This window comes from Rattus norvegicus, chromosome 11 (assembly GCF_021556685.1).
Source record: "Rattus norvegicus strain SHRSP/BbbUtx chromosome 11, alternate assembly SHRSP_T2T, whole genome shotgun sequence".
Lineage (NCBI taxonomy): Eukaryota > Metazoa > Chordata > Mammalia > Rodentia > Muridae > Rattus > Rattus norvegicus.
This window is the reverse complement of record NC_141544.1, coordinates 30,531,962-30,604,050: the sequence shown is the minus strand read 5'-3', so window position 1 is coordinate 30,604,050 and position 72,089 is coordinate 30,531,962. Positions and strand designations below refer to the sequence as shown.

Here is a 72,089-nt window from a genome sequence, read left to right as displayed (position 1 = left end):
TTTTGTCTCATGACTATGATAATTTTAAACCTTACATGCCAGTTACAACATGTTTTATTAAAAAGTAAATAGAAAATAGAAATTGATGTTGATCCAAAGTATGAATAAAGGACTTTCTTGGGGGAGATGCGTCTTAGGGAGATCGGAGGGAGCAGAGGAAGCTGAGAGCCACCCTAACTTCAGTTCTGGGCTGACCCCAGGGAGAGGAATAGGACAGGCTTTAGACTGCAGTGCAGGGACTGGTGAATTCACTCAGAGGCGAGCAGAGGTCCCCGGGCAAAGTCCTCAGCATCCAGGGTAAGGACCAAAATTACACAAGACTCCCACTGCCCCATGCCCAAAACACATTAACTAGGCTGCAGTATAGAGAGGAGGACCCCAGGGTTCCTGGCATCAAGGATTCAACTTTGGATCATAGAGTCACTTGAGTGGAAACATCATGGCCTTAGGAGTGTGTGATGGAAGGAAGTTGTTCTTTACTACTTGATGGAAAGAAGATACAGTCGTAGGACATGTTCTCTGTGACCTACTTCCTCCCACAAGGCCACACTTCCTACCTTTCGCCACTTCCCAATGATCTCTTCGTACTAAGAATCCTCAGAGGATGAGTCCCATCCCCCAGTCAGAGCCCTCATCACAATCACACTCAGAGGTGTGCTTGCCTGATCCTCTAGATACTTTTAATCCAATCAAGTTGACCATGAGAATTAGCCTTCATGAGACTATACTGATTATAGAAATCTCAGCATCCCAGGAGGGGAAGGTGGTCATCGTCAGGGGCAATGTCACAGAACATTTGTGATTGGCCAGGTTGTGATAGTGTATAATCCTCCTCTAGGAGACCATGAGAAGAGTCATAAATAATACTATACTATACACTATTCATGGATAATGGCTGAAATTATTTTCTGTTTATTGTTTTGAAAAATACTGCTGAGTCCAATTTCTGAGTGTAACAACTTTAATTCCATAGTTCATTATCTACACAAGAGGAGAATGGGGGAAAATACTAGTTGATGTCTATGAATTTGGTGATGTCAGCGTAATGTTCAGTCTACAAACTTCTAGACACCAGGAGCTGTAGAGAGGGAGCACCATACGGAAATCACGGTGCTCCATGGATATTCCTTTACCAATGGTGAGAGAGGATAGCACCATGCTGCCAGCACAGACACAAAAGAAGAGCCATTGTTAATGTGGATACTTTTGCCTCTGAAACATTTTTTCTTACCTATTTATTTTAGATAATGTGGAGAAACCAACTGCCCTGCTCTCATTTACCTGGTTTTTAGTAGACTCTGCCCATTTGAGCAGGTACCATTAGCTGGATTGGTTGGATAAAGTGACTAATTGGTGTACTTAGTTTAGTGCCCCCCTCCCCTCATGTGGCTTTATATCCCCACTGTATGGTAGCCACTGTGTTAGTTTGAATATGCTTAGCCCATGGGAGTGGCACTATTAGTAGGTATGACCTCGTTGGAGGAGGGGTAGCTTTAGAGGAAGTGTGTCACTGTGAAGACAGGGCTTTGAGATCTCATATGTATGCTCCGATCTGGCCAGTGTGATATACAATCTGCTCCTGGCTTTCTTTGGATAAAGATGTAGAACTCTCAGATGCTCCAGTACCATGCCTACCTCGATGCCACCAAGCTTTCTGCCTTGAGGATAATGGACTGAACCTCAGAACTTGTAAGTCAGTCTAAATTAAATGCTGTCCTTTATAAGAAGAATTGCCTTGGTCGTGGTATCTCTTCACAGCAATGCAAACTCTAAGACAGCCTGTCTTCTCCATTGTATTATTAGTAAATCAGAGAATCTGTGACATAGAGAAGAGGCAAGATTTATTATCAATATGTTGCCTTTGTGACAAAATATCTTGAAAGGCAATTTAAAAGGTTAAAGTTCTACGTTGGCTCACGGTTTCAGACGGTTTTGCCCATGGTTGGCCAGTTTCACTGCTGTGGACCCGTGGGGATGAAGAGCAAGATATCAAAGACAGAGGGGCCCAGGACAAGATAGAGAACTCAGAAATATATACCCTGTGGCTCAGTTTTGCCAGGGAGACCCCACTCTGAAAGTTTACCAGTATCACAGCCCCCTAAACACCATGAAGCTTTGAATCCATTAATGTAGTAATTCATGGATTAAGTCAGACCCCATGATTCAGTCACTTCTCAGTGATTACACTCACCAGCCATAATCAAAGGAATGCATTCGACCAGGGATGCAACTCAGATGGGAAAATGCTTCCTGGCATACACATTCCCTGGGTTCAATTCCCAGCACTTTATAAAATGTCTTGGTGACTCATAGGTTATAATGCCAGCACTCGGGAAATGGTGGCTGGAGGGTCAGAAGAGAGTCAACTTCTGAGAGTGGCCACCTGGAAACAGGACTCTGCTTCAAATTTTATTTCATTAACTCTTTTTCACATTTCTTTATTTCGTGCATGAGTGTGTGGGGGTGCATGTATTACAATGCACATGTGTAAGTCAGAGGACAACTTGTGGGAGTCAATTCTCTTCCATCTGACTTCTGAGGTTCAAGTTGAGGCGAGTAGGCTTGATGGCAAGGTCCATTTTTTACCCACTGAGCCTTCTGAACGAACCCTACTTCACAGTTTAAAGGGCTTGGTGCCAACAGTGCTAATAATAGCAATGTCTGTACAGCTGCTCCGGATATGGACACTTGAAATTGGAGCTATACTCAGTGGGTTCTCAGAGTTCCGTTTGCAGAGCTGCACACAAGCAGCCATCACTGTGCATCACACAGATCAAAAGCATTCACAAAAAGAGCAGTGAAAGGCAGAGTACCTCTGTCTTTGTAATGTGTGTGCTGGCACAGAATAACCAGTGACTTTAAATGTGCTCATCCTCCCCTTGGAGCTAACTAATGTTCAGACCATGGGGAATAGCTCTCAAGATCAGTGTCCTGGAAAAAAAAAGGGCACTGTGACCAAATGTGAAGATCTGAGCACAGACAGCTGTCAGGAGCAGAAAAATGCCCTGCCCTGAGTATGGGGCAAGAGGTAGGCCAAGTGGTCAAACCCTTCCCCTCCGGTTTTTAAGCAGGGAATTATTGACTGAGAAAATGTAATTTTAATGTAATTTTAAAAACAATGAATTAGTTTTTGAAATGTGCTCAGTATGTAGTCCATTGCTGCGAGGAGACACCACGACTATAGCAACTTATTGAAGAAAGCATTTAGATGGGTGCTTGCCTATAGTTCCATAGGGTGGGCCTCTGGCTGTCATGACTGTGGAAGTAGTCAGGCATGGTATTGGAGCAGTAGCTAAGAGCTTACATCTGACCTGAAAGGTAGAAATGGGCGGTTGGGGGGAAGTATGGTTGGAGGAGAGAGGAGTGTTAGGTTTGGCATGGGCTTTCTAAACTCAGAGTCCATTCCCAGTGACACACCTTTGCCAACACCACCCAATCCTTCCCAAAGAGTTCCACTAACTGCGAACCAGGCATTCAAATATATGAGCCTCTGGGAACCCTTCAAACAGTCATCCAAGCCACCATAACAGTATTGTAGTTTTACCACAGTGAGAATGACTTGGTACAAATAATGTCATTTGCAGTGAATTAAATCTGTTATTAATGATATAAAGACAAGTGAGAGTGGAAGTGTGTCTGAGTGGTTCAAGGTGCTAAACACCGCTGAGGATAGCCAGCTATTTATCCTCTTTTGCTTCCTCCCCGACCCATGGAACAGGGAGAACGTCACAAGATGATGATGTGATTATCTGTGAGAATTTAAACCATTCTAGCTTTGCAATCATTTAATCGGCGTCTTTCGTGTCAGCATTTTTTAAGAGTCTGATTTACCAAAAATATCTGGTCAATTCTCCTCTTCCCAAAGTGAATGTCATAGCAAAGGTTGGAAAGGAAGTTGATTGGGCCACATCCAAGTGGCAACGTCAGGGGGCACATGGGAAGGCATGAACAACAGGAAGCAGTTCCTGCTAATGCATAGGTCATTCTGTGCTGTGCCATCGTCCCTAGCTCTCTCCACACCCGTCATAACCCACAGCTCCATAAATCTGTCCACAATACTCCTAACAAGAGTGTAACTCGAAGGGAATTATGGGAACTATGTAAGCTATATGCTGAGCTTTACAAATAACACAGGTGGCTGTTGGGTGACAGGCTTACACTGACCTCTACTTCTGTTTTGGCCCTGCAGACGTAATGAATGTTTTTCTTTTAACTCTTTTGCAGAACTTAACTGTTGCCTTCACTTTAGAGAAAATGGGAGTGAGTGCTTTCAGCATTCTCTCTAACTGCTTAAAATCATCCTTGTTATGCAAGTAATAAGCGCATATGTAAAAGTGTTACTAGATCAAGTTGATGGTGGGGAATATTTCTTAGTGTTCCCAGAATGTCTTTGAAAGACAAAGAAGCTGGATTCCCCAAGGAGCAAATGCTCTGATGTGGGGAAGCACCAAGGTGTGGTTTCTTCGCTTCAGAGGCTTACCATAACCCTGCGATCCTTAGGGGAAACATGCATGCAAAACATGAAGGTGTAAAATGGAAAGTGAGAACATTACTTTTATTAAAATTATTAAAAAATAGCTCTGCAGCTATCTCCCCGGCTCCAGTGTTGGCCTTTCTTAATCTGTCTTATTTCACTTAATATGATTTCTAGTTACATTCATTTCCTGCAAATCTCCCTATTTCATTTTTATATACGGCTGCGTAAAATTTCCGTTCTCTGTAGGTACTACGAGTCTTTATCCATTCATCATTATCCATTTCCTATCTACCATGGATCTCAGGTTTACCCATGGTATACTGCCTTACAGTCCCTAGGCTGTATGAACAGAGTAGGTACCAGGGTTATATCTTTTTACCCTACTTTCTGGTTTTAGTATTTTTTCTTGATGTTTCCATATTGGTTTCCATACTGGTTGTACCAGTTCACATTTCCATAAGCAGTGGATAATAAAACTTCTCTTTAATGTCTAACGAGATCTTAGGTGAACGAAATGAAGAATACTCTAGGAAACAATTTAGAGATTCAGTGCTCCTAAGAATTTCTTAACTCTGTTATTTACATTATTGTTGCTTATGCACTGTCTTGCCTTTAATGCTTGTTTTCTTTTCGGTATTAAAGTTTACATAGCCAAAAATAAGTAAATACAGTTTACATAGCAGCTTAGCAGCAGCTTTCCAACTGAAAACATTCAATGTTATCACCAAGTCTTCTTTCTTGAGTGCTTTTTAAAGTTGACCTTTATCTTAGTTGGCTGGTTTCCTTAGCAAGTGCAATGGGTCTTGTTAATGGATCTCGCTGGGCCTAACGTTTTCACCTAAGAAAATATCTGCTTTTATTTCTGAATAACATCTCATCTGACTGTATTATTCCTGGGCCCCGATATATGTTATCTTTGGATCATATTCTATTTCCCTTTTGGAGGTTTGTTTTATGTATCTATCACAGCAAAACAAATTACTGGAACTATCAGCCACTTAATGTAACAAGCCTTTATTGCTGTGCATAGTTCTAAGGATCAGGAATCTGGGAGTGGCTCAGTTTCACAGTCTTGGTAAGGTTTTTTTCTTCTGTTGAATTCCAGCTGCAGGCAAGGGCTGTAGTCACTCAGTAGTGTACAGGGCCGTAGGATCCCCTCCAAGACACTCCCTCATGTGTGGGAATATGACAAGAAGGCATTGTCGCTAGCTTACTTCCATGGGATGATCCAAGAACAGTAGAAGATGACAAACTGCACAGGACATGTAATCCCCCTGCCTCAACCTCTGGGGTATCAGAACATAATTGTCACCAGGACTGGCTTCTAATTACACTAATTTTCATCTTTTTCTCTGTTTTGATTTTGATTATTTCCATCTTAGTTACCATAGGATTGCTGTGAAGAGACACCGTGATCAAGGCAATTTAGCGAAGAAAGCATTCCTGCTGGCTAGATTTATGTCACCTTGACACAAACTATAGTCATCAGAGAGGAGGAAATGCCTCCATTAGATCAGGCTGTGGGCCAGCCTTTAGAGTATTTTCTTAATTACTCTAATTACATTAATTGATTGATGGGAGGGGCCAGCTTATTGTGGGTGGTGCCACCCTTAGGCTGCTCCTGGGTTCTGTAAGACAGCAGGCTGAGCAGTCCATGAGGAGCAAGCCAGTAAGTGGCACCCCCACTCCCCTCCACAGCCTCTGCATCAATTCCTGACTCCAAGTTCCTACCCTGTGTGAGTTCCTACCCTCACTGATTTCGATGATGATCTGTTTTATGGAACTGTGAGTGAAATAAACCCTTTCCTCCCCAAGTTGCTTTGGTAATGGTATTTCATTACAGCAATAGTAAATCTGACCAAGACAGCATTTCACTAGGGGTTTACTTAACAGTTTCAGAGGGCGGATCCATGACCATCATGGCTAGGAGAGTGGCGGCAGGCAGGCGGGCGGGCGGGCGGGCGGGCGGGCAGGCAGACGTGGTGCTGGAGCAATAGATAAGTGCTTATATCCTAATCTACAAGTTGGAGGCTGAGAAAGCCAGAGACTGGGCCTGGCATTGGCCCAGTTTGAGCCCCAGTGAAACACCAACAGGATTACACCTTTAATACTTCCTGAAACGGTTCCACTAATTAGTGACTAAGGACCAAACGTCCAAATATATGAGCCTATGGGGGGCCATTTAAAGCACCACAACCTCTTTCAGCTTTTTAAAGCTGTTTTTAGTGTGTTTGTGTGTTTGTGTGTGTGTGTGTGTGTGTGTGTGTGTGTGTGTGTGTGTGTGTACACCATATGTAGTCAGAGGGCAACTTACGGGAGTTTGTTCTCTCCTTCGCCATGTGAGTTTCAGAGATCAAACTCAGGTCATCAAGCTTGGTGACAAGCACCTTTACCCACTGAATCATCTTATACCAGCTTATACAACATTAAAAAATAAAACAAACAAACAAATGTTTATTATGTCATTGCCATCCTGCCTTGGTCTCCTCTCATTTCCCACACGCTGGGATCACAGGTATGTGCCACTATGTTCTATTTTATTTTGTACAAGTCATGGCCCTTATACAGTCTAGTAAGATTAGGTCAGAAAATGCGAATTGAGGAAGTGCACAATATCATTAAATAATTCCTTCCATGTTTCACTTCTCCATGGTTTAAGACAACACAAATAAGCATTCCCTTTGCCTGCAAAGGTGTCACACACCTGTGATCTCCACAATAAGGAGTCAGAAGTAGAAGTTTTGGGAGTTCAAGGCTATCCTGAGGTCCAGATTGAATTGAGGGCCGTCAAAGGTTACATGAGACCTTGTTTAAGAATGAATAAATAAATAGAAGTTGTTTTATTTCCTCTGCCCTTATGAACAATGGTTAGGAACACACAAACACACACACCTTTCACTATAATAAGTATCTTTGTACACACACACACACACACACACACAGTATAACACACATATATTGGTAGACTAAGTTCCTAGGAAGAATTCACGAACTTCTAAAGATAGGTTGGCAATGACATTTCAAGTATTATATTTTCAAGGACCTGCTTTACTTTGCCTACGCCTTTGAGACTAAGAATCTCTCATTTTAGTGGTTTGACATGTTTGATGACCTCTTTATCAATGTACAAAACTTCCTGAAAGCTATGGTGTTTGTTTCTTTCTTTCCTGAGATGGTTTCACTATGTAGCCCAGGCTATCTTTAGATATACAACTCCCTTCCTTCTGCCAACTAAGTGTTTAGACTGTAACCAACAGTCTGACACCATGTGCAGCTTTTGGATTAATTTTAATTGATCCTTGAAAGCAATGATTACCAATTTTGACAGAATTATTTAATGAATAAAGTGGGTAAAATGTACTGGTTGTTCACATGCAGGCCTCTGTTGAACACTTCTTCAAGCATAGCTGTGTTTACTATTCATCTTTTTCTGGGTCGCAGGTTATAAAGCTAGAGGCCAACAACTATGGATTAAAACATGGAATAATAACTTACTGTATGGACTACCCAGAATGGCATCTACTGTGTGCTTTTTTCCCCCAATAATATCAAGACCTCTAATTTGCTTAGTTCATAAGTACTCGCCGGATAATCTTAACCATGAAAGTAGCATGTATTATTCATCCAATAATAACCACTGCCTTCTGAAAAATTCTTATTTGACTTATATGTGAGACCGTCAGGAGTAATATATCAAGAGAAAGGCAACGTTGGAATTTGAACCTCTGCCGTCTGACTTCACCGATCAGATAAGGAACTTTGCCCTTTGCATCAGAGGCTAGCAACAGAACAGCACGGGTACATGTCGGGAGGAGCGTTTTCAGTCAGAGGAACCTCGGGGTTATTACTTTGCCAATTGAAAGTGAGCAGTCATGTTTGCTAACAATTACAGTCAGGTGGGTAGAAAAGAAAATAACCTGGCTTCACGAATGAGCCCATGAAGTTCATGGACAAATTGTGTTAGTCTTTCCCAGAATGATTTTGAAAAGAAACAAAAACAAGACAAAGCTAAAACAAATTATAAAAGCATACGAGAAGAATAGCATTCCTGGAGAATAGAAGGACCAGATCTGGGAAAAATGCAGATTTCTAGTTTGGGCATAGTTGTATCTTAGATCTGTGTGGTGGCTAGTGTTAATTGCACCTAGAATCACCTAGGAAACGGGCCTCTCAGGCAGGTTGTGTAAGGATATCTAGGTTAGTTAATTGCTGTGGGAAGACTCATCTTGATTGTGGGCAGGACCATCCCCTAGGCTAGAGAGCCAGGTTATATAAAACAGAGAAGGCACACTGGGATTCAGTATGTATGCATTGCTTCCTGGTTTGAGTGGGCTGTCATAGGGAGGGGCATTTTCAAGTTCCCGCTGCTCTGACTTCCTTGCCACGGTTGATTATATTCTTGAACTGTGAGCCTTTTTTTTTTTTTCTGACATTGCTTTGGTCAAGAGCATTTTATCACAGCAGCAGGAAGTGAAACTAAGACAACATGGCTTCCCTACTGTCAATATGTACACACTAGCAGTTTCACACACACATGAAACTCATGGCTCTGATGTTCTATGTGACCATGAAGTCATAAACTCTCAGCCGTGGCTCACAGAAGTCCTTGGCAAGCCTGTACCTACCAGAAAGATAAATAGCTCCCTATTTGCTCTTTCGTTCATGCTTGGCTCAGACCCCTTTGAAACTCACCAGTCTTCATCCCAGTCTCTGCCAAAATGTCTCACAGCATGCTGGGAAGCCCCTGGTATGCGGCTGTTAGCTAAAAATAACAGGAGACCCTTCTTTTGGCCAAAACCACACTTTAGTCTTATAAAGCCAACTTCCTGAGGCTGGGGAGACAGCTTGGTTGGTAAAGCGCTTGCCTTGCCGGTATGAGGACCCAAGTTTAATCCTCCGAAACCACACAAAGAGCTGAGGGTTGTGGCTAAGCCCAACCACTACAGAAGCATGAAGTACATCTTATAGATAGCTCAATCTCCAAACTTGGCCAGTTTTGTGTTTGTTTACCTGCCCCTTAATCCATAGGCAGAACAATGTATGCTTTTCTTTCCTAATCTCTCACGATTAAAATGCTTCGGTGGTAATAGTTGAGGAAAACACTCCAGATAGCCTATTGCTATAGCATAGCCTTTGAAGGTGAGGAAAACTAAGAAAGACACTCTTAGTCATGATCTACTGGACAGGTGTTAACCTGCCCAACTGTAATAGAAATTCTATTTTCTTGACCAGGAGTTTTCCCATAAGGGGTAGTCTTTATTGCTACAGTAACATGACCATTCTTATCATCTATGTCCGGAAATCATTTCATTTTCCCAAACTGGAAATCTATGTCTGAGAGATGAGGAGTTATACTGTCTAAATAGACAGACAGACAGATATATATAGAGAGAGGCATATCTAAGAGGTAACAAAGGGGGCAAATTTCCAAGATGGCCGACTTCTTTGCTCTCCTAACTTGAGACAAAAGAATAACAGCTTAAAAAAGGTCTTGTTGACTTTTGTCTCCCAGCAGGGACATGCTGATGGACTGATTCAATAAGTTCAAGGTAGAATTAGGATGTGTTACACTTCAATTCTGGGCCCAGCAACCATTCTATTGTAATTCAAACTGACCACCCCTTAATATAGGGGGGAAACTCTCAGAAGCTTCAACCCCTTCCCCCCAAACTCTGGAGAAGAGACAGGATCTTCCCACTTTCTAAGTGCCCCCTCCAACTTCTAATTTTCAGAGGGTCTTTTTCTCTGTATGCCTGGGCCTGTGTGTACTTCCTTGCCCCCAATAAAGACTTTTCTTTACCTGCTGATTCTGTCTGGGGTGTTTGATATTTCTCTGCTGTTGCCTGTTGCTTCAGACTTTCCCTGCCTTTTGATTCTATAACTGGCAGAGAACATCCACCCGATCAAGACCCCTAGATTTTGTTATGTGCCCACTTGGTGGTAAGTCCTATGTTTTCCTCTCTCCCAGCTCTCAGTACTTACCAGTCTCTTCTCTAAATTCAGATGTCTTTCTGTCATCTTTGTTATAGAAGGTGCTATTAATTAGAGTGGAAACAGATGCTGTTTCTATCACTGGTGTTGGGTGGTATCTTTCTGTTTCACGCTCCTTAGAATACAAGGCCTAGGCCTAGGCGCCTGACTGCAACCCCATGGAATTTTGTTGCTTTAAGTGATCTGTCCAAGATTTGGTCACTGACCTTGCTCAACTTCTGGCTCCTTTTAAGACTCTGGTTTCCGTCCTACGCTTCTAGCTGTTCTAACACCTCCTGCCTGTCAATGCTGACTCAGGCAGGCCATGCGTGTGGGCTTCCTGCTTATGAACACTTGGAAGACAGTGCATTAGGTAATAGCAAAGTTATTCATGCTCTCCGTTGCTAGTCTGTGCTTAAGTGAAACAAATACTACTTGTGATAGTGTAGGCAAGAGAAACAAGGTAGACCGTATTAAAAAGAAAACAGAACCAACTTCTCACAGTGATTGGTATTTCTCACACCACGATACAAACGTGTATGCTGAAAACACTTGGAGTCTGAAAGTTCAGCCAGTGGTCAGCAAAGAGTTAACCACAAGGCACAGCAGATCGGGAGTTTGGAAACATAAGAATGTAGCAGAGATTATCTGTAAGTCAGTGCAAGGATTTCATATCCTGCCCCTAATCCTGGAAATATTGAGCTCTCAGAGGAGCCTTAGGACAGGTTACTTTGTCTTCACATGCAGTGGTTTTAGCTTTCACTCCATTGCAGCTTCTGCACTTCGAAGGCTGGTGCGTGTTATTTGATAGGTCTATTTGCATTTCAAAGCTAATCAGTATTGAATAATGGGCCGGTAAAAGAAGAGTAAGAGGGTTATTGTGTGGGTTTTATTATTGTGTAAACTTGGGAATACAAGCTCTGGGAGCTCACTCAAATTCCAGCAGATAAGAAAGTGGCTTATGTAAAAGGCCTTTTAATGAGCGAGCTACTCATTACTTCCCCCCGCAGTGAGAGCCTGGCACAGATCACATGACTGCTGGGCTTCACAAGGAAGTAAAAGCAAAAAGTGAAGAGAAAACTATTACTCATATTCCGGTCTGGAGGTTAAAAAAATAAACCAAAAACATTCCTTAAATCTTTAGCGTTCATTTGTCTGTAGTTTTATTAGTTTGAGTTAACGGATGATGACATTTCATTTTCCAGCTCAGATCTAACAATTACAACTCCAGTTCAATTTCGCCTGCCAAAGGAGAATCAGTCAGGAGAGGGAAATATTGATCCTGCCTTCCATCCCACAGAGTTCATTTGATTAGTTTGGGGGGGGTGCCCTGGTAAATAATATTTTCTATTAGTTCCCACTTGACTTGTTTAGGTGGCTTGGAACCAGCTAGATGGCTCAGTAGGTTAAAGGCTCTTGCCTACAAGCCTAAGGAATGCAGCTCCCAGGGTTCATATGTGAAAGGCGAGAGAACTGTCTCCAGCTAGTTGTCCTCCAACTTCACACACACCCCTTGCTGTGACCAAGACACACACGCAACATTCTTCTTCACAAGATGACCTCTGAAAAGACTGGATTGATACCCCTATTGTCTGCACTATACTCTCACGTGTTGTTTTGTTTTTGAGACAAGGTCTCACCACATAGATCCGGCTTGCTTAGAGCTTGCTGTATAATTCAAGCTGACTCCAAACTCACGATGATCCTGTGTCCCCCTCCTAAGTACTGGTATTACAGGCATACGTTACCATTCCAGCACAACCTAAAATTTAACTAAACATCTATTCTTTTTTTTTAAAGAAATAGAGCACATATAAAAATCTGTGTTTAAATACTTAAATAATGTAAATATCAATATAATATATGTAGAAAATATGCCAATGCTAAAATATGAATGGTAAAAAATACTTTTTACATCCCTGAGCATGCTTTAAATCTCAGAAACCACTGTTGCACAGAAAGAATCAGTTCCCTGGCATGGAAGGCCAGTTTCTATTCTGGTACAGTTCCTCTTACTATTATTATATTTCCCTACCTGTCTCAGGTTGTCTTTGTTGCTTTGTGTGTGTTTGTGTGCATGCCCAACAGTGCAAGTGTGTGTGTGTGTGCAGGCCAGAGGACGACCTGCCTGTTTTTCACTGCCTACCTTATTTTTGGAATTAAGATCCCTTTTTTGATTGGAACTTGCTCAAGTAGCCTAGGAGGAGATCTATCTTTTTCCACCTTTCCAACACTGGGATTCAAATTCATGCTGCCATATAAATTTTTTTTTTTTATGGGCTCTGGACATCTGAAGAACTGAAGTCTTTATTCTTGCAAGGAGCACTTTACTGACTGAGCTCTCTTCAGCCCTATTGTGCAATCGACTTCTATATAGTCTATAGTAGTCAGTTTGCGGTCACTAGAGTGAACTACCTGACATGTAGTAGCTACGAAGTAAGCGGTTTATTTAGCTCACAGTGTTGGAAGTTCAAGTTCAAGATGGGTGAGGACACTGAGGGGCAATAGTGGTTGAGCACCGTGATAGAATGAACAGTGACTCCTCAAGCCATCGACAGGAAGAGAATGCTTGTATCCCTCTGTCTCTGTTGAGGGCACTCCTCAATGACCCAACGACCTCTCATGAATTTATTAGACAACATCTCTTTGAGGGGAAACGCCCCACATCTAAGCTATAGCAAAACACCACTTGTCTGAGCTGCCATTATCTTTCTTTTTGTTTAGTGGGTGCTTTTTAGTGGAACTAGTCTAAGTCCCTATTCTGGAGTACTCTGAGATGGGGGCTTGCTTATAAAATGGCTTCTCAAAGGATGAAGGATGAAGGATGGGACAGAAGCAACAAAATTGAAACAAAGTTCTCAGCCAGCTTCACAGGTGCTGGATCTGGGCTTCTGTGATGATTTGCATATGCTTAGCCCAGGGCGTGGCACTATTAAAAGGTATGACCTTGTTGGGGCAGGTGTGGCACTGTGTGTGGGGGCTTTAAGACCCTCATCCTAGCTCCCTGGAAGCCAGGATTCTGCTAGCAGCTTTCAGATGAAGATGTAGAACTCTCATCTCAGCTCCTCCTGCATGGTGTCTGCCTGGATGCTGCCATGTTCCTGCCTTGATGATAATGGACTGAACCTGTAAGCCAGCGCCAATTAAATGTTGTCCTTACTTATTAGAGTTGCCTTGGTCATGGTGTCTGTTCACAGCAGTCAAACCCTAACTAAGATAGCTACCCTTTCGGAACTACCCAATTTTGGGGCAAATGGATTATACTGTATTTTCCTATTCATTCATTAAACAGTCTTCGAATAGGGGCTCTTCCCAAGGAAGCTCCTTCTGTTTAAGGCAAATCCTGGAGAGCCATAGCCTTCCATGGCCAACCATTGTGGGAATAAATGATCAAATCTCAGATGGGGACCTGGCTGCTCATCACTATTTGTCATGATCGACTAGCTCACTCAAAGGTATCGTTGTTGATACTACAATTAGTTCCTTCGAGTTTTTGCTTCATTTCCCCCCCAAGATTCTACACTTCGCTTATTTAATTACAAAAAATAGAAATAGGTAGGACAGTGTGGTGACTTTTCTGTTTTACCCAATTTAAAATTTTAGTCTTTATTTTGAAGTAATTTTGCTCCTAATTATATTAAAATTAATTTTTCTCCAGCTTTAGGAAAATGTAATAACAAAGCAATGGACTTTTCCTCAGCAACTTTATAGTAGTGCAATTTTTTTTCTTTTCTCTTTTTTTCGGAGCTGGGGACCAAACGCAGGGCTTTGTGCTTGCTAGGCAAGCGCTCTACCACTGAGCTAAATCCCCAACCCCTGCAATTTTTACAATAATGGATTTTAAATAAAATTTCAGCTTCTTAACACTCTGGCCCATTACATTGAAGAGTTACTATAAACTCTTTGGGGGCACAAGTGATCCTTGCTTTGAAGGAGCTGAAAAGCATTTAACAGATAGAACACTAAATAATGAAAATTTTTAATAACTGCTTTTTTGGTTTTTTTGTTTGTTTTTGTTTTTGGTGGTGGTGTGTGAGTGTGTGTGTGAGTGTGTGTGTGAGTGTGTGTGTGAGTGTGTGTGTGAGTGTGTGTGTGAGTGTGTGTGTGAGTGTGTGTGAGTGTGTGTGTGAGTGTGTGTGAGTGTGTGTGAGTGTGTGTGAGTGTGTGTGTGAGTGTGTGTGTGAGTGTGTGTGAGTGTGTGTGTGAGTGAGTGAGAGTGAGTGAGAGTGAGTGAGAGTGAGTGAGAGTGAGTGAGAGTGAGTGAGAGTGAGTGAGAGTGAGTGAGAGTGAGTGAGAGTGAGTGTGAGTGTGAGTGAGTGTGAGTGAGAGTGAGTGTGAGAGTGAGTGAGTGTGAGTGAGAGTGTGAGAGTGAGTGAGTGAGAGTGAGTGAGTGAGAGTGAGTGAGTGAGAGTGAGTGAGTGAGAGTGAGTGAGTGAGAGTGAGTGAGTGAGAGTGAGTGAGTGAGAGAGAGTGAGTGAGTGAGAGTGAGTGAGTGAGAGTGAGTGAGTGAGTGAGAGTGTGAGTGTGAGAGTGAGTGAGTGAGTGAGAGTGTGAGTGTGAGAGTGTGAGAGTGTGAGTGTGAGAGTGTGAGTGTGAGAGTGTGAGAGTGTGAGAGTGTGAGTGTGAGAGTGTGAGTGTGAGAGTGTGAGAGTGTGAGTGAGTGTGTGTGAGTGTGTGAGAGTGTGTGTGTACAGGAGGAGATATGTGCTATGTGTGGAACAGAGATCAACCTTTTGTCGTTTGTCAGGTAACATCCCTCTCTTTGTGAAACAGGGTTTCTCACTGACTTGAACCTTACTTGCTAGGTTAGTTAGGCTGGCTGGCCCTTATGCCCAGAGATTCCCCTTTGTTTCACCAGTGTTACGATTACAAGCACATGCTACCAACACCTGACTGAAAAAATATGTATAAATATGTGTACAACATACATACATGCATGCATACATACATCATACATACATACATACATACATACATACATACATACATACATGCTGAGTGTATAAATTTCATTGCTAGAGAAGAAAAAGGAAGGACCCGGCTGGTGGCCAAGTTTGAGAGAAGTAATAGGAAGTGGAATAGAAGACAAGCTTAGAAGGTCAGAGAGGATGACCTAGAGAAGTGAAACTCCTCTGACAGGAACAGAGGCCAAGAAGGAAAGCAAGGAAAGGAGCAGCAAGTTTCATTCCTGGGACTTTTTCAGCCCTCATATAATAGGTGTTAGACTGTGTCTTGCAGAAAACAGAGCATGCAGGAACCTGTTTAAAAACAAAAAACAAAAAGCTGTAATTAAACATGACTCCACTTAAAATGGTGATTTCTAAGGGTACAATATTGAGAATCATGGATGTCATTTCCTCCCACAAACTTACAATGCACATTACAAGTGGCTACAACATAAAAACCTGCTTACTAGCTGCTACAAGGCACACGGAAGTACATTCCTCTACTCGAAGAACATCTTACTCAAACTGTAGCATGTTTCTGATCCAACAGAAGTAAATCGGTCACCTGCTAGAAATGTTTGACAGGGTGAAAGTTTACAGCAGGTCACTTACTAGGAAAAAGCATTTTATTACAAGGAGAGAACAACTTTTTAGGAATGGTAATATATAGACAGACACTCATGAGGAGATTTTTCTAGCTCTCCTGCTTTCATTGTATTAAAGAAAACCAACTTTCTATTATCATTGCTTCATTGACAAAACGGAAGGAACAGTCATAGTGATCAAGCTTGACTTTTGAGTGTCGCAAAGTTTATTCTGTCAGCTTCGGCTGTGTCGTGTGCAGAGCTGGACTTTGGCACGTTGGTAGATAAGAGATATCAAGTTTTACAAGACAGAAACTTTACGCAAAGGCATTTTTTTATTGCTTAGGTCATGGTTGGTTTTGACTCTCTACCTACTCTATCCCTATGCCTCCTTCAGGAGGAGGAAGTCTCTGGACACCTCCTCTAGAATGTTCCTAGATGGAGGCCAAGGAAAACGTGAGCCCAGACTCCTCATCATGGAATGAGTAATAGGTACAGAGAAATGACACATGAACCACAGTCCTGTTTTGAAAACCGTACTGAGGGTGGTGTTCTCATCAACTAGGGAGCACCATGGCCTTGTCTACCAGAGAAGGCATTTACTCAGCTGAGGAGTGCAGCTCAGTGGTAGAGCACTTGCCTACAGTGTGAAAAACACCAGAGCTTTTCAGATAATTAAATAAATAGTAAACAAACAAATTAGAAATAAAGGTATTTATTCAAGTGGATAGGGGAATGAATGAATGAATGAATCAATCAATCAATTAAAAGGTATACCAAATATAGCCAAGGCAGAAGAGTTTGACAAAAGCTAGTTTTGAATCTGAAACTTATTGTAATATTAGTGTGAAAATTATGGCCTAGGAAGAAACAAGATAGCACAGTCTGAGCCAAGCCAAGGACTTAGAATGTGTGTCCCAGGAAAGCCAGGCAGGAGAGGGCAGCTCTATTACAGATAGAATCATTTGCCTGCTGTGCTGCCTTGTGGGGGTTCCACTGACACGTCTAGGATAAATAATCAAGTTGGACTATTCTTTCTGGTTGACAACAATTGATATATTTCAAAATACTGAGTAGGTCACAGCAGTTCCTGACCCACGGGCTGCAACCATCAGAAAACGCCAATTTCCGATGGTCTTGGGAGGTCCTAACGGTACATTTGGTATCATTGCCATTTTGTAACTGTAAATTTTGCGCTGAGAGGTGTCCCAGTGTCTAAGACCATTGCAAATGTGTGTTTTCTAGTGGTCCCAACCCATAGGTTTAGAACCATTAGAGTACCGGGAACACAAAGAAATAATTGAGTGATGAGTGATGATATGCAAATTTACCTTGCTCTAAATAGTGTAAATGTATTGAAGTGAATGTCACATGGTACTTCGTGAACATGCACGATTAGTCTGTGTTGATTAAAAGTAAGTTTTTTTTTTTTTTTGAAAAGAAAATCACTTCTAAATATGAGTGTCGTCCTCTGTCGCATGGTCCCCTCTGCTCTCCTAATCCCAGGCACAGGGGCTGTCCTGTAGTTTGATATGTGTTCGTCCATCCTATTAGCTATTTTTAATGCACGTGAGAGAGCCGCTCAGTAAGGGGTTGCTTGCCAGCCACTGGGGCTGAAGAAGCCCCCGGCTTCCAGCCAGACTCTGGAGTGATACAGAAATGTAGACAGCCGAGTCTGCAGGCTTTCAGACTGGACCAGACAGGATGCAGATGTAAGCCCGGGCTTGATTTGAGTAGTCATTTAGCATAGGCGTTGATTTAGGAAGATCTGAAAGATGTACAATTAATGCAAAGGCAAATGAGGGGTCTCTTGCGGCGAGCGAATGATGGCGGCTTACGGGTAACACTTCCTTATCATTACGTGTTTCAATACGAGCTGCTAAAATGGTAGCTAAAAATAAAACGGAGTGGCATATTCCTACGACTTTTGTCCCTTGGCTGGGTTTCCAACCTTACTCCGCAAAGTTAATTTTCTAAGCAAAAGAATCTCATGTTAAGCTGCAAAGGAGGGCGAGGCCCATTCTTCAGTTTATGGGCAGAGGAGTCCTGAAACTGGAGACTTGTTTGTTTCCTACTCGTGATGTTTATTTATACAGTCGGTGCCCCATGGATTCAGGCAGTGTGTATGCTTTTATTCAGGATAATTTAGTAGAATTCTGCTAGTCTGTCAACTCACATTTAAAACCCAGAACTAAAAGGAAATTCCCTCTGAGCTCTCCGATCTCTACACAGGAATCAGTATCTGGAGATCCAGGCTCTAAGCCAGTCTGTACTTTTCAACTGTGAAGATGAATCAGAGACACTTGGGCCCTCGCTCATTATTTATTTACTTTAATTAAGGCGCAATTATAATAAGCTTGGTTATCCGGTTTACCTAGTGCACAGGAGGCCAGCAGAGCCCAGAGCTGCATACACATTTTCTTGGGATTAACAGCTAAACAAGAGACTTTTCATATCCACGATTTATTGCTTAGAGCACGTGCAGCAACTACATGAGGTGACATCTGGGGGCATGATGATCTCATGAAGACCGAAGGACTGTAAGTGGCGGGCATATAAACCACAAGAACTCTCTGGAAGTTAGCCACAGTGAGAGGGACATAGAGTCATAGTTCTCCGTTGCTACAATGAATCACTTTTGCTTACCATTATGAGGATAACAAGTTGTACTTGTGGTTTTCTGTGCAGATGTTTAAACTGGATCTAAAATAGAACGGGAGCCCCGAGATCTGAGCTTGTGAGGTGTACCCTTCAGCAGCGTAATATGAGGCTGAGCAGGTTAAAGCACTTGCCGCTATTGCTGCTAAGACTGAGGACCTGAGTTTAACTCCCAGGGCCCACATGGTAGAGAAGGGAAACGAAAGTTCCCAAAGTTGTCATCTAACCCCCGACATGGACAATGACAGCCCCCTCAAACATACACACATAAAATAATCAAGTGCTAAAATGGTTTTACAAACAAGTCAAAATAGACAATTTTTTTGTAGAATCTTAACATTTCTGTGCTGGGGGATGGGGGTTACTTATGTGTCTGCAGGTGCGGGTGAGAGCACACACATGTGTTTCAACCTACTGAACCACCTTGCCAGCCTCATATTACTGAGGCATGAGCTTCACAAGCTCAGATCTTAGAACTCTTGGTTCTATTTTAGATCCAGTTTAAACATCTGTGCATGTGTGAAGGAAGTGTGTCACTTGGGGGGTGGGCTTGGAGACCCTCCTCCTAGCTGCCTGGGGATGCTCAGTCTGTTCCTGGCTTCCTTTGGGTGAAGATACACACAGACACGCACACGCACAGACACGCACAGACACGCACAGACACGCACAGACACGCACAGACACGCACAGACACGCACAGACACGCACAGACACGCACAGAGACACACAGAGACACGCACACACGCACACACGCACACACGCACACACGCACACACGCACACACGCACACACACACACACGTTATGTGGAGGCCAGAGGACAAACTCAGGTGTCATTCTTGTGGACATCAGCTGCCTACTTTTCTTATTGGCCTGAAGCTCACCCTTAGGCTAGAGCGACCAGCCACTGAACCCCAGGAATCCTCAACCTTCATTCATCCATAATTCTAGAATTATAGGTATTCGCTACTATGTCTGGCACTTTACTGTGGGTTCTAGAATCCAACAGGTTTTCATGCATGCCCAGAATGCACCTTACAGACTAAACTACTTCCCTAGCCCTGATTCCTACCAATGTCTGATTTCCAACTATGAAACTTTGCATGAAGACTGTCTATAGGTAATTTAAAAATGTCATCCTACTAGTGTCTGTAACAATTACTTTTCTAATTGCTGTAATAAAATCATTGACAAAAGAAATTAAGGTACCAAGGTTTGATTTGGGGGTCATAGTTTGAAGGTACAGTTCACTTATGCAGGAAGGGCATGGTAGAAGGAATACAAAGTAGATGGTCACATTTCATCCACAGTCAGAAGAGGAGGAAGAGAAGGACAGACAGGAGCAGAGAGAGAGAGAGAGAGAGAGAGAGAGAGAGAGAGAGAGAGAGAGAGAGAGAGAGAGAGATATGCATGGGCTCAGCTCATGTCCTCTTTTCTCTTAGTCTAGGACCCTTTGGAATGGTGTCAACTACACTTAGAATGGGTTTTCCTGCTGTAAGGAACCAAGTCTTGAAACTCCCTCGTAAATTTATTTCCATGGTGATTCTAAACCCTATCGAACTGACGATCAATATTAACCATCACAATGTCCTTCATCCAAATCACCACAATGTCTATGAAGAAACTGAGATGACTCTGTCTTAGGGTCTATTGCTGTGAACAGACACCATGACCAATGTAAGTTTTGTAAAGGACAACATTTAATTGGGGCTGGCTCACAGGCTCAGAGGTTCAGTCCATCATCATCAAGGCAGGAGCATGGCAGCATCCAGGCAGGCATGTTGCAGGAGGAGCTCAGAGCTTTATATCTTCACCCGAAGGAAGCCAGACTGAGCATCCCCAAGCAGCTAGGAGGAGGGTCTCCAAGGCCACACCTTCTAATAGTGCCATTCCCTGGGCCAAGCATATGCAAACCATCACAAATTCTTTCTTAGATCATTTGTGTTTGTCTCATGAAGGAGCAATTGCTTTTATATGGCAGTTATTTGGAAATGGAGGTTAAAACTTACCTGAGACATGGGCTTCATTCCTGACAGTCTTGCGATAGATTGCACATTCATTCATCTCCCAACCTTCACATTTCAAATTTCTGTGTTTAAACACTCACTCCCCCAGTGTACATTACGAACTAGGAGGTCAGACATTAGAGGGTGATTAGATCTTGAAAGCAGAGTCTCCTGTGAATGGATCAGAGGTCCACAAGGCCCCAAGAACTGCCATGTTATTGTGTGGTGTGTATCTATCCTCCCTGAACTGAAGCATCACTTTGTGGAGGGAGGAGGAAGGCTCAGGAAGCTAACGAGAGTCCCAAGGCTCTTTAGGCTCTTCCCTGAGATTTTAAAATCAGCACAGTTGCTAAGCAGAGAGAACTCAACAGAGCTGCCTGCAAGTGGGTCAGGGATGTCTGGGGATGCAGCCTTTGTGAGGCATCACCATGTACCCAGTAGGCCTTTTAGCAGATGTGGCTACCTTGGTACATGCTCATAGGCTCAGTAAATAGTTCACCAGGCTTGACTAGAATGGAGTCATCTCTTCATTCTGTCTGGGAGGTCAGAGGAAAAGTTGCAGGAGACTTTATCTCTTTACACTATGCGGATCCAGGTGACTGAATCAGTTCCTGGGGCTGAGTAGTAGGTGCCATATCTACAGAACCATTTTGCTAGTCCAAAGAGACCTTATTTTTTGCGTCTTATTTTCCTACTTGTGATAGCTAGCTCTCTGTGTGAATGAGGCTTTGGCGCACACAATAAAAAGTAGAATGCTTCTATATCTATTATTATCTCCAGATTACAGTCATATTTGGTTTTATTTTAGAATAATTTTGTTGGTGACATTGGGGGCTTAGATGCAGGGCCCCAGGCATGCTAAGCACGTGGCCTACACCACTGCTACCTACAGTCTCACAGACACATTTGAAAGGAGTTTTCTTGTATATGAGGATGTACAAAGAGGAAACTGAGAAAACTATTTCCAAGTTAATCTGAGGTGCAAAACCGTGTTTGTTACCTAATGATGCTCACAAACTGAGATACGGTGGCTATATTTGTGAAGGCTGATCGTTATGCTAAAAAGTTGGGAAATGATGTAAAGCCTTACTAGATGACACTGGATTTCATGTAATTATGTAAGGTCTCCTCTTCCAGGTAATCCTGCACATGGTTCTCCATGTATGATGGCCCAATTTAAAGTTTTCAACCTGACTCTGGTTTGTAAGAGATAGGCATTCCGTAGAAATTGTACTTTGAACTTCGAGTTTTGGTCTTTCCCCAGGTTACCCAGATGTAGTTCTCTTCTCTCCTGCTATGATGGACAGCCACAGGGAGTCAGGGGCTGCCAGCCTGTTTGGTAAGTCAAGAGTAGTAAACACATTTATGATATATTCCACATACTATCAATTTATTCAGAGTGAAACTCCCTTTGTAAGTTGAGAATTATGTTTTTCCTTCTTTCTCTTTAAAAAAAAAAAGTGTTAGAGGTTAAAATCCGAGACTTTCTTAAAAGAGCAAGAAGGAAAGACGCCAGCCTGGGCTTCAGAGTGGGTTCCAGGTCAGCCAGGGCTATTCAGAGAAATCCTGTCATGAAAAACCAAATCAGATCAAACTAACCAACCAGCTAACCAACCAAACAACAAACAAACTTTCTGGGAATGGATCTGGCATTAAGAAAAGACAAGAAGATTTAAAGCTGTTAGTGAGAAGCCAAACAACAGATTTTTCCCTCCCCTTGTTCTTTTGGCCAGTAAACAGTAATTGACTCTATGGTGACCTTCCTCATTGTCATTTTGTAAACATTCTAAGTTTGCAAAATAAATCTGAGGAAAAAACTGATCTTTTGCACCAACGCAATTCTATTCTCTGTACCTTTGGAGCTGGGAGCGTCTTTTTCATAATCTGTTTCTCAGGGGGAAGGCTCAGAGGGCTGTGAAGATACAACAACACAGCACAAAACTCGTGCAAAGAGGAAGGGAAACATATATCGTTGACAGAAACTCAGCCTTCCTGATGCACGAATGTATGTTAGGTGCAGACACAGGCACAGATACCCAGTCAGTGCTACCTGTGTTCATTCGGTTTTGCCATTTCCACTTCAGATGCTGTCATTTCTGCCTCAGATGCTCCCATTACTTCCTGCCTTACCTCCAGTAGATGTTTCTTTTCTCTCACATTTGTTCGCGTCATGCCCACGTGGCTGGTCTTCCATTCCATGCAGCGTTTGCTTGCTTCACTTTCACTTCAGCTAACTCTCACCCACCTGGGCGTCTGAGTGAACCAGTTCTCCCAAGGCTCTTGATCAGCCTTTCTATTGTGAATCAAAATGGACCCTTAGGTTTTGTAGGATTTATCAAATGCCTTCACCTTGTAGACATAATTTGTTCTGTGTGTTCTTAATGTTCTTGTCTGATAGAACGATAACTCCATTGCCTGCCCAGTGGTTCTTCATGGCCATTCAAGGGATCTTATCTCTCAGGGTTAACTCGTTGGCAAATGAAGGAGGTGGGGGCTAGAGCAGCTGTTCTCATCTTTGCGCATGGCAAAGCATCTGACAAACTTTAGAAAATGATTGTTGGTGACCAAATTAGAGAATTAGGTGAGATGCCCTTCATGTAAGATGTTTTTGTTTTTGTTTTTTGTTTTTTTTTTGTTTTTTTTTTTTTTTGTTTTTGGTTCTTTTTTTCGGAGCTGGGGACCGAACCCAGGGCCTTGCGCTTCCTAGGCAAGCGCTCTACCACTGAGCTAAATCCCCAACCCCCATGTAAGATGTTTTAATTGAGAATAATCTAATGTCTAAAAGGCAAAAAGTATCCAAAGGAACAGAGAAAGGAGGGTGAAGGAGAAATGCAGGGAAGATGTGCTGTCCTCAAAAGAACTGGAAATTCAATGTGGGTGGCAAGGATGGAGAAGTCAAGTGGGGATATAAACTGTGAAAGGTCACATCTGAACTTTGCTTATCTAAGTATCTTTCTCCCTAGACATAAACAGAATTGCTTCGCCTTCTATTCATTTATAAGATCTTATTAGTCAATTATTTTCAATAATTTATACTACAGGAAAGAAATTGGCTTACAACATTCTTATAGCAAATCCCTAGTCTGATGAAACTTTTATTCACATAATATAATTTCTAAAATTCTTATTCAGGGGTCCAGAGAGATAGATGGACAAGAGCACCTTTTTCTCTTGCAGGGATCTGGGTTTGGGTTTGAACATCCATGTGGTGGCTCACAACCATTAGTAACTCCATTCCAGGAGATCTGGTACCTTCTTCTGCCCTTTTCTGATACCACATGCATGCTTGATACATATACATACTTAAAGGGAAAATACTCACATATGTAAAGATTAAAAAAGTATACATATTTTCCCCAATATATTTTGCCAATATGGGCAAAACATGACACCTAGTAAAGATGGTAATGTATTTGGTCTGTTGATTTTAAAAATATATTCTGCTAAGCCCAGATATCAACTTACCAGTTTTCTACAGTGTAGTTTTTCCTTGAGGCACATGTGAGGTCACCGAGCTGCCATGTTCCTTGTTAGAGGTGAAGGAATTGTATTGATCACTTCTTTGTCTGTCATGGACAGCAGAATCACACATATAGACTGGGATATATGCTAGGGTGACACACAGTATCAAACAGAGGGGGGAGTGCTCAAGTTCTAGGTCAGTCAGGCAAATGTGTAGTTCATCATTTTCTGCTTATGAGGAGAAGCATTCAGGCTTCTTTTTCATTGTTTTTGGACATGTGAATTCAGACCCAGGAAAGGAAAATCACCCGATATTAACTGTTATCCCTTCTCAGAATCTGGATTCAATTAAAGGAATAAATGGTGGAATTTATTATAGGTAAACAAACTGTTATTATTTCAGAAATCAAAGATTATTAATACTATTGCTATAATTTATTAAAAATTTATTTTATTTTAAAAAAGTATACATGAAAAATATTATTCATCTTTTTGTACCCACCCAGTCTATCATTGCCTAAAGTTTGACTTTTATTTTTATTTCTTGCAGTCCTATGAACTGAACTATGGACCTTGCACAGGTTAGTCTAATAATTGAGGGTTATAGTTCCTGCATTTAAATTTTGTCTTATCTCAAATAATAATTCCTTATTTTTTATGTTAGTGGTCATTTGGCTATTTTGTTTTTCTTTACAGACATCTTATACGTAGAACAACTTGTTCTCTCTCTCTCTCTCTCTCTCTCACACACACAAACACAGACAGACATACAGACACACAAACACATATACAGACACACACAGATACACAGACATATACAAATACACACGAACACAGGCACATAGAAACTCAGATAAACACACAGAGACATGTAGAGACATACACGGAGACACACACAGCCACATGCACAGGCACACAGACACACGCACACAGACACACGCACACAGACGCACAGGCACAGACGCACAGGCACAGACGCACGCGCACAGACGCACACGCGCACAGACGCACACGCGCACAGACGCACACGCGCACAGACGCACACGCGCACAGACGCACACGCGCACAGACGCACGCGCACAGACGCGCGCACAGACACGCGCACACACACACAGGCACAGACACAGACACACACAGGCACAGACACAGACACACACAGGCACAGACACACACAGGCACAGACACACACAGGCACAGACACACACAGGCACAGACACACACAGGCACAGACACACACAGGCACAGACACACACAGGCACAGACACACACAGGCACAGACACACACAGGCACAGACACACACAGGCACAGACACACACAGGCACAGACACACACACACACACACACTAATCAGTCTGTACTGAAGGACTGTCAATTATGGGGCATGATGGTATCTACCTGATCACATCTCTGTTATTCCCAGTCCCTGTCTTCCTTTCTCTGCATCTTTCTCTTCTTTTGCTGCTTCTATTATAAATCACTCACTAAACTCATACTGATTTCTAGCTCCCTTATAACTTATAATTTACAATACTTGCTTTATTTTTATTTTAAATCAAAGCATTTCAAATGATTTTGTATTATTTTCTGCTTTAATAATGTTGACTGCCCAGACTATAGTAATATAAGTAACTACGAAGGCAGAGAAAATATCCTGACCAACAATATATTAAAAACACCATAAAGGAGATAGTCTTGATAATGATTATAATGTTAAAAATGTTGACTTATTTTAAGTGCTACATGGGGCGGCATATGGCAGCTTCTATCTGTAATCGTGATTCGTTGGATCTAAGCAGGGTTGTGAGTTTGTAACCAGCTATAAAGTAAGAGTCTTTGAAACAAAAATGACTGTTCAGTAAGTCGATGTGCATGGTACTGGTGTTAGTGTCCTATAGACCAGTCTGGTGGAATTCATGGTGCATGTGCACATCTACACATGCTTCAATATCTTTTTGTTTGTTTTGCTTTTACAGAAATGTGCTGTTTTATCCTACATTTATTACAAAGAGTCTCACAAAAAGAAAATATCTCAAAAAGGGTGCCAGGCTAACAACCTCTACCTGAAGAACTGGGGGAAGACGGGGCAATGGAAGTTTTTCTGCTTGCCCAAGACCAGTGGGACGATATAGACAGAACCAATCTAAAAATGGCTGGTATTATCCAAGCCTGAAAACCGGTCATGGAACACTGAGTCACCCCCTTTTAGAAAGCATAATCAGGGCCTCTTGACAGACCTGCTAAGTAGGCTTGGCAGTTCAGGTTTTTGTCTTCTGGAAGTTTTCTTTCCACTTACAATATCAATGTCAACATCTAGCACCCTCTTCTGATACTTTAGCAGCTCTAGGATGGTGAAGAGGATATCGTTGGCATAACAGAAGCCTGATGCTTCAGACTTCTTTGCATGGTGCAGGCCCCCAGCCCAGTTCACAGCGATGTTTGTCTGCTGATTATTGAGTTTCACAGCACTTGTGACAGAGCCACCCACGGACAACTGATGGAACTCAAACAAGTCCTCAAATACTGGCCAGTCTTCCTCACCAGTGATGAATCTCTGCATCTGCTTTCTGTATTTAGACATATTATCTGGGCGAATAGAACACAAGAATTTAATGTAGTCATCACTGTGGGACTTGGTCATCTCCTCAGCATTGGCTTTGTGAGAATGAGAGATTTCCCTTTTTTTCCCTTTTTTTTTTTTTTTTTTTGGTGAAGATGTAGTTGAGCAGCAAATTATGAGTTATGTGGATTTGGTGAGGCGTCATTGGGTGCCCTGCTCACAATAGTAGTTTCCAACATCTTGTAATAGTAGTAGTAATAGAAAATCCCATGGCGGAAGAGAGTGCAGACCATCCTGAGACCGCAGGACAGACTGCCACTTCTGCCCACCTCTGCCTGCATCCCTCGTGTAAGAGGACACTGCATAGTGCCTCTGGACATGGGAATATAGAAACAGTCAGCTCCATGTTCTCCTGGCTGCCTCTTCTCCCTCTTCCCATTTGTCAAAAGGTTTTAGAGGGAGGAGGAGATAGAGCCAGGCGGAGAAGCCTCAGAGAGAACATGGAGGCTGATATTAAGATTCCTCTCTGATGAGGGTGAGAGCTGAACCCTCAGAAGTGTGGACACTCCTGAGAAGTCAGAGGAGGCTACCCTCTGCTCACATTCCAGACCCAAGAGGGAATCTCCTAGTGCCAACTTTGCCCTCTGGGTGCAAGGACCTACAAGCATTCAGGGGCAGGACCCTTTGATTCCTGCCCGCGCCTAGAGCTGGACGACAGTCTCCAGGAGCACCCTACACACCTGAGAGCAGAGGTAAGATCCACTTTTCTGCTACCAAGTGACCTGCCTGGTGGATTCAGAACATACAGAGACAGAAGTCCTCTGGATCAGGGCACTTCCTGTTTCTGACTCTGCCCAGAAGTGAACTGATAGCATCCCACACTTCCCTGCACCCAAATCCTGTGGGGAAGAGAGCTGAACACCCAGGAGTGCAGACATCCTGAGACCACAGGACAGACTGCCACTTCTGCACACCTCTGCCTGCATCCCTAGTCCAAGGGAAAACAGCGTAGTGCCTCTGGACACAGAGATATAAGAACAGTCAGCCGCTGGTACCCATGGTTCTGGTCTGCACCCAGGACAGAACTGAACTGGCCAAACAGCTCTCTGCACCCAATGTGGACACTCCTGAGAAGTCAGAGGAGACTACCCTCTGCCCACATTCTAGACCCAAGAGGGAATCGCCTAGTGCCAACTTTGCCCTCTCAGAAGATGGAAAGATCTCTCATGCGCATGGATTGGCAGGATTAATATAGTAAAGATGACCATTTTGCCAAAAGCAATCTACAGATTCAATGCAATCCCTACCAAAATTCCTACTCAATTCTTTATAGAGAAAGAAAGAGCATTTTGCAAATTCATTTGAAATAACAAAAAACCCAGGATAGCGAAAACTATACTCAACAATAAAAGAACTTCTGAGGGAATCACCATCCCCTGACTTCAAGCAGTATTACAGAGCAATATTCATAAAAACTATATGGTATTGGTACAGAGACAGGCAGATCAGTGGAACAGAATTGAAGACCCAGAAATGTACCCACACACCTATGGTCACTTGATCTTTGACAAAGGAGCTAAAATCATCCAATGGAAGAAAGATAGCATTTTCAGCAAATGGTGCTGGTTCAACTGGAGGTCAGCATGTAGAAGAATGCAGATTGGATTCATTCTTATCACCCTGTACAAAGTTTAAGTCCAAGTGGATCAAGGACCTCCACATCAAACTAGATACACTCAGACTAATAGAAGAAAAAGTGGGCACTGGGGAAAATTTCCTGAACAAAAACACCAATGGCTCATGCTCTAAGATCAAGAATTGACAAATGGGACCTCATAAGACTGAAAAGCCTCTGTAAGGCAAAAGACACTGTCATTAGAACAAAACAGCAACCAACAGATTGGGAAAAGATCTTTACCAATCCTACAACTGATAGAGGGCTAATATCCAAAATATACAAAGAACTCAAGAAGTTAGACTCCAGAGAGCCAAATAACCCTATTAAAAATGGGGTACAGAGTTAAACAAAACATTCTCAGCTGAGGAATATCGAATGGCCAAAAAGCACCTAAAGAAATGTTCAACATCTTTAGTCATTAGGGAAATGCAAATCAAAACAACCCTGAGATTCCACCTCACACCAGTGAGAATGGCTAAGATCAAAAACTCAGGTGATAGCAAGCAGATGCTGGCGAGGATGTGGAGAAAGAGGAACACTCCTCCATTGTTGGTGGGATTGCAGACTGGTAAAACCATTCTGGAAATCAGTCTGGAGGTTCCTCAGAAAATTGGACATTGAACTGCCTGAGGATCCAGCTATACCTCTCTTGGGCATATACCCAAAAGATGCCTCAACATATAAAAGAGACACGTGCTCCACTATGTTCATCGCAGCCTTATTTATAATAGCCAGAAAATGGAAAGAACCCAGATGCCCTTCAACAGAGGAATGGATACAGAAAATGTGGTACATCTACACAATGGAATACTACTCAGCTATAAAAAACGAGTTTATGAAATTCGTAGGCAAATGGTTGGAACTGGAAAATATCATCCTGAGTGAACTAACCCAATCACAGAAAGACATACATAGTATGCACTCATTGATAAGTGGCTATTAGCCCAAATGCTTGAATTACCCTAGATCCCTAGAACAAACGAAACTCAAGACGGATGATCAAAATGTGAATGCTTCACTCCTTCTTTAAATGAGGAAAAAGAATACCCTTGGCAGGGAAGGGAGAGGCAAAGATTAAAACAGAGACTGAAGGAACACCCATTCAGAGCCTGTCCCACATTTGGCCCATACATATACAGCCACCCAATTGGACTAGATGGATGAAGCAAAGAAGTGCAGACCGACAGGAGCCGGATGTAGATCGCTCCTGAGAGACACAGCCAGAATACAGCAAATACAGAGGCGAATGCCAGCAGCAAACCACTGAACTGAGAATAGGTCCCCTATTGAAGGAATCAGAGAAAGAACTGGAAGAGCTTGAAGGGGCTCGAGACCCCAAAAGTACAACAATGCCAAGCAACCAGAGCTTCCAGGGACGAAGCCACTACCTAAAGACTACACATGGACTGACCCTGGACTCTGACCCCATAGGTAGCAATGAATATCCTAGTAAGAGCACCAGTGGAAGGAGAAGCCCTGGGTCCTGCTAAGACTGAACCCCCAGTGAACTAGTCTATGGGGGGAGGGCGGCAATGGTGGGAGGGTTGGGAGGGGAACACCCATAAGGAAGGGGAGGGGGGAGGGGGATGTTTGCCCGGAAACCGGGAAAGGGAATAACACTCGAAATGTATATAAGAAATACTCAAGTTAATAATAAAAAAAAAATGGGGTACAGAGTTAAACAAAACATTCTCAGCTGAGGAATATCGAATGGCTAAAAAGCACCTAAAGAAATGTTAAACATCTTTAGTCATTAGGGAAATGCAAATCAAAACAACCCTGAGATTCCACCTCACACCAGTGAGAATGGCTAAGATCAAAAACTCAGGTGATAGCAAGCAGATGCTGGCGAGGATGTGGAGAAAGAGGAACACTCCTCCATTGTTGGTGGGATTGCAGACTGGTACAATCATTCTGGAAATCAGTCTGCGGGTTCCTCAGAAAATTGGACATTGAATTACCTGAGGACCCAGCTATACCTCTCTTGGGCATATACCCAAAAGGTGCTCCAGCATACAACAAAGACACAAGCTCCACTGTGTTCATAGCAGCCTTATTTATAATAGCCAGAAGCTGGAAAGAACCCAGATGCCCTTCAACAGAGGAATGGATACAGAAAATGTGGTACATCTACATAATGGAGTATTACTCAGCTATGAAAAACAATGACTTCATGAAATTCATAGGCTAATGGAATGAACTAGAAAATATCATCCTGAGTGAGGTAATCCAATCACTGAAAAACACACTTGGTATGCACTCAATGATAAGTGGATATTAGCCCAAAAGCTCGAATTACCCAAGATGCAATCCACAGACCACAGGAAGCTCAAGAAGGATAACCAAAATGTGGATGCTCCCACTCCTTAAAAGGGGAAAAAATATCCATAGGAAGGGAATATGGAAGCAAAGTGACTGAAGGAATAGCTGTTCAGAGCCTGTCCTGCATGTGGCCCATATATATATATAGTCACCAAAACTAGATAAGATTGATGAAGCTAAAAAATGCATGCTGAAAGGAACTGAATATAGATCTCTCCTGAGAGACACATCCAGAGCATGTCAAATACAGAGGTCAATGCTAGCAGCAAACCACTGAACTGAGAACAGGACCTCCTTGTGGGGGAATTAGAGGAAGGATTGAAAGAGTTGAAGGAGCTTGCAACCCCATAAGAACAACAATGCCAACCAACCAGAGCTTCCAGGGACCAATCCACTACTGAAAGACTATACATGTACTGACCCAGGGCTCCAACTGCATATGTAGCAGAGAATAGCCTTGTTGGGGCACCAGTAGAAGGGGAAGCCCTTGGTCCTGCCAAGGTTGGACCTCCAGTGCAGGGGAATATGGGGAGGGCAGTAAGGGGGATGGATGGGGAGAATACCCATATGGGGGAGGGGATGGGAATAGGGGCAGGGATGGGAATGGGGGCTTATGGACAGGAAGCTGCGAAAGGGAATAACAAATGTTCATAAAAATAATTCTCCCTGCACATTTACAGGTTGTTATGAATATTCTTAAGGGATGGATGTGTTCAGAGTTTTGTTTGTCTAGATGAGCAAATTATATCTTATCAATTGGATCAGAGGTTATTGTGTTGTGTGTTCTTTCATGTGGCGATTTAAGTTTAAGAGGATTTTGGTGGTGGAGACACTGGCCCTCCATGGAATTGGGATGTGTATGTTTGGCATGGTGGCAACCTGCCTTGGGGACTAGATAGGTAGAGAGATTGTTGCCAGGCTCAGAGAGAAGCCTTCAGCAGTGTGATATGGGATAGAGCAGAGTGGGTGGGAGACTTTGACTGAGATGAAAATATATACCAGATATTTTGGGGCACTGTGGTACCAGATCTTGTGCGGGGGGAAAAAGACAACATTTTATTTTTTATAATTTTATAGCAACAGATAAAGAATTTTTATTACCAATACAAGTGTAATGATCTTAGCTCAGAAGAATTGAAAAATGTAATGAGACCTGGTGAAGACACACTGATTATAAATATGTATGAAGGAAGGGAGTCTCAACTTCAGAGGCTTGCCCTATACAAGATTTCAGTCAACAACAGGGCATGATATCACGTGATTATTTGTCTAAGTCATTATTTGTGAGGGCTTGATGTTTGCAGCATGAGGACTGCTTTTGCATATGTTTCTTAGGACATGCCCCTATCATTAGCGAAATGAGTTATCTGTTAGCAATTCCTCTAGGCTCTGCCCAACAGTTACCAAGCCATATCTTGTATCTCTGCCTACTCCTCTTCTCACTCCCCATTCTCCCCCTCCTCTCCTTCTTCTCCTTCTTCTCCTTACCCCTCCTCTCCCTTTTCCTCTTCTTCTACTTCTTCCTCCCCTCCTTGTCTTCCTCTTCCTCCCCCCTCCTCTTCTTCCCACTCTCTTTCCCTCTCTCCCTCCTGAGTACTGGAAACAGAGCCAGGCATGTTGGCACACACCTTACTCCTAGTCCTTGAGAGCAGGCAGGAGAATAAAGGTCATCTTTGGCTACGTAGTAAGTTACAGGCTGGATTTGAAGATATTAGACCTTCTCTCAAACCAGAGAACAAAGCAAACAGCAATAACAACTGTAAATGTATCTCAGCCAACTTCCCCGTATATAAAGAGTGGCTGTTTGTATAGCAGAGCGAAATGATAAAATACAACTACTAATAAAAACAACGAAAAATAAAGTAATTAAAAAAAACAAAACAAAAAACTAATGCTGCAGCAAAGGAAAATAGAAGTGCAGAAACCAGGAGAAGAGAATTCGAGCTCTCTAGAGGGGAATCTAACCACTGTGAAGGCCTGCTCTGACCAGAGACAAGTCATGGCTTTCAGAATCTTGGCAGACTGCTAGAGTTGGCAGGCTATGCTGAAAGGTGTGCTCAAAACAACTTGATATAATTTCTGAAAGCAGACTGGGGTGGGGGGGTAGTGGTTCTTGTAGCTGTCAGGGCCTTTGTTTGGCTGAAGACCCAATCTATAATAGCAGGGTGGAGAGAGGAGCTGTGGGTTTGTTTTTGTTTTTTTTTTTTTTTTTTTGTTGTTGTTGTTTTCAAGCACTCCTACTCAGTGCCAGATAAAGCTGAATGGATGAGAGCAGACCTGTCCACGAGGGATTTTCCTGAGGTGTGTTTTGTAAAACCTCCTTTCCACCTTCACTGTGAAAACCCCTGCAATGTTTATATTCTCGCCAAGGTTTTGCATGGGAGGATTCTGGAAAACCTCAATGGCAAGCTGGGTTCATAAATCCTGGCACTAACAGACAAGGGCCAAACACCAAGCCAGCTGTATGACTTGGTCCTTCTCCTTTAAACTAAGGCCATTTGAAATAGGAGTTATCTTGGGAAAGTCCTTGCCACACTTTTGACCAACGTTCTAGTGACCTACACAAATGACAGGCTTCCCAATTTCAATACAGGCAAATGTAAAAGGAAAGGCAAAGATGTTTCAAGAACCAAAGACCACAAGCCAGCAAGCATAAAGGAACTATCCAACTTTATAAAAGCAACAAACACTTGAGAAAGGGAAGCCATGTAATTCTCCAATGACGGCAAAAGCGCAAGAAAAATCACTTCCTTTATTAGATAGAGGGCAATGATCCTGTGCTGCTAGGAGAAGCAAGGCAGAGTTTTCTTTATTTAAAAATCCAAGTAAGCATTAGCATTGCTTGAAAAATCACAATTCTCAGAATTTACTCTAAAAATAAGCCAGGTACTTCTATAAGAAATGTACCACAAAGAATTTTGATTGTCGAATGGCTTAGCTTGATAAGGGCTGGGGAGAGCTCAGCGTGAGGCAGTGGCTAAATGATTTGTGGTCTAGCACATTAAAGAGTGCTATGCATTGTCAGTGATGGTGTGACTGACAAGTTGTTTGCCAAGATGGACAAGTTCTTAGGATCTGTAAAGTTTTACAAATGCAACGTACTAACAATGCATATTTCTGACACTGGTTTCCTAAGATTTCTGTGTATCTGCCTCAGAGACACAGAGAACATAATCCCGTGGACCAATTTCTTACCTGGAGCTTCAGATTCTGTACATACATGTGTATATTCAACATGTAGTCATTACGTGTGTATAAGTTTAGGAGGTGGAACTGTGGTGAATTATAACAATGTCTGTACTGTATGTACCTATTCTTTAAGGGAGAGATGACTAACTTTGGTGAGGATGATGATGACAATAACAATAATGAAAAGGTGAGCCTGAAAACATAATGATCTCACTTTACTTCCCATAATTTGGAACCTTTCATATTTAAGATGTGGCAGTTGGCTTCCCTGAAACCCTTAGGGACCTGCCTCTTTCCTTGTAGCTTTTGGAATGAAAAGCTGTGGGGAAGGAAGATTCACTCCTTCCTGAGAGCCTCAGGTGTATTTACAAGTAAGAGCACATTTGTTTTGGCATCTGTTCTGACAAAGTCTCAGAAGGGAATTTCAGTGTGTGATTCTGAGAAGTGAACAAAGGAATGGAGAAAGAGCTGGAGGAAAGCTGCTGGGAACGTGTGTACATAAACACTCAGATCGAGTGCACAGAAACACACTCAGACAGAGTGCTTATCACACTCAGAGGGAGTGCACATAAACACTCAGACAGGGCACAGAAACACACTCAGACAGAGTGCTTATCACACTCAGAGGGAGTGCACATAAACACTCAGACAGTGTGCACAGAAACATCGGACAGTGTGCACAGAAACATGCTCAGAGGGCACAGAAACACACTCGGATGGAGTGCTCATACACACACTCAGAGGGCACAGAGGCACACTCAGACGGAGTGCCAAAAATGGGCCAGAACGCAAGCCCAGAGGTGGTCAAATCACCTATGTTGCTTTTTCTACATGTCTGACAAGCTGACTTATTTTTAAAATTTTTATTCTGGAAGCATGTGTGTGCTGGGCAGGGGGAAATGTGAATGCTAAAATATGGGTGTGGAGATCAGAGGACAAGTTATAGGAGTCAGTTCTTTCCCTCTACCATGTCGGTGTCAGGGATCAAACTTGGGTTCTCAGGCGTGGGCAGGCATCCTCTGTGGCAAGCACCTTTACCCATTGAGCTCCCTCACTCACCAGCCTGAGGTACTCTTAATGTAAACCTGAGTAAAGTGCAACTCTTTAAAATACCCTTCCATGCGGCTGTCTCTAGAGATGAACAAATACTCTTACAGTTTCAGGGAGTGAGAAACACAGATTAAGTACATTAGTCACATAGATCGATGTCCAACCAGAAATTTGCTGTGCTGGAGAATTGTTCATGTGTATGTGTGTGTGTGTGTGTGTGTGTGTGTGTGTGTGTGTGTGTGTGTGTGTGTGTGCGCGCGCGCGCGCGCGCGCGTGTGGAAGTCAGAGGGAAACATTGGGCATCATTTCTTAGGTTCTATATACCTTGGTTTTTTTTTTTTTTTTTTTTTTTGAGTCAGACTGTCTCTCTTGCCTGGAACTCCTACTGAATAAGGCTGGCTGTCCTTTCATTGAGATCTTCTTTCAAAGATCTGCCAATCTTTGACTCCCCAAGCATCACAAGATTATACGAGGTTATAGGCACAAGCTACCAGGCCCAGATTTTTACCTTGGTTTCTGGGGACAGAATTTGGATCCTGATGATTGCAAGCACATAGTCTACCAACTAAGCTATCCTTTGAGCCTAATTAAAACATCTTTTAAGGAACAGAAAGTTATAGTTAGTCTAGAAAGAGAAGCCGGTTGAGTTTGAACCGTGGATTAGAGAAAGGAGGAACGAATCTTGCTGAGAACAAACCTTATCAGCAGGCGAGTCTGTAGGTGTACTTTGACCAGCTGGCTGATTAGACCAGGAAGTAATATAACCTGCTCTGTGTGTGTATGTGCAAGCAGTGACTGGGTAAAGTGACTCTGACACATGCACACTTGCTCAGACACTCTTGGTAGCAGTGACTCTAAACTGCCGGTGACTTTGCCTACATTTGGATTTGATAGTTAATAATAGAGCCATTCGTTACTTTAAAAAGAAATATTAAAACAACCTACTTGAATGGGTGAGATAGAGCAAGAAATTTACCAAAATGCTTTCTCGCTAGGCTCTGAGAGCTCGATAGTGAGAGGAAGTGATTGGGCAGATGGAGAGGGAGGATGGTAACTTCTGTTATCTATGCTTTTGACCACTAATTAAAAAAAATTGCTGGTTATCCCAAAGAGCTTAATATTTTACCATTTTTTTCATGCTTGAAATTCCTTATCACATATGTCGTCTTCATTTCCTGTAGAGGGAGGAAGGGATAGAATTGAGAGATAAACTAGATGGTGAGAGCAGCTTAGTGGCCATAGAATCCCTTTCCTTCTTTAGGTGTATGATTGCTGTTTGGGAAATAACAATGTATGACACATAACTAGGGCAAAGGCATCACTGGTTAGCACTTCACCAAGCAACCCTGGACCAGCATCACCACAACACCTATGAAGAGATGCTGGAGGGTTTGCTGTGAAAAATATGCCAAACACATGGACTTTCTTACTCTCATCGTCTTATTCTTTTGTCTATGTTTGGAAGACTTAAGTTTTAATTTGATTCTGGGCCTTCTGAAATTCCAAAGTGAATCGTGTGTGTGTGTGTGTGTGTGTGTGTGTGTGTGTGTGTGTGTGTGTGTTGATACTTGTGTTCGCATAAGGAACTCATCAATTAACTTTAGGACCCATCAACCATGTTCTCTGAGATAGGGTCTCTCTTTGGGACCTGCAACTTCCTGATTTAGTTAGATTCACTGGCAACTTAGCTCAGGGATTCTCCTGTGTCTGTCTTTTGAGAAGACTGGTATTACAAGAATACATTATCAGCAAATGTGGGTGCTGGGGACCAGACTTATGTCCTTACACTTTCACGACATGTCCCTTATATATCTAACCAATCCACCGGCCCCACCACAGTAACTCTGATCTTCTGTAACCAAGGAACATAAATAACTTTGTTATGATTTGAGAAAGTTACTGTAAAAGGTTACTAGCTAAAAATATAAAAAGATGTATACCACAAAAGAGATGATATTGACTTAAGTGGGACCCCTAACCAGAAAGTAAGATAACCCCAGAGTAAAAAGATATAAAGGAGTGAGTGCAGCAGAGAAAACATGAGCAACAGAAAACCTGAAACTGATCCATACAAATATGGTTCTAGAGGTCACTAGGTTTCTCCGATGAGGAGGGAGAAGCGTGTAGAATTGTCACCTGTTGTAGAAGTTAGACTCTGTCCTGATCCCTTCCATAGAGCATCAGAAGGCTGAATCAGAGGTTGAGATGTTGTTATTCTCTACACAGAAACTTAGATCCTGGATAGAACAGCAAATCCCAACCACTCATGCCCAGAGAACTAATCTCATGACAGTAAGCCTTGCCTGGAAATTAGTCACCTGTGTTCTGGGGTGGGTCTTGGCTTGCCCATCTGGTGACAACCACACTGTCGACCTACTTTTGTTCCCTCTGCCAGACAGAAAGGATTGTAACACATTTTAAAACCAATGTAAAAAAAAAATTCCTGCAGTTATCCACTTGATCTTAAAAATGAAATATTTTCAAATTGCAGAGTTAAACAACCTTGCCAACTTAAACAAAACCGTAAACAATTAAGAGTTCAATTGGCAAGGGACTAATTTATTATAATACTTTTCTAAGTGGTCAACAAGTTAATTTCTTGGAGTAGACCAAACCTGGGCTTTTGCCAAGGAGGAAAGAAATCCATTCCTTCTTAAACATTTGGTTTGCCTTCTGTGAGCAGAAAGCCTTGCTTGGGTAGGAAACATTGTATTCAGTTTCAACTCTCTAGTGTAGTTACTTCGGTACTTTGACACAAATAATTTAACCTTTCAGACATTCAGGTCATCTGTCTGTAAAGTGGGGGTGATAGTACATCACTAGTACCTCTGGTTATGATTTAATGTTTCAGATTGTGAATAAAGGCCTTTATCAGTTGCTATGTATGATGCTGATGTGAGACCTGGCAGCCATCTTGTTTTCTTGGAGCAGAAGCTCATCCTGGAGCATGATGGGAAGGAGATATGGTCTCACTTCAGCTGTATTCACTTTTTTTTTTTTTTTTTTTTTTTTTTGAGCTGGGGACCGAACCCAGGGCTTTGCGCTTCCTAGGTAAGCGCTCTACCACTGAGCTAAATCCCCAGGCCCCTGTATTCACTTTTAACTAGGTCTGTGAGTCTGGATTAGAGATAAAGAAGGGGATCTTGAACTGGAAGTTCTGTTACTCTTTCAATAGGAAGAAAAATGAAATTCCAGGAAACAAATTCAAGAGTTTTCTCCCATGGGGCAAGAGTCTCCGTGTCTAAAAGTTAGGGAAAGCCACTAAGTATAAAGATATTTCTCACATCTGCCTCTTTATCTAGACCTACATTTTCTAATACTTTACCCATAGTGACCTGTGCTCAATGAAGTCTAGAAATGTGGCTGGTCAAACTGAGGTAATAAGGTAACTTGGTGGTAAGATACCTTTCTAGAATGTGTGGTCTTGGGTGTACTTCATAGTATACTCCTCCCTAAATACAACACACACACACACACACACACACACACGGGGTAGGGGCGGGGTAGGGGGGATAACAGATAAACATACATATTCTGCAAGTAGAAAATACATGAAAGATTCTGAAAACAATGGTCACTCTGCCCATGTAAAAAGAAAATAAATTGTTAGTTTTTCTTATGGAGAGTCAAGGAATAATAGTATGTTGGATCTATTTCATTATATAAAATACATTGTTGGGCTGGAGAGATGGCTCAGTGGTTAAGAGCACTGACTGCTCTTCCAGAGGTCCTTAGTTCATATCCCAGCAACCACATGGTGGCTCACAACCATCTGTAATGGGATCCGATGTCCTCTTCTGGTGTTTCTGAAGACAGCTACTGTGTACTCATATATAATAGATAAATAAGTCTTTAAAAATTTTTAAAAAATAAAATCCATTGTTGAAATAAACTTAATCTGTTTCTTTTTACATTTTATATAAAATTAGTATAAATCTATAATTTTACATTTTGTTATATTTTGCATTTCCTCTCTCTTAACTTTTTGTTGTTTCTTTGTGAATTTCATACCGTGATCCCAGTCCCACTCATCTTCCCCTCCCCTTGTACTTGTCCTCCACCCTTGCAACCTACCCTGCAACAGAGAAATCCTGTTGTGAAAACTGTATTGTGTCACAGTACACCCTTTTGTCCACACTTCTTTGCAAATGTTCATTGCAATGACTCATTGGTCGGATATGAGGCTTTGACTTCTACTCTATCAATACAGGAAGCTCGCTGGGACTCTCTCAGATATCCTGTTGTTGCTCAGTGTGGTGGAGGTCCCGTGGTTTTGGATCTGTAGGAAGAGCCCCTTCGTGCACTCCAGCAGTTCATCGATGTGGTAGATGTTAGGGTTGGGCCAATTCAAAGGCCTGGATCTGGGCCTGAGGTATCTGAGCTGCTTATCTTCCTTGCTCTCCTGCTGTTGCACTCTGGAGCTGGGTCACCAACAACTCCACCCCAACCCCCAACCCACCATTCTGGGGCTAGCTCTACCCTGCTGCTTAGGTGAGGTGCTTGGCCTGTTCTCCAAAACCCTACAACGGATGGCAGGCGAAGGGGGCGGAGCAGCGACAGCTCTCTCGCTCTTAAGACCTCAGAGCTAGGTCTCCCACTGGCCACAGATGCTGAGGGGCAAGGGGAGAGGAGGGTGTCTCTCCCTTGATCATGCCACTCCACGGAGATGAATGGCACTGCCAACTCTCCCACTGTCGCCCTGCAACTCTAGTACTGTGCTAATTTAGCACATTGAATACTGCTGTGTTAGGGGCAGGGTCGGCTCTCTGGCTCTCATGTTCCCAGGGCCAGCTATCCCACGATGATCAAGTAAGGAGTAGGGCCAATTCTGCACAGCCCTCAAACATCAACTTGTCCCTGGGCAGGAGCCCAGCCTAGGGACACTCACTTGGCCTTTGGTAGACAAACTCCTCCTGCTGCAGGGCCATGGACCCAGATGTGATTCCCAGTGGCAGCACAAGTCAGGAACCCACCATGGTCCCCAGTGGCATCACTGTTCCACATCAGGCCGTTCCTCACTACCCTTTAATCTCCAGTTCTGCCTCTCTTTACCGTGCCCACATCCTTCTGTTTCTCTTTCTCTTCCATTTCTCTACCTCTTACTTGCTCCTCTTAGTGGTACAGGAGTCTCAGAGTGTCTGATCGTCTCAGAGGGGGTCTCAGGAGTGCTATGCTCTGCCCGCTGTTCGTGACCGCACCAGGCAGGAGCTATCTCAAGAATGGGCTGTTTCCCCAGGTCTGCGAGGTGCCACACTGGCGCTCATCCCAGGTTCCCCCATGTCTAGGCCTCATGGCACTGGGGGGTCTGGGGGTCCTCTTGGGCTAGCTCCTCACCCCGACCTGCAGGAGTGGCCCCATGTGAGGGTCGTCTGTCTCGGGTTCACTCCGGCCAAGGTGCCCACCGTCCCAGGTGGGGTTTTTCTAGAATCTGTCTTGATTCCTTTCCTGCACGCTGGACTGGTAGTCAGGCTCACGTTTGCCGGGGAGTTAGGCGTTCATAGGTGGGAACACTAAACATAGGTGAAGCCTTTTTCCTCTCTGTTGCCTACTGACACACATGTGACAGAATAACTGCACCTGCGATGCCTCTAGGGACAGGGCTTCGTTTCTTGTTTTTTTAAACAACAAACAAAAAAGGCCCAGGGTCTTGCTGTGTTGCCCTGACTGGCCTGGAGCTCACAGAGATCTGCCTGCCTCTGCCTCCTTAGTGCTGGGATTCCAAGTGGGTGCTGTTGCATTCAGTTAATATTTTGTATTTCTATGACACAACATTTGGGTTGTCTGGAAAGATCTGAGTCCTCATAGCTCTTTGTGGTTTCCTGTGGTTTCAGCTATGTCATGTGAGCAGAGCTCATGGTTTCTCTGCATGAAGCCCTGGTTTATGTCTAGCAGCACACCATTTTGTCTTCTGTTAAAAACTTCTCATTTGGGGGAGCAGGGAATGAAATATGGGCAAAATGTATACACATATGAAAGTGTCCCAATGAAGCCCACTCTGAATAATTAATATGTAAACATAATACACAATAATCATAATGAAAAAAGACAACCCTCTTAAATGAAGTGGTTTCTGCAACAATGACTCACTGAGCTTTTCACTTTATTACCCTCCTTTGTCCCTTTCTAAGTAGAGACAGGACTCTTTCTTTCAAAGGAAAACAGTGACTCAGACAGCTAAGGAATAGAGGCTCTAAAGACAAACCATGACTAATCTTTGCTAGGGTTAAGGAAGGTATAGGTCAAAATCTAGACGTGTGGTCCTCAACCTTCCTAATACTACTACCGCCCTTTGATACACTTCCTCATGTCGTGGTGACCTCCAACTGTAAAATTATTTTCGGTGCTACTTCATAAGTAATTTTGCTGCTGTTATGAATCATATTGTAATGTAAATATCTGATGTGCAGGATATCTAATACGCCACCCTCCAAAGTCTTCCTACTGGCCTAGTGGGAATGTGCATACCCCTAATCTGTGATTAGCTATAGTCCGCCTTGATCTAAAACATTAAAATTACTCCAGGAATAATAAAAAAATACTCCAGAAATTAATTTTAAACGTTTAATTTGTTTATTTTTGAACAAGGTATCATGTAGTACAGGTAGGCCTTGAACTCCCAATCCCCCCTACTCCGTAGTGCAAGAATTCTAGATGTGCACCGCCCTGCCAGGCTTAAAACACAAATTGTTTGTTTTTTTTTTTTAAAGCAACTTTTGAGTGGACAAATTCTCCCCTGATGAGGTCCTAGCTAACAAACTCACGACCAAAACAAACTCTTCTCTCGCTTTTGTCATCTCCTGAGCAACAAAGTCAAAACCCCGTGTGCAATTAGAGAATAAACAACCAGAAAAGTGCAAAAATCAACCGTCAGCGCCCCAGATCCAGAGAGAAAGCTCAGCAGGGAGACGGAACAGCTCTGGGGTGGAGCAGTGATCGCTCAGCAGGCTGCAGCTCCGCAAATTCCCAGAGTCCCCAGAGCCTCAGCCGATCTGAACGGAGGGCTGGGGGATGGGCTGGGTTGGCTGCAGGGATCAAAGAGAAACTGGGGGGAAACAGGCCCGGGACTGTCTGCTCTCTGAGCAAAGATAATGGCATCCTCGCTGTGGTGAGAATGAACACACAGAGCAAGGTTTAAAAACACAATGAGCTCAGAGCTGGTAGGATTCCCTTATCCCACGCCTCAAACTCATCAGGCTTGTCCTCAATTCAGAATCACTCTATATTGAATTACGGGGTGAGAGAAATAAAAGGGCAAACCACAGAGTGTTTTTCAGAGCGCGGGGTGGGGGTGGTTGCCACATCGTCGTATGGAGGAGTCATTTTAGTGGGCTGAGAGTCGCATTTAAAACGTGGAGAACAAAAAGGGGTGGGGGGTGAGGAAGGCAGGCAGGCAGGCAGGTGACACTCTTATTGTGGGCATTAAGCGTTACTCGTAACATCTTGCTTTGTGGTTTGTGGTGTGAGTGTGTGTGTGTGTGTGTGTGTGTGTGTGTGTGTGTGTGTGTGTGTGTGTGTGTGTGTTTGGTATCTTATATAGCATCGGGGAACATTGAAACATTGATGTACGCTCTCCAGGTCTTCCGTCCTAGGAGAGACAAGGCTTTCAGAAACGGACTTTATCAGCTCCACTGTTACCGCCCAAGGAAGACGTCCCTCCTCCCCTACATTGCTACGTGTAATAATGTCAGGTGTGGTGGCGCTTTATCGCAATGAAACAATTCTAAAAGAAAAGGTGGGGAGGAGGGTTTCCAGAGTCACACTGCTCTCTCTCAGAAGCTGTTTGTCAGAAACAATGAGTAGCCTCCCTCCAGGACCACTAATTAACCAGAGGGGGAGGGGAGGGAGAGAAGGAGAGGGAGAGGGAGAGGGAGGGAAGGCAGAGGAGGAGGGGAGAGACGAAAAAGAGAAGAGACGAGAGAAGAGGATAATAGTGTGCCTCCGATGCAAAGCTACCACTCTGCCACTATTCATTAGTGATTCAGACTCTGGGGAAGTCTGCTAGGACGCCGCGGGTGGGAGTGCGGGGGATAGAAGGGCGAGCAGATTCATCCAAAGCCTTTCTCTTCCGACACCCAGTTCCGCCAGGGTCAGCGCACCTTCTTTGCTTTTTCTCTTATAGTTTTGAGTCCAATTAGGTTTTATAATTCGTCTTCTGATTTCCAAAGCAGATGGGTGAGAATGGATAAGGGACCAGGTGAGAGAGAGCTTCTTCCACCCAACATATTTAACTACTATTGTGTGGGCGACCTGGTTATTGTTTCTGCATCTCCAGGAATTGAGAATAAAACTAAAACTCGCTAGATACACGGAGATCTTAACGGTACATGGTTTTCTTTTTGCAGAGTCTGGAAGGCAAGGGGGAGGGGTTTCCTTATGGAAATTCTAGTCAAGTGTAGCAACCAAAGGCAAATCTCTTCCCTGCCCTACACACAAGAAAAGTGATCTAAGGGTTTACTGTGGTGTGACCACTAAATATATAAATAAATAAATATATATATATATATATATATATATATATATATATATATATATATATATAGCGTTTAAAAACGAGTAAACTTACTTATCACCCCAAGAAATCAAAGTGAAGCATTGGAAACCTAAGCCCTAGGAAATCCTGCAGTTCAGATAACGGGACCAGGGCAACAGCCCTATTGCTTTCAGGCAGCCTGGCTTAACCTTGAGGGAAACCTTTCCTTGGGGTTCAGCTCAAAGCGGAAGATGTAATGTGCACAGACCGACCGAGAGAGCACTTGCAGATCTTGTGCAATGCCATCTAAATTAGCTGAGTCAGCATATTATCGTGAGGGAGAGAGCACTTTCTCCCCCTTCTGTGGGACATTGGTCTCAAAAGCTGCTGAAGGTCTGGCTGCTGTTGACAGCATGGCTTCTATCTAGTTACTATCTTAGGAGCTCAGTTTCTCCAGACGAGGAAATGTGTGCCACTTTCCCACCTCAAAGTTGGGGCCATCAAAGTGTTCAAGCATGCTGTACCTGGGTGGGACATTGTTGCTGAAGGATCTCAGTTTCTGAGTTTTGGTCCTTTGCTCCCCAAGCCCATCTCTGGTTCATCCGGTATAATGCCTTGGGAACCTGCTTGTCTATCTTTAGACATAGATGACTTTTTCTTTTTCTCTTGAGACTGATCCTCATATAGTACAGATTAGCATAAAAGTGGCTCTTTAAACAAAGATGATTCTTCTGCCTTTGTGCTAGGATTACAGGGATGTATGACACACCCAGGAGATCAAAGACATCAAGTCAATGAAAGCCAAGTAAGTGAGCTACTTCGCTATTTCTTACTTACTCCTATAGTGTATTTCTTTCCCATACCCCTAATTCATTCTCTCTCCTCTCCTCCTCCTCCCCCTCCACCCCCCTCTCTCTCATCTCACTATGTAGCCCTAGCTGATCTTGGCATTGAACACACAGAGACTCACCTGCCTCTGCCTCCAAAATGCTGTGATTAAAGGTGTATACCATCTCACCCAGACCACCCCCAGACTCAGATTCCTAATTCTTAACCTGCAAAATGAATCTTTGGTTCATGAACCATGAATGATGGTTCGTTTTTGTCACACGTGACACAAGATAGAGTCACCTCGGAAGTGGGAACTGAAATTGAGGAATTGCCTACGACAGATTGGCTAGTAGTCAAGTCTATAAAGGCATTTTCTTGATTAATGGTTGATGGGGGAGGGCCTAGCCCACTGTGGGCAGTGTCACTCCCTAGGCAGGGGTTCCTGGGTTGCATAAGAAAGTGAGCAGAACAAGCTTTGGAAAACAAGCCAGTAAACACCACTCCTCTATGGCCTCTGCTTCAGTTCCTCCATGTTTCTTCTGGGATTTGTACCCTTCCTTCCCTTCATAATGGTGATACAGTAAGTGCAAGGAAAATAAACCCTTTTCTCCCCCTAGTTGCGTTTGTTCAGCATTTTTATCACCAAACAGCCATCAAGTTAGAATGGATGTGAATTTCAGTTTTTCAGAAAGGTGAGTATTAAGGGAGGGCTCGTGACTCAATGGTAGTGCATCTGACCTTTGAAAACTGAGTGTTAAAGATGATGTTGAGAAACAGTCTAGCCACCATTTTCTTCAGCTCAAAGTGAAAGGTAGAAGTTTTAAGGTTGCCTCCCCCCCTTCCCCGGCCCCAGACAAAGGTTCAGAGTAGAAGAAAAAAACCGGTTAGGCCCTGGGATTGTGTGTTCGAGGAAGCTTCTCCTAGGACCATAGAATGGGTAATTACATTGGCCGGTTTGACAACTCTCTCCCAGGAACTAGCTGACCATAAAGTTAGATTAAAATCTTAGAGAACAATCTTGAGAAGCAGGAAGCTTCTCCCAGGAACTAGTGGACCATAAAGTTAAACAATCTTGAGAAACAGGAAGCTCCTCCTTGTGATTTTTTACTGGTATTCTCGACATTTTCCAATGATGCCCTCCCTACCCCCTTGGGTTGTGGTTTCTTCCTTTAAATTCCCCTTCTCTTAGCTACTGGTGGTCGGACTCCACTGCCCCTTCGTGGGATATGAGCCTCGACCCCAATGCACTGGTTCCTATCGATAAACCTCATGTGATTACAGCAAGGATGGTCTTGTGTGAGTTCTTGGGGTGTTGCGTCATCCTGAGACTTGAGTGAGGGTCTCCCCGCTCCGGGGGGTCTTTCAAAAGCATAATGTCAGCACTAGCTTCACTCAGGTCTTTTAATATGCAATTTCCCCCCTCTCTCCTCTCCTTTTTTCTCCTTTCCTCCATCCCTTTCTTCTTCTTTTCTTCTTCATCCAATCTTGCTGAATGTCTGCAGAATGTTGAACCTTTTGTTAGCACAGTCCCTTCTCCAGAACTCGTTTAATGAAAATAAATATAAAGATTAAAGCCAGTTGTTATTATAACGTTGTATGAAAGAGATACACAGAGCCAGGCTGTAGCAGGGCAGGAGGGGCTTTTGGGAGAGAGAGGTCAGGGGTGAGCGTTTCAGGGTGTGTGGGAGTAAGTAAGCCACACACGAAGAAAGCATTAAGAACCCTGCAGACTGAGGACCACAGGAGAAGGAGCGGAAGGAAGAAAGTGATGAACAGCAGGGGACAGACTGAGACAATGAGGTCCTTCTGTTGTGTTCCTCTTTTGGAAGGTTTGACTTCTACAGGGTCAACAATATGTTTTCATAGTTATTGGACATTATGTTTATTATGGGGTGGATATCCTTGGGTGTATCATGTGTGTATGAATATGGGCACATGTGTGTCACAATGCATGTGTAGGGGTCACAGGCTGACTTGAAGAGTCAGTTCTCTCCTGCTACTGTAGGTACCAGGGATTCAAATCAGGACCCTTGGCTTGCCCAGCAGGTTATTCACTGAGCACCATTCTGGTCCTTTCTAGGGATTTTAACAGCAGAATGATATTTGCAAGTTTTTTGTTATGCTGCACAACATAAAAAGAAATTTAATCACTGTGTGTTTGTTTTATAACTCAAAGAGTAGAGTCATGACATTTATTTTGGATGGAAGTTGTCTTATATCATCAACAGCAGGATTTTTTGTTTGTTTGTTTTTCCTTTTCTTAAAAAATTTTTATTGGCCATTTTATTTATTTACATTTCAGTTGTTATCCCCCTTACTGGTTTCCCCCCTCCCCTTGCTTCAATGAGGGTACTCCCCAACTCCCACCTCAGCACCCTAGCATTCTCCTAAGCTAGGGCATCAAGCCTTCACAGGACCAAGGGCCTCCCCTCCCAAAAATGCCAGATAAGGCCATCCTCTGCTACATATGCAGCTGGAGCCATGGCTCCCTCCATGTATACTCTTTGTGTTAGCATTTTGTCTAAACTCTGCCCTGGCTTTTGCCTGGTGTGCCTGATTCACTATCAAAGGGGCTGTTTGCCCCCCTCCTCTCTCTTTTCCCTTCTTGCTTCTGCTCTCTCCCCATTCCCCCCCCCCACCCTCCCCTCCACGTGCTCATGGCCAGCTTCTACTCTCTACTTCTCTACTTCTCTACTCTCTCTCCCTCTCTGCCTTTCTCTGCTTTTATTACCCTCTTAACTCCCCTCCCCATGCTCTGAATAAACTCTATTCTATACTATACCTCAGTGTGGCTGGTCCCTCTGGGGAAGGGATGCCTCAGCATTGAGGCACTCCCTTCCCCCATAACTGACTACAACTTCATGAAACATCTCCCCCCTCTCTTTATCTTTTTTATAAACACATCACTTTGGTTGGTGGTTTAGTCCCTAGGAGCTCTGGGGGTGTCTGGTTGGTTGATATTGTTGTTCTTCCTATAGGGTTGCAAACGCCTTCAGCTCCTTCAATCCTTTCCCTAATCCCTTCATTGGGGTCCCTGTGCTCGGTCCAATGGTTGGTGGCAAGCATCTGCATCTGTATTTGTCAGGCTCTTGCAGAGCATCTCAGGAGACACCCATATATGGTTCCTGTCAGCAAGCACTTCTTGGTGTCAGCAATAGTGACTGGGTTTGGTGTCTGCATATGGGATAGATCCCCAGGTGGGGCAGTCTCTGCACAGCTTTCAGCCAGGGGCTGAAATTAGAAGAGTTAAGAGGGTAATAAAAGCAGAGAAAGGCAGAGAGGGGGAGAGAGAGAGTAGAGAAGTAGAGGAGTAGAAGCTGGCCATGAGCACGTGGAGGGTGGGGGAGGGAATGGGGAGAGAGCAAAAGCAAGAAGGGAAAAGAGAGGAGGGGGGCAAACAGCCCCTTTGATAGTGAATGGCTAACTTCTGGATATGGTCTCTACACAACAGGGTTTCTCTGTGTAGCTCTGACTATCCTGGATTTTGCTTTGTAAAAGAGGCTGGCCTGAAACTCAGAGATCCACCTGCCTCTGCCTTCTGAATGCTGGGAGTAAAGGTATGTGGTACCATACCCACTGCAGCAGCAGTATCTTTTCTTTCTGAGTTTTGGTTGGGGTCCTACGGCCAGATGCTTTTGATTTATGCAGACACATGGTCTCAAATGGCAAATTTGAAAGTGGGTTGTCTTAAAATAACTCGAAGTCTAAAGATACTGCTTTATAAAAAAAGATTAAAGAAAAATTTTTGTCCTTATTCTACACAAGAAGGAAGTTATAATTTGACTTAGAATGACAGGGCCAGTAGCTAAGACACAGCATGTGTAATGTTCAGAAGAAAAAGTTTCTCTGTAGCAGTTGGTGTTTAAGGTAATGTAGCAGTACAGAAGGACTCCTAATTAGCTCATTAATATCAAACAGCTTTCTTTTCCTCACTGCTGCCTGTGGACGGCTTTGGATAAAAGGTAGCTGGTCCACTTAAGAAACCCTTTACTTTTGAAATTCATGTGACCATTCAGCCCATGCTTGGGAATTCCGCTGCGTCATCATTTCAGGTTTCTTGCCTAGCTGAGGCAGATGAGCAGGCCAGTGTCACCTGCATTCTGCAAGACTTAACTAGATCACCGGATGCAGGTGTTCTTACTGCCACCTGTTTTCTAGGTCCATACATGAATTAAGAGAAACTATACCAGTTTGGCTCAGAAATCCCCAAGGGTGCATGTATGGGAAAAGCATGGTCCCTAGCAATATCTACCTTTAGGGTATATGATTAGGATTTACTCACCACAAGAGAAAAACAACAAGAGTCCTATCACTTGTATGTCACTATGACGCTCATGTGGAAATAGAGCTATAAACCCAGGTGGAGAATGAATTGGATTATATATAAGCCATATATATATATATATACATATATATGATTTTTTAAAATGTGGTGGTTAGGATGAGAATGGCTCCCATCAATGTTTATATATTCAAATACTTGGTCGCAGCTACTTGAACTGTTTGGAAAGAAGTAGGAGGTATGGCCCTGTTGAAGGAGGCATATCATTGGTCAAAGACTTTAATGTTTTAAAAAACTATGCCATTGCTAATTAGGTCTCTACCTTATTCTATAGAACAAGATGCAGGCTGTCAGCTACTGCTTCAGTGCCATGTCTTTCTGCCTGCTGCGATGCTCCCTACCATAATGGTCATGGACTCTAACCTCCTAAAACCATGAACCCTTTATATGTTGCCCTGGTTATGGTGTCTTGTCATAGCAATACAAAAGACAAAGGGCTGGAGAGATGGCTCAGTGACTACAAGTGTGTGTTGCCTTACAGGAGACTGGAGTTGGGTTCCCAGCATCCATTGGAGTCACAGCCACCTGTGACTGTAACTCACCGCCAGGGGGTCTGATGCCCTCTCTGGCTTCTGTAGCCATGGTGCTCAAGTGCACAGACAATAATTACACAAAAATATAAAAATCTTTGAATTTCTATCAATCTATCAATTTCTCTTATTTTTGGTGACTAGTTTTATGGTTTTCAGTGTAAGTACAGACTGTTGTGAGCACTGAATTCAGGACACAGGTTCATTCTACTACCTTTGCTCTCTTGTCATAGTATTAAGTCTTTAACATCTTGTGAGCTAACTTTCTCATCCCTGTGACCAGATATGAGAAGCAACTTAAGGGAAGTCTTTTAGCTCATGGTTTGAGGGAATACAGTTGACCATGTTAGGACTGTTTGTGACATTTTGGTGGACCAGGAAACAAAGCTTTAGTGGGAAGTGGAGCTGTGTGACAATAAAAGTCAATCTGTAAAATCAAGATAATTTCCAGAGAATACATGCTGTAAACATGGGATCATGCAACATGTAACTGGCTTTTTATACTCAACCCAACTGTTTTGAAGTTCACGCCTTTACTATAGCCATCTGTAGCTTGCTGCCTTTTGCTACTCAGCGTATCTGAGTACCCAGTGCACACTTTGCTTAGCCAGTTATCCCTGACATCTGAGGAGATTCCAGCTTCTAGAAATTATGAACACAGTTGCTGTGTCTCAGAATACTAATCACAAAAGTAGAACACGATGTTTTTGCAGTGAAGAAGTGATCAAGCTTAGTATCGCTGATAACGGGATAAACCAACATCCTGAGCCTCCACCTGGCTTGCCCTAAGAAAGACACAATGTTGCTCCTGTTCTTACCCAAGTGCATAACCTGTCTAAAAGCATGAGGAAGTGATCAGACAAACCCAAGACAGCAGCATTCTATTAATCAAATGACCTATACTCTATAAATAAGAAAATGCCGTGGAAGACAGGGAACAGGGAACTGTTCTGGGCTGAAAACAAAACAAAACAAAAAACAAGCAAATATATATATATATAATATATATATACACATATATACATACATATGTATATATATAATCCTAAAGACACGTGGCATAACTGGCATCCAAAGGCAGTGTGAACTTACATGCAATAGACACTGTTCCCCAGGGCAGAAAGAAGGAAGTGCTCTTTGGAAAGCAGTCTTGTATCAGTGCTAATCTTCTGGATTTCAAGAAATGTGGTTGTGTAAGAGAATATAAGATAACATGTTTTTATTTTTAGAAAGTTCCTGCTGCAGTATTTAGGGAGATCTATAAACTGTTTTCAAGCAGTTGAAAGAAAGGAAGGGAGATTAGAAAGATAAAAAATGGTCAAGTTTCATGTAGGAAGAGCAGTTCATTCTTGTAACTGTTTGTAGGTTTACAACTCTCAAAAAACAAAAAAAAACAAAAAAAAAGAGAGAGAAAACAACATTCTCTCTGGAGATGATTTCAGTTGTGAACATTTTAAGATTGATTTAAACATTTAAAAGATAACATTGAAGTTTTTACCAACAAACATTTTCAAAAGCATTCTTTAAATTGTGCAACCATTGGAAAAACACCAGAAATTCAATTTTAGAGAGATGTACAAGTAAGATGCTTATTAAAATATGTGAGTCTACAAGTAAATATATTGTTTTGTCATATTTTATGATTCAGGTAAAGAAATTTGGTTTCTAAAGTGTTCATTTCAAATGCATGAGAAATATGAAAGGATTAGCTTTGGCTTTGAAAAATAATTTTTGGATAGAAATATTTTGTAGATTCTTCAAATACCATAAATTATTTTGCCAGGGTTGGGGATTTAGCTCAGTGATAGAGCACTTGCCTAGCAAGCACAAGGCCCTGGGTTCGGTCCCCAGCTCCAAAAAAAAAAAGAAAAGAAAAAATTACTTTGCCTATATTCACATTTCTGTATTCATGACACAAGACATATATAAATTCCACACATTTACCCAAATATGGGTAATTACAAATATTCTGTAGATGTGTTTTAATGTAAATTTTTGTTGTAAAAGCTGACAAAATGCCACCAAGTAGCATGAGAAAAGCTATTCCTGGAAGAAGATATCAAGCCCTTGCCTCTACTTGTCAGAAGCTGAACTTCTCTCATAAGTGGCACTTTTAAACAGTAGCCAGATCCTTGTGTAACTAGGCTTATACTACTGAGTAATCACTCTCCAAATAACACTTGTCACATATGCTCACAAAGAAAAACCTGACTAAAAAAAATCTTATCTCTTTTAAGTCATTTTCTTGGACTCTGAAGAAGTCATTTGTACAAATATAAATTTTAAGTGTATTTTTAAGTCTCATTCTTTCTCATTATTCCTCTTATCACTTATATTTGACAATGCATGGGACCTCTCCCATGATAGAAAAGACTGAAAATGGGTAGACACACAGTCCATATGACCATATCATTTTGGGCAGACCCTGAAAGAATGTAGAGGCAAGACCGGAAGCATTTAAAGTCACAGAACCCCAACCACAAGCTCGTGATCACTCTTTTCCCATGAACCTGTTTCCAAAACAGCTAGCAATGGGTAGCCCTGAATGGGGAGAGCTGTCCGAGCCTATTCAAAGGGTGGGGCAATTGGTTTGTTTTCTCGGAGGTAAGGTTATACCAGTTAAGGGTGTGCCACCCCTGGCAAGCGTGATCTTAATATGATGGACAGGTAGATAGGGCTTTTAACAGGGGAGCTTTCCCAGTGTAGGTGAACAGGACAGTCTAGAGGGCGAGCCTCAGCTCTCAGGTGATTGCAATGACATAAGCATGCTATGTTACAGGTTGGATGTAAGGCAGAATCTGTGCTGGGGAGGCAAGGAGGGCCCCACCAAGATAGACAAAGGGGTGTAAGAGAGAAAGGGAAGAAATGAGGTCAAAGAAGGAAAAGAGAAGATGATGGAGAGACAGATGGCCAAGAGAAGAGGACTGGTCCGAAGGAAAAAGGATACAACTTCCTTTCACAACCCTTGCTTCTTTATAATGACTCAAGCAGTATGGGACTTAAATTATCAGTTTCATACATGTGTAAAATGCATTTTGGTTGCCGATGTTTTAATTTATTTTTGAGACTCCTTACTTGACCAAAAAAACCTGGCAGAACTAGTGAAAGATTTAAATATAGTTTATAAATACATTTTATTGGGAATCTGTCAAGTCTAATTCCTTTAGGGAAATATAGTATGCTGGTATGGTTTTAAAAACACCAAGAAGAAAGGACATCATTATTAAAAAGCAAAAGCCAAAACAAAACCAACAAACCCTTACTTGCTTGCTTCTTTCCTTGAATGTCCCTTGTCCCCCAAGTCTTCCATTATGAAAATAGTTTTCAACTTCTCTCGAATGCCATTGACATAGAGCCATAAAGACCTGTTAAGTACAAAGAAATTCAATTAGTATATATTCCTAGAAAAGGGTTTCTAAGGGACTCATGTTTTCAAATTGACCTCCATCAAAAATATTTAGAACTAGAACTTACCCGTTTGACCTTAGAAATAGAGGAAGTTTGGGTGCTTCAGAGTCACAGTAGGAAGTGGGTTTCTCTGAGGGTTACCCTGCGGTATGAACATGGTAGGAAGCAGAAATACAGAGACTTGAATTCTTAACTTAGGGAGGAGCTGTCATCCTAAGATACTTCTAGCCCTGTACGTCTATCAGTTTATGTGTAGCATTAAAAGATGGCCTCCTTTACAAGGCCCGACTACGTAAGAACCCTTTTAAAGCAGGGGTTAAAAGCTCCCTTGCTTCTTAGTTTTTGGGGGACAAAGCTATGTAGATGCAAAATGTCCTTTCTCTCTACCAGGGGCTGGCCAGGCCTGAGTGCTGGCTCCGGTGACTCAGAACCTGAACAGAAAGTGAAGAAATAAACCCATGGAGGTGCATGTCATGAGCCTGTGTCACTTGAGTTCATATCAAAATATCGAGATTGTCAGATGAACCCCACACTTCGACTTTCATGTTGACATCCAGATGCTATAAACTGGTGGTACATTGTCAAATCAAAGCTAGAGCTGGCTGATGGTCCTCTTTGAGAAGTGTCTTCTAACAGAGATGGTATGATAACCGCAACTCAATTGTCTCCATTAGCAGAAAAGCCAATAGGAAAGGGTAGTGAAAACGAGCCATAAACTGCCCAGGATACATGAAAAGTGGGAGTAATAGTGGTTTGTTTGCTGTTCCTTTTTTTCCTCACACAAGGTCTCTATAGCCTAGGCTGACTGCAGCACCCTGTGCAGCCAATGATGAACTCCTGATCATCCACAAGCCTTAACCCTTTTGACTAGTTTATTCAGTGTTGGAGTTCGAACCCAGGGCTTCATGCATGCTAGGAAGGAGATCTACCAGCTGAGCTATATCTTCAACACAAATGTGGGTTTTTTTCCACAGGTTGACAAATCATAATTAGGACTCTTCATGTTTTCTGCTTAAGTCTCAATTACAATCCAAACTTGTTCCCGTGTAAATGGAATATGTAATTATCACAGAACTAAAGACGTCAGAGAGTACCTTCAAGCAGATAAATAACTCGTGTGTAGTTGTTGGGTCATGATCCTTTCTCAAAGGTGTACACAGTAGAATCTACTTCTTTCATGCATTTTTATCTTGGTTTACCTGTGAAAATGCCCTTGAAATTTTCTTTTCTGTAGAATAAATTCATATCATCGTATTCCACAGTGTAGGAATTAACTAATGGGTTTTCCATCTATATTAAAGAATCCTCAAGAGAATCATGCTTACTGGTTTGGAGATAAATTTTTTGGAGTAGGTGCAAAAGGAAAAGCTGGGTGTTTGGAGAATCCAAACAGAAGATAAACTGTCTGACCCTGTTGATAAGCAGGAATAAAGTGAGTCCACTGCAATCCCATTTTGTTTTATCCTTAGGGTGTGTGGGGTTATAGACACATCAAAGACTTTCCCCTAAAACCCATTTGAAGTCATTGCCCCCTTTCTTGAGTATTGGAGAGAGAGTGCTCTGTCCTGTGAGAAAAGAACACTGTACATGAGGAAGACAGCAAAGATCTGAATCAACTGACAATATAATTTCCCAGTGTGGCACAGCTGCTTACATCCCGTTATAGGAAATCTTACGAATGGAACTGATTTACTGTAAAAATGTGCCTATTTTCCATTTAAGTTTTGTTTGTTGCTTCACTGAGGCACAGAAGTTACTGATGTTTTCCCAGTCAGCCCCCCAGGGCTATCTTTAGGTCTTGTTAAACCAAAAAATGTACTGTGCATAAGATAAGGCCTTGGAGGGAGAAGTTTTCTTCGCATCAGCTGTTTTGCACATTGCTTAAACTGGAGATGTGCACAGTTCCTTGAAGAGAGCAGTATTAGTCAGATGCTGGGGGCAACAGTGGGAAATGGAACCTATTCTGACATGTGCATGATAAAAACACTACTATTGAGACAGGCAGAGCCTCAGCATCATGTCTAAAGGCTTTAGAGTACTTCATATCTCAGTTAAGTCCCAAAGATGCAAATACTCTCCACATTGACCTTGATGAAAATGACCATCAAATTTCATGGCTCCTTTTACAGAATGAACACAATATAAATAACTCAAGGAATTATTTTTTTTAATATAAGGTGCTCAATCAAGATGAGGTCACAAGTATGTGCATAAGTCTGGATGACTTGTGATGACATCAGTGATGATGGTGGTGGTGAGGGGTGGTAATGGTGGTGGTGGTGGTGATGATGATGAGATAATTCTAATTGAAGTGCTCTTTTATCAGTGGTGTGCCCATCAATTACTGTTTTCTTTAACTGGAAGATGAAGGTAATGGTATTCTCTGGCAGACTTGTTTTGAGAATAAGAAATAATATATCCAAAGTAGACATACTTTTTTTTTATCCATCATAAACTCTTAATAATGTGTTGTTGTTGTTATTTTTTGACATTCCCCTGTTATTTAAGTAATAGGCTTGAGCTTCAGGAAAGCTATGTATCTTAGTTAGGGTTTCCGTTGTACTGAACAGACATTATGACCAAGGCAACTCTTAGAAAAGACAACATTTAATTGGGGCTGGCTTACAGGTTCAGAGGTTCAGTCCATTATCACCAAGTCGGGAAGCATGGCAGCATCCAGGAAGGCATGCTGCTGGAGGAGCTTAGGGTTCTGCATCTGAATCTAACTGTAGGCAGGAGAGGACTGTCTCAGGGACATCTAGAAAGAGGGTCTTGAAGCCTAGCTTCACAGTGACACACTTCCTCCAAGAAGGCCCCCACTTCCTAATAGTGACACTCCCTGGGCCACTCATATTCAAATAACCACACTGTGCTTCATAGAGAGGTCAATCCCTTGTGATACTTGTGATATAATACATTTATATACTAATTTTAGCTGATAAATACTTCCTTAAATGAGATTATATTTCTTTGTCTAAAGATCCTATTTCATTTCCCTCCAGGATAGCAAAACAAAACAAAACAAAAACAAACAAACAAAAAAGCTGAAAAACAAACCAGGATTCTCTACAAGGAGAAGAATTTATCTGAACCACTTCAAAAAATACAATAAGCCACACCCGCGGATCCCGGCCCGCAGCAGCTCTCTGCTCCCAAACCCCGTGGGAGAGAGACCTCACCGCCTGATCAGGTGGGCACTCCTGAGGCTGCAGAGCAGAGGAGACCACCAACGCTGCCCACCCCTGCCCACATCCCTGGCCCAAGAGGCAACTGTATAGGGCCTCTGGGTTCCCGTAGGGGAGGGCCCAGGGGCGGCAGGATCCCTGCGCCTGGGACACCGCCAGAACCTGAAGGAAACAGACCGGATAAACAGTTCTCTGCACCCAAATCCCATGGGAGGGAGAGCTAAACCTTCAGAGAGGCAGACAAGCCTGGGAAACCAGAAGAGACTGCACTCTGTGCACATCCAAACGCCAGAGGAAAACACCAAACGCCATCTGGAACCCTGGTGCGCGGAGGCTCCCGGAAAGAGCGGCGCGGATCTTCCTGGTTGCTGCTGCCGCGGAGAGGACTTAGGCAGTACCCCACGAGCAAACTTGAGCCTTGGAACCACAGGTAGGACCAACTTTTCCCCTGCAAGAAACCTGCCTGGTGAACTGAAGACACAGGCCCACAGGAACAGCTGAAGACCTGTAGAGAGGAAAAACCACACGCCCGAAAGCAGAACACTCTGTCCCCATAACTGGCTGAAAGAAAACAGGAAAACAGGTCTACAGCACTCCTGACACACAGGCTTATAGGACAGTCTAGCCACGGTCAGAAATAGCAGAACAAAGTAACACTAGAGATAATCTGATGGCGAGAGGCAAGCGCAGGAACCCAAGCAACAGAAACCAAGACTACATGGCATCATCGGAGCCCAATTCTCCCACCAAAGCAAACACGGAACATCCAAGCACACCAGAAAAGCAAGATCTAGTTTCAAAATCATATTTGATCATGATGCTGGAGGACTTCAAGAAAGACATAAAGAACTCCCTTAGAGAACAAGTAGAAGCCTACAGAGAGGAATCGCAAAAATCCCTGAAAGAATTCCAGGAAAACACAATCAAAACAGTTGAAGGAATTAAAAATGGAAATAGAAGAAATCAAGAAAGAACACATGGAAACAACCCTGGACATAGAAAATCAAAAGAAAAGACAAGGAGCTGTAGATACAAGCTTCACCAACAGAATACAAGAGATGGAAGAGAGAATCTCGGGAGCAGAAGATTCCATAGAAATCATTGACTCAACTGTCAAAGATAATGTAAAGCGGAAAAAGCTACTGGTCCAAAACATACAGGAAATCCAGGACTCAAGGAGAAGATCAAACCTAAGGATAATAGGTATAGAAGAGAGTGAAGACTCCCAGCTCAAAGGACCAGTAAATATCTTCAACAAAATCATAGAAGAAAACTTCCCTAACCTAAAAAAAGAGATACCCATAGGCATACAAGAAGCCTACAGAACTCCAAATAGATTGGACCAGAAAAGAAACACCTCCCGTCACATAATAGTCAAAACACCAAACGCACAAAATAAAGAAAGAATATTAAAAGCAGTAAGGGAAAAAGGTCAAGTAACATATAAAGGCAGACCTATCAGAATCACACCAGACTTTTCGCCAGAAACTATGAAGGCCAGAAGATCCTGGACTGATGTCATACAGACCCTAAGAGAACACAAATGCCAGCCCAGGTTACTGTATCCTGCAAAACTCTCAATTAACATAGATGGAGAAACCAAGATATTCCATGACAAAACCAAATTTACACAATATCTTTCTACAAATCCAGCACTACAAAGGATAATAAAGGGTAAAGTCCAACATAAGGAGGCAAGCTATACCCTAGAAGAAGCAAGAAACTAATCGTCTTGGCAACAAAACAAAGAGAATGAAAGCACACAAACATAACCTCACATCCAAATATGAATATAACAGGAAGCAATAATCACTATTCCTTAATATCTCTCAACATCAATGGCCTCAACTCCCCAATAAAAAGACATAGATTAACAAACTGGATACGCAATGAGGACCCTGCATTCTGCTGCCTACAGGAAACACACCTCAGAGACAAAGACAGACACTACCTCAGAGTGAAAGGCTGGAAAACAACTTTCCAAGCAAATGGTCAGAAGAAGCAAGCTGGAGTAGCCATTCTAATATCAAATAAAATCAATTTTCAATTAAAAGTCATCAAAAAAGATAAGGAAGGACACTTCATATTCATCAAAGGAAAAATCCACCAAGATGAACTCTCAATCCTCATCTTCGATTGGTTTATATACAAGTGTGCAATTTCTAGGCTTGAAAGTAAAATGATGCTATCTGGTGCTGGATAGAGGAGCCTTATTTTTTATTATGGCAGTTTGCTATTTTTGTAACATGGTGATTTGGTTGAACACAATAAAGTACAGTAGTAACTGATCTCCCCCTCTTCCTGGATGAGTGAGGAGATGATTAAATGTTGATGTCAGCATCCATGAGCATATTCAGATGAGCTTCTGCTTCTGTTGAAAAGGATGCTGTGTTTGATTGTGGTCCGAAGCTTTGAAGCACTACTTGGCATCTCCTTCCTTGGAGGTCTCACTGTTTTAACATAACAGATTTGATAGCTTGTTGGTAAGGTGAGGTCCAGCTTGTCTCCACTAGGTCATCTTCATGTGAATCCGGTGGTTATACGGTTTTGTTCTAGGGATATTTCATTTTTTTAATAACGGTTTTAGCTGACATTCATGGAGAGAATGAATCCTTAGAAGTGTGCCACTAGTGAAAGGAAATCCTGTCTAGAGTATGTTTCTTTACAAAGCTGTGTCACACCATCCTTTGGGCCCTCTGCTGGAAAAGTAGAATCAAGTCTCAAATAATGCCTTTTAAATTGTATCCTCTAGTATTATAGATGTAGGACAGTACTGTATCATACCTCTGTGGATGTAAAATAGCTTGTACCTGCTTTATGATACGTAGTAGTGACCGTGCTTTATCAGAGCTGTTTTTAATGATGTTGCTCAGAATGTTTTCTTTCCAGATGATGATTGAGAAGCTAATTTAAAAAAAAATGGTGCCAGGTACCACAAGAGTAACAGAACTGTGCTGTTTTCTCGGGTTTTGTTTTTTTACTTTTTTTTTTTTTTAATGGAGTGTGCTGGATGTCTCTACAGTTTTGTTCAGATGACTGCAGAACCTGGAAAAGCTGTTGCTGCTGTTGATGCATAGCACACTGCTATTATTGGTCTTTTTATATAAATATAAATATATATATACAGATATATAATTTGAATTTTTTGAAACTTTACCTGTGCTGTCAACTTTCGAAAAAAGTATCCCCGTTTACTGTGTTGAGTTGGCACTGTACAGAAATTAACAGCCATATTGGTCTAGAAATGTTGAACTTAAGTTTTTTCCATTTGTACAGGGGTAACACACTGTATTAAATATGTAAGGTCTTATATACGTGGGTTTGATTACAAAAACTAATAAAGTATTCTCTAAATTAAAAAAAATACATAAAATCACCCAATTAATGATAATATGTATTGTCAAAAATGGCATCAAGGAAGGACCATGGTTATTCAAGAAACACTTTAAGAACCTATTAGCCATCCAGTCTACCCACAAAAGGCAGCAGATTCCTCAGTTAGTTACCAGTTGGATCCACATGACTCTGAAACATCTGTTGTGACAACATTTTCTTCCTACTTGAGAAAGGACAAGCTAATATTGCAGAGCTCAAAACAGAGAAGGAAAAAATGGTGGCTTGTCATGAGTGCTGAAGTGCTCTGAATGAGCAGGGAGAGATAAGGGGACACTGTAGTGCGAAACTGAGGCACAGTGTCCCCTCATCTCTCTTCGGTCATTCAAAGCACACATGACTAAAATTCCCCCAATAGAATTTAGTTTGCCCACCTGAAGATATCTGCTAAATCTGGAATCTTTAAAAGATTTAAATATTAAATATGTTTTTTAAGACCCATGGTTGGTCTTGGACTAGTTTGTTTTAACTATGTGTAATACTTATAAATAAGCTTCGCTAACTGGTTAATAAACGTAACTCTGCCCTTTATGGAAGTGAGGTATCTTTACCAACAGGTCTACAAGATAACAATTTTGTTTCTCTGTTTTTTGCTGAGTTTCCTAAAGCAAGATGATTGTAACTTTGGGGTGGAGATGATAGACCTAAGAACATGAATAAAGACCTTATTATCAATGTGATCTTCATTGTGTAACTGAGTCTTGATTTTACTATCAACTGGAGACTCTGGACAATGTGGTCCAAAGTTGTCCACTTGAGAGAAGACAGATATATGTCCAGACTTCCATCATCCACTGGTCAAATGAAGTCACGTGAAATATTAATAATTTTACCTTTGGAATCTGTGCATCAGAATATCTGGACAGGTTCCTATAGGCATCTCCCACATCTAGGATAGAGAAGCCGAGGGCAGAAAGCAAAGGATTCACAGTGCAGCTAAGACATGACTGGTAACCATAGCAACAGCTAGAATAAGAAGATTCATTCTAAGGGGAATAGAGCAGAATCTGGAGGAGACCTTGATGTTTATTCGTTTTTTTAACAGTACTGTCACAATAAATTTTGATTAAAGTTAAAAGCTGTTAATAAACTTTATCACCTCAATTTCAATCTCTGAACTGTATTCTGATAAGAGATAAGTTCCCTGAAGGGTCACTATGTATTTTCTATGGTTCTCATAGGATATGGTATATCATACAGTTTTGGAATTATACATTTTAGATGCGCATTTTTAAATGCTTGCTATTCAAGATACTTTGAGAGATGGACTATACTTTAACAGTCAAAGGTGAGACTTTAAACTCCTCAGGGGAGAAAGAAGAAAATAAACAATTTAAGGGGTCTAATACAGCTGGTGTACTGAATGAAACAGTATTGAATATGCAGTAGGTTCATAGCAATTAGCAGATAATTAATGCTTTGAAATTCTCTCCCGGTATGTAGAAATGTGGTAAGCGCTCTAACAAATGTGAAAACTAACATGGACAGGATTCAATTAACCTCTGCTCCAAAGAAGGGAAGGATTATGTTTAAAATTCAAAGTAGAAACTGTTCATACCTCTGACATTTCAATACTCATTATTACATAGTAAGACGGGTGTATACTGAAGCTGTGCCTGTGTTCCAGACAGAGGGACTGAAGGTGTGTACTATGGGATGTCTGTATTTCATCTGGATGACGCAGACCTAGGTCTTTGGATGTGATCCGTTGCCAGAGTATTTGTGTTGCCGGATTAAAATTCCTCTACCAAAGAGGAAATACTTGGGGACATACCGTAGGTTCTGACAGTGACAAAACGATGTAATGCTTGCTGATCATTATGCTATGCCATATTCTATGAGTATTTCTATATATGGGCCTTTTTATTATGAACATTCCTATGTATCTTTCAAGCTATACACATTAAATTCCACGATCAAGATGTTTAAAGAAAGAGTAAGTTGGTGTAGGGGGAGCATAGGGAGAAGACAGAGTGGATGCTTACCATATGAGAACGGACCCATGTTTAAATTTCAGCGTCCATACAAAGCTGGCATAGCACCTATAATCTCGCCACTAAAGAAGCAGAGATAGGGGGCTGGAGAGATGGCTCAGCGGTTAAGAACATGGACTGCTCTTCCAGAGGTTCTGAGTTCAATTCCCAGCAACCACATGGTGGCTCACAACCATCTGTAATGGGATCCGATGCCCTCTTCTGGAGTGTCTGAAGACAGCTACAGTGTACTCATATACAATTAAGTAAATAAATCTTAAACAAAAAAAGAAGCAGACATAGGAGGATCCCTAGAGCAGTCTAACGAATGGTTCACTGAGAATTCTTTTCTCATAAATTAAGATGAAAAGCAGCTGAGGAAGATACCGATACTGACCTCTGGCCTCTGCACAGAGCCATGTATGTGTGCACCAGCATGCCTACATGTGTGTACACATACAGAAGAAGCAATAACAGATTTTGCTACTTCACACACTGTGAAGGCTAGCAAGAAGTAGTTGGCCACTCCATGTTATGACGTCACTGCTTTCTTGGACAACATTCAGTATTGCTTGCATCACTTCAGGTCCTCAAAAGTGAACACCAGGATAATATTAGACACACAAGAGAGTCGTTTTTAAAAATTGAGAATGGAAGGGAGCTAGAAGAGATAGAAAGAACCAGGCTTCAGGTCACAATGCAGCTCTGAATTCAGACCACAATGCGGTGCTCTCCATGTCACAAGGCCACAAAGTGATCTTGAACACATCAATGCAAACAAATAAGAAACAAATAATGACAAATAAAGCCATTAAGTCCTGACCTTCAAACACAGCAACACAGGCAAATAAGAAACACAAAATGGCATCTGTAACCATTAGGTCAGAGTTAACATAAAATACATGCACAGTAGTAAAGATTGCTCCAACTAGTGACTCTTTGGATATTTATGAAACCTTGTGGAACAGTATTTCCTACATTGAAGACCCAGAGAGCTGGCTTTGACTCCTGTCATTGACAACTATGACAACTTAGGGAAAAGGAAGATATAAACAAGTGGTCATGCTTAACTTTTGCTCTATCGTCAGAACAGTCTAGAGAAATAAGGCTTTTAATTAAAGATTTTGAACAGGAACTTGCCAGACCGTAACAGAGGTAAACAAATGTCTACCCAAGCCCCAAGTGATGTAATGATAATGATAGCATGTGAAGCAAATAAGTAGTTCCGACAATCCTCCCGGGGGCTCCCACGCCCTTGCTCCACACAGAAAGGGATAAAGTAGGTAGGCATGTTCATCATCAGGGGATTGTCTCTGCAACGCTGTATGCCCTCTGTGTGTTTGCCACGCCAAAATTATGTAGACTGTGTTGTCTTTTCCTTACGTTCATTTTCTTATATTTAACTTAGTGTGTATCTGTGTATATGTACAAGTGCACATGTGTATATGTACAAGTGCATGCATCATGGTGCACCAGTACATGGCAAGGACAACATGTTGGATTGGTCTCTCCCTTCATTATATGGGATTGAACTCAGGCCATCAGGCTTGGTGGCAACTACCTGTACCTGCAGAGCCAGGGTCTCCTTTTGAGAGTACATTAGGGAGCTGGAGAGATGGCTGCATGGTTAAGAGAGCGTGCTACTCTTGTAGAGGACCTAGGTTTGGTTCCAATAAATGCCTGAGACTGCTTGTAATTCCAGTCAGAAGAATTGGTAGCTTCCTTCTAGCCTTCAGGGAACTAGGCACACATGTGGTAGGAATCCACACATTCAGGAGATGTTCATTCTTAGCAAGTAAAAATAAATACACATTTTCTTTAAAGAGTAAGTACATCAGGGAGCTGGGATTGTAGCTCAAGTGTTGGTGGCTTGGTGCTTCTTTATTTATACATATGGACTTTTTGATTTGTTTTGTTTCGTTTTAGAGACAGGGTTTCTCTGCATATCCATGGGTATTCAGCAACTCACTTTGTATAGAAGACTGGCCTTGAACTCACAGAGACACACCTGCCTCTGCCTCCAAAGTGCTGAGACTAGAGGCATGTGCACACCACTACAGCTGACTGCACGGCATCTTTTCTTTTCATTAAAAACATTTTATTTTTCTTGGATATTTTATGTATCTACATTTCAAATGTTATCGCCTTTCGCCCTCTCGTATACCATCCTCCCCCTCCCCCTGCTTCTTTGAGAATGCTCCCACTCCAACCTCCACACCCTGGCATTCCCTACACTGGGGAGATGAGCCTTCTCAGGACCAAGGGCTTTTCCTCCTACTGATGCTGTTCAATGTGCTACATATGTGACTGGAGTCATGGGTCCCTCCATGTGCACTCATTGGTTGGTGGTTTAGTCCCTGGAGCTCTGAGGGTCTGATTGGTTGATATTGTGTTCTTCCTATAGGGTTGCAAACCCTTTCAGCACTTTCAGTCTTTTCTCTAATTCCTCCATTGCAGTTCCTCTGTTCAGTCTAATGGTTGGCTGTAGCCATTACACGGCATCTTTTCAATCATGGCTATTCTATGGCTTAATAGAATTAATGTTAACCTTGGATTCCCTACATGTGTACACACACACACACACACACACACACACACACACACACACACACACATGAGATCTGGTGAAAGAAATGGAAATTATCAGCGTGAAATTAGATCAAAGGTATCACATACTTTAAAGTAAGTGGTCAGATGCTTACTTATCCTGATAACTATCATTTTTCTTGGAATCGTTTTCAGAGGCAGTGGATGCTGCCATTTTAAACATGGCTGCCCATGTTATAATAAAAACTGTATTTTTCCCTTTTCCAGTAAAATAAGCAAGAGGTATTTGAAAAAGTTAAACCAGGTCAGGTTAGTCAGGAACTTTCTACAATTGAGTGTAGGGGGATGCACATATTTATGTGGGTGCTCTTTCCCACACACGCAAGTCTCAAGGCCAGAGGTTGACCTTGGAGGCCTCCCTCTACAGTCTCTCACTGAACCTGGAGCCCAGAGTTTTGGGTACACTGGTACACTGGCTGGGCAAGAAGCTCTCATGCTTACTTACCCTAGTGCTGGGGCTATAAATGTGCAGTGCTTGATTACATCTGACTTTTTATGTGGGTATTGGGGCTCCAAACTCTGACCCTCTCCTTGGGCAGTAAATGCTTTACTCACCAAACTCTCTTCCATTCCCGGGATTCTTTTGTTGTGGATTAAGTACAGAGTCTCATCCTTACAAAGGACATGCTCTACCACTGGGCCACAATCCTAGCTCCTACAAATCAAGAATTCTGGGGAAAAGATAAATTTGTTTTTAAAGTATCACATTAAACTGAAAAGTCTTTCTCATAAACACGTACACTGGGGAAACGATGTGTGTGTGTGTGTGTGTGTGTGTGTGTGTGTGTGTGTGTGTGTGTGTATGTTGGGAAGTCAGTAGAGTTGTCTTGCTCGGATGTAGTAGGCCACCTCCTATTGTGCGACACAAAGAAAACCAAGCCTTCCCACCCTACCTACTGTCTTCTTCACTCCTATCCTGACACTCTCAATGCAAGCCAGGTGTGGCCTGGGAGTTTGCATTTGCAGACCATGAAGAATACATGTGCCATCACAGTTCTCATGCTGCTGTCTAGAGTGAGGCCATACCTTACGCCCCCCCCCCCCCCAGGCTGGTTGTCCATGTGCTGCCAACCTCCCAACCCTCTGTAGCTGCTCTGATTTTTGTCCTTTTTGTCTGGAATTTTCCTGAACTCTCTCATTGATTCCTGAAAGTTTCAATACCCTTTTAAAACAAGATTCCCTTGTACTCATGATCGCTCCAAATGCAGTTTTGTAAAACATTGACTTACACTTGCCAGGCAGACAGAGCTACTCAGAAACTCTGCTCCCTTTGGTTTTGACTTACTAGGAAGCTTTAGTCAAAAGCCAGTCACAGGGAGTTAAGAGGAAAAGAAAAGACAGCTGAATGCTAACCCTTCAATAGCTTGGCCACTTCCCTTGCTGTCAGCTCCTGAGCGTGTTTCCCTATTTTGATTAGGCATAGCTCAAGAAATGACTGCTACGGAGTGTGCCAGGAGTGAGTGCAAAGGTGGCAGACACCGTGAGAACAGAACAGAGGAAGCCTTGTCTGTAGATATGCCCGTAGATATGACGAATCATTGGTAAACATGAGAACTGGAAAAAGATGACAAGATCATAAACAACCACGGAAAGGAGGGGCCGGCCATTTCTGCGTTATGCTTCTTTGACACAGAAGCAAAATGCAGAAACATGAAGGATATGGGTAGGGCCACTGAGATGGCTCAGTGTGTAAAGACACTTGATACCAAGCCTAATAGCCTTGACCCTAGGACATTGTCCTCTGACTTCCACATGTGTGCCTTGTCATGCACGTGCCCCCTCCCCCCATACCACACACAAAATACTTAAACCAGTGTGTGTTAAAAAGATGTTTATTATCACAAGGGGAAGTCTAGAAGTGAGGTGAATTTCAGGACTGAGACTTGCATATGCAACATCGAATTGTATTATTGCACTATATCTTAGCTCTTTTTGCCTTCAAAAGAGCAACCACTCTGGGGCTTCAAATTAACTTGACTTTGGAGTCATAAAACAACTTCTTAGAGGAGCCAGAGCTGTGTTTTCTGTTCATATGCAGCAGAGAGTAGCTTCAAATCTAGCACTTTCAAACGGAGAAACCTCTCCTTGTATCCCACTGCTATGGAGTAGTAGTTTAACTATGTCCTAATCCCTGAGAAAGGAACAAACAGCACACAAACACGGCTCTTACTTTATGTGGGCCATGTCCAACCCTTGAGCGGAAACCACCTCACCGTGTATAACACCGCTGTGTCTCAACAAGAGAAAGTGAGAGTGAAGATCAGGACTCTGCAACTTCCCCAGTTCCACTCATCTGTGACTACAGTGTCTGGGACTCCTACTGTTAATGCTGTAGGTGATGAATGAATGCCAAAGAAATCTTCAAGTCTCTAAGCAAATAAAAATTTGCCTTTCCATTAGGGAGTCAAGTTTCCTTTGGTACTGCTAAGTACACTCCTCAGTTCCTACATTGCAAAGGAATAGATCCTCTGGACCCCAAATGGAGCTAAAGGCCATAAGCATATTTCATTTTGTCTTACAAAATGTGATAGATTTTTTTGCTCAGTCTCCGAACGTCCTTATATTGTTTCCACCACGACTACACAGATTCTTCCTCTACCATACATTTGGATTGTCTTTTTGCAACAGAATTAGCTCCCTTGTCCCACACTCTGAAAATAGAAACCAAACATTCTGTCCAAGTCTACAAGTTTGAAGCTCCAAGGGCTAAGTCATCGTTGGTTACAGAGTGGTTGCCTAGCTTGTCCATGGCCTCGGCGTCCACCCTTGGAACCACAAGACAGGGAGAGTGGAAAGTGGTAGGGATACGATGTCCTTACAAACGCTTGTGGCAGGCAGGGACAGTGGACATGTGGTCAGAATAGCCAACAATAATATAAATATAAGGCTTTCACTATCCTGCTTAAAGATGACTGGGACCTCCCACACAGGACGATTACGCAACACCTGAGAGTTCCAGAGAGAACTATTCATGAGCAGGCACAGCCGACCATACCAGCCTCACTGTCCACATTCCAAAGGCATTCTTGATTTCCATAATCATATCTTTATAACTCTATGCTTTCAAAGGTTCTTTTGATGCTACCAACCATTGCTTCCCGTATTTTTCCATCACGTGGCTCCTGCTCTTCTTCTGGGACATCAAATCTCTTCCTCTAAAGCTACCGCAGCTCCAGTTTTGTTAGTCCTCTCTGCTCCCGTGCGTGCCTCTTCTCAACTGCCTCCTTTCAGATACGGTTCACACTGTTTTGTTGTTTTGTACTGTGGGGTTCTGTTATTTACCTCTTCTCATGAGAGCACAAGGATGTCAAGTAATGTTTTTCCTTGTCTTAATTCTGGAAATTAAACCGTTTCTATGTTTGCTGGGTAGACTTCTTTCCTTTGAGAGAAACACCTTTCAATGTATAATTTACTCTATGGAACTACTGCTTTTATTTTGATGGTGGTAAACTATTTGTCACAAAACTCATTATAAGAACACACTTAGCCAAACCCCCACAGAAAACAGCAGCCAGATAGTTGTTACTTTTTTAAAAAAAATCCCAAAACTCCAGCATTAAGAAATTTCTTAATTTAGTCATTTCAAATGATAAGTACTAACAGACATTTTTGTGACTAAATAACCCTGCTCATTTGCAGAAGAAAAAAAAGAAAACCCTGGTACTGTAGGGCCACATTGCAAGCATCTATGGTTGACTGGAAGAGAGAGAGGTGGTGGTTTCTTAAAGTAAAATAAATTAGGCCAACAATGCTGGTTTCAAGATGACAATTTTATTATAGAATTTTTAAATGTCTGGGCAGTTTTTCTGGAAACCAAAATCATTGCATGTCTTGTTTTGAAAAGAACAGCCTAATCCTCTTATTAAATTGTTTGAATGCCATAACTCATACATAAAATGACAGTACCAGAAAATTAATCTTTGTATGTAATTTGTTCCTGTGATAGTGAAACAGAATTTTATTTTTTATAAGATAAAGAAATCCTAAATGCTGTTCTAAGTCCTGGCATACTTTGGTCTTGTTACTCCCACAACATACCTCTGAGATCACAGAACTCCCTTCTAATGTTGGCCTGTTCCTGCTGGCCTTGCTATTTCTAAATCATACATTCTTTTATGAGAAAGTGGCATGCGATTCTGGTTTAGCGTCCATGAGAAAGCAATATTAAATGTGAAACTTTCTCCCACTGTATTCCCAGTTCGGAGAGTATGGAACTGAGTGAACAGGGAGTGAAGGCATGACAGAGATTCTAAATCTGCATGAGGAGACAGGCCAGCCTTCTAGCTTATAACTTACCCCAGGATAGAGACCCTGTCTGTGTCTATACCCCAAATATACATTTCCTACACCATAACTCCAAAACAGTCATTTATTAAAGCAATCCAAGTCAAGTTCATTCAATCCTTGCTGGGGTTAGGGCCTGGCTTGTTCTCCTGTGGTATATGACGTGGAAGGTTAGTTCCCAACATAGTGATGTCAAGGAAACTTTGAGAGATCGGACCCATTGGCACATAATTGAGGTCACTAGGATCTGTTCCTATGATTAATATTGTCCTCCTAGAGGGAGGTGGAGATAGGCCATGCTGGTGCTTGTAGTAACCCCAGCACCCAGGAGGCAGAGCTGGGCAGATCTCTCTGAGTTCAAGGCCACCTGCTCTATATGATGAGCCAGTCAGGGAAACATAGTGAGATCCTGTCCCAAAACATAACATAAAATAAGATAAAGTGAATTGGGTCTTACGGGAGTGAATTAGTTCGTGTTGTAAAAACAAGCCACCTTCTATCTTGGTTCTTTGGTTCATAGATGTTTCCTGCTTTCCCATCCATCATACCACGTCAAAGTACAGCATTGCCAGGATGTAAGTGTCACACTGTTTGGACCTTCCAGCCAATGAGGGGTCAAAGAAACTCTGTCCTTATGGTAATCAGCCTTGGCTAAGAGCAATACAGACCTTGCCCCAAACTCCAAATTTGAAAGCATTTTTCTTGCTTAAGAAAAATATTTAAATAACTCTCCCAAAGTCCCCTGAAAGATTCAGATTACAAACTGAAGATAGAAGATTAAAAAGGGACCTGGGAATCATCTAATAAAGTACAGTTTTTAAAAAAATTATGAGAAATATAATTCCTGGTACAAAGTAAAAATAAACACAACATGTATACAGTTAACGTGCATACAATTAGCCTCACCTAGAACACTTTTAGTCTTCCTACAAACATGACTAATCAACAGAATTTACTGTGATAAATGTCAGGATTTGGTGACCGTAAAGACAGAAACAAAAATTGTATTGCAAAATAGGCCTTAGAGGTATGATCCAAGTGTTATGGGGGTGTGTGACTGGTGGCTGCACATATGAGGAGAGCAAACAAGAATAATGCCAAAAGAATGGGAGAGAAAAAGGAACAAATTCACAAGCTCGCTGTCATATAGAACTGTACCGGATAGCTGCTTGGATGTGGGAGGAAATGCTGGGAGATGATATTGGAAGTGCAAGCTAAGAGAAGGAAGTGCTCTGGGAAGCAAGCCACTCGGTAGACGAATAAGGACAACTCTCCCAAACTCATGGCCTCAGCAGACATCAATCACATGACTTCCGTCAGCTCTTAGGGCCTCTTAAATAACCCCTTGATTTCTCTTCCTGTAATTCAGCATTTTAGAAGGGGAAAACGGCATTCAGTCATTAAGTATTGACTCAAATTCTGAAAGCCATGGCTTCAGTACTGTAAAGCATTGTCTCCCCAGTACTGAGCAAGATTGTTTCCTTACAAGTGGAACTTTCCTTCTCCTCAGCCCATGAGAGACTCGGAGTTACTGTAAGAACACGTGACTTTTAAAAAAAAAAGGCAGATGTAGGCCAGGAAGATGTGTGGGTAGGTTAGAACCCTGGAGCATAATCAAAACAGCTTGGGTAATTGTCTCTAATCTGATTTTTGAGAAGCAACAGTGTTTCACAATGAAGGCATCTATATGCCTTTAAGAGTATGACTGGGATTAGTAATTAGGCGGGCAATAAAAATTAAAATGTCCCCTGAGTTTGGAGAGGTTCCAGAGTCAAATACTTCATCAAATTTCTTTCCTAAGTGCATGGAATTTCCATGAGTCCACGTGGACCCAAATTGACATCACAATTTTACTGATTAAAAAAAATGAAACAGGTCACATCTGTAATGGCCTCATGTCAGGGAGCCAAACAACTCGAGAACTTCTGAAATATGGATTCAGTTTCATTCATGAAGCAGGCTAGAATGGGTGTCCTAGTCTCTTCTGACGAAGAGGAGGGAGCTGGGTATCTGCTATGCAGGGACTCTCCAAGCACCTGATCAGCTCCACGGATTCGTTTTGGCTTGCTTGTTTTGCAGCAAGGCATTCTTTCCACCACACCACACCTCTTGCTTCAGTCATGGGTGTGCTCTTAGGCTTCCACTTCCTGGTACTGTTCCTTTCATCCTCTCCAGGAGTCCCACTAGTCCTCAAGCGTGTCCCTTTCTGTTTGTGCTAGACAAATGCCCTGAAGCCCTTTCCCTTTGCTTTCTATGACAGATATGTTGAATTTCCGTTTTTCTTAATTTTTTTTCTTTTAAAATTGTGTGTACTTGTGTTGTGTATGGTGTATGTGTGTGTGTGTGTGTGTGTGTGTGTGTGTGTATGTGTGTAGCTATGAACACGTGTATAGGAGTGTCTTTGGAGATCAGAAGAGGTCATCAGATCCCCTGGCATAGGAGATATGCCCAGGCAATTGGGACTACCCATCATGGATGCTGAGAACTGAACTTGAGTCCCCTACAAGAGCAATAAGAACTCCTTTTTTTTAAAAAAATATTTATTTATTATATATAAGCACACTGTAGCTGTCTTCAGACACACCAGGAGAGGGCATCAGATCCCATTACAGATGGTTGAAAGCCACTATGTGGTTGCTGGGATTTGAACTCAGGACCTCTGGAAGAGCAGTCAGTGCTCTTAGGCACTGAGCCATCTCTCCAACCCCAGTAAGAACTCTTAACCACGAAGTCATCTCCCCAGATGTTGAGTTAACACTCTATTCTAATGGCCTTATGGTATGTAGGTTCTTAGAAACAGATTTGAAGATGTCTGAAATTATTCAGCTGTGTATTTCCCATACTTGCCTACTTGGTTATTTCTACCTAAATCCTATTTTTTTTTCTTTTCTTTTTTTCAGAGCTGGGGACCGAACCCAGGGCCTTGTGCTTGCTAGGCAAGCGCCCTAAATCCTATTTTTATCATAGGCCTAGATCTCAAACTCAGTTTCTACTTAGTATTATTATGGATGAGTCTCCACTATTATGTAGTGTGTTTATTTTTAGATCTACAGGTCTCTCTGTCTCAGCCTCTCTCCTTCCCTCCCTCCCCCTCTCTCTTTTCCCCTTCTCTCTCTCTCCCAACCTCTCTTACCCCACACTTTTGGTTGTAAGCCTTAGCCTTTAATAACTGAGTCATATCTTAACCCTCTACCTGTTTCTGGACCAAGGTTTCACATAGCCCATGCTAAATTCCAAGTCCCTTTGATCCTCTTGTCTCCAGCTTCTCTGCCACACCTCATCTTATGCAGTGTGACTTTATTTTTTATTATTATTATTAGATATATTTCTTTACTTCCATTTCAAATGGTATTCCCTTTCCCAGTTTCCTGTCCAATAAGCCCCCATCATTACCCCCCCCATAAGGTGTTCCCCCCATCCACCCCTCTTACTGCCCCCCCCCAACATTCCCCTGCACTGGGAGTCCAACCTTGGCAGGACCAAGGTCTTCTCCTTCCACTGGTGCCCCAACAAGGCTATTCGTTGCTACATATGCAGTTGGAGCCCTGGGTCAGTCCACGTATAGTCTTTCAGTAATGGTTTAGTCCCTAGAAGCTCTGGTTGGTTGGCATTGTTGTTCTTATGGGGTTGCAAGCTACTTCAATTCTTTCAATCCTTCTAATTCCCCCAAGGGAGTCCTGTTCTCAGTTCAGTGGTTTGCTGCTAGCATTCGCTTCTGTATTGGACATGCTCTGGATGTGTCTATCCGGTCCTTTTCAGCATGCATTTTTTAGCTTCAACCCAGGCTTTAAATATTTGAAAAAGTATCCTACTAAAGCCAGTCCCAGGGTAATGAAATGCTCATTTTCTCAGCCTTGTACCTAATGACACTTTGCAACCTTCCCTAATTAAAATGCGCCTTTTTGAGACTCCCTTACTAGAGTACGGTGCTGTCTGCACTAAATTCCTAAGGGTCTTTTGTTTTCCTTTTCTTTTATCAGACCTGTCCACACTAGCAGACCCTTCTATTACGTGGTGTTATCAGCCTGTGAGCACTCATTCTCCCCCGATTATTCCTATGCAGAGATTTCAGAAGGCACATCCAGTGCCCTTTTGGATGTTTGTTGAGTGTGATGAAGTCATTGACGATGTTTGCTGCCTAATAATTTTGCCACACTTTTTATTAGA

The 72,089-nt window shown here is 42.4% G+C and overlaps 1 long non-coding RNA gene and 2 pseudogenes across 1 annotated transcript; 1 reads left to right on the top strand and 2 right to left on the bottom strand.

Moving 5' to 3' along the window:
- Nucleotides 1-21,904: 21,904 nt before the first annotated feature.
- Nucleotides 21,905-56,662, top strand: LOC120095595 (uncharacterized). The gene is made up of 3 exons (XR_015632989.1): nucleotides 21,905-21,979; nucleotides 24,653-24,683; nucleotides 55,483-56,662. It is a non-coding gene; the product is annotated as an uncharacterized LOC120095595 (long non-coding RNA).
- LOC148002478 (histone deacetylase 1 pseudogene) lies at nucleotides 26,319-26,865 on the bottom strand (annotated as a pseudogene).
- Nucleotides 40,360-40,498, bottom strand: LOC120095757 (small nucleolar RNA SNORA17; annotated as a pseudogene).
- Nucleotides 56,663-72,089: the final 15,427 nt, after the last annotated feature.